The sequence below is a fragment of the Lissotriton helveticus genome, chromosome 3_1 (assembly GCF_964261635.1).
Source record: "Lissotriton helveticus chromosome 3_1, aLisHel1.1, whole genome shotgun sequence".
NCBI lineage: Eukaryota > Metazoa > Chordata > Amphibia > Caudata > Salamandridae > Lissotriton > Lissotriton helveticus.
In genome coordinates, this window is record NC_136061.1 from 514,971,243 (window position 1) to 515,043,331 (window position 72,089).

A 72,089-nucleotide genomic window follows, 5' to 3' on the forward strand; every position below is an offset into this window, starting at 1 on the left:
TGGCCACAATACTGAGCACCCTGGTCTCACGCAGGGCACCCGTTTTTTACCATGGGGACGCGCGGGAGCCTGAAGGTCCCTGCGGTCCCTGCCTGCTCCCTACATCCTGGTGGGAGGCAGCATTGCTTTTAGACAGAGGGAGCTGCTAAACATGCAGCTCCCTCTGTCGAAATGCAATTCTGCTCCACTTCATGCAAGAGAGATGATTTTCTGCTCTCGATTGCACAAAGTGGAGCAGTGTTTGCTATGGCTTCGCTGGAGCCATGCTCCCACCAAGCCATAGCAAACTGCATTGTCTCAGGGGTGCCTGTCATGGGGGTGGGCATCCCAGGACATTACTGGAGCCGGCCCTGGGGTGTGGCAGACCCCCAGGGTCATCTATGTCTCCATGAGGGGATCCGTGTGGCCCCCTCCTATGTTTTGTATGGCCCGGGGAGGTGGTGGTCCCCGGGGCCTGCAGCGGACCCTTTTCATACTGGTGGAGGTCAACAGGAAAGCAGGCAGCCGAGCCGTCCCATACAAAGACCTCAAGAGGTGGTGTACCCCAGGGCTAGGGTGGATCCAGGTGGCCCTCCATCTATTTGTTTGCACACTGTCCCAGGGATGTGGCGGTCCTCAGGGCAGCAGGGAAGCCACATGGCTGCCCCATGGAGGTTATGGTCCCTAGGGTTTTTTCAGCCCAAGGATAGGGGTCCAGTGTGCCCCCTCCTTATTTTTAAAGAAAAAACCTGCCGCCAGGATTTGGTGCTAATTATAAACAAAGTGGGGAAGCCCAGGCTTCTTTTGAAAAAACAATTGGCAGGAGTTTTATTTTCTGTGTGCTGCATAATGCGGAGGGGGAGGAATGGTTAAGGTGGTACAGGTGGTTGTGTCAGAGGTCTTAGACTAACAGGTTGTATGGTCCTCCTGGTTTATAGATATCTCTGTAGAATCACATGCATGTTTTATCTGTGAAGAATTGCATTGGCATATTTTGCATCTGCCCCGATTGTGGTCATGGCTATTGCAGGTTGCCTTGTACTCTCTTCTCTCAAACTCTTTTTCATGGCTTGGTAATATGTTGCAATGTTATTAAAGGGACAGATATACCTGTCAATCATCTGTAGGATTACTGAAACAAAGATAGCCTCCCACACATTCGTGGTGGTTTGGATTTGGCATACGACGCAGGCTGGGATTCTGGTGCAGAGGGCTGAGATGAACCTTAATGATAATAGTGGGTGGCAAATTGTGCTGAGGTACCTGTTATTTGAGGACTGTGTAGAGGTGGGCCTGGCATAAGTGGAACAAATGTATGTGGCTGCTTAGCTAAAGGTTGGGGGCTGACGATAATCAGAATTGATTTTCAAGCTGCTGTCCAGCTGTGAAGTGTTCTACTTCAAAAAGCTACAAGTGGCAACAACAATGCCCTTCTCCTCCTCATTTAGGAGATTGGTAGAATTCTTCCTTTGGATTACCCATTGTTCTCTACTTGTAACTGTGTCAGCATTATTTTCTGGAGCAGTGTCTCCAGGAGCTATAAACAGTTGAAATACATCAAGTACAGTTTTATGTTTACAGTCATACAAATTAATTTATTTGACTTGGTTCAGAACAAAATATAATTAATTGACTACTTTTTGGATATAAAGAAGCATATGAAATTACATCTTTGACAAACCGATGCTTCATTTCTGGATGACCCCTCCGATGTCAGCTGTTTTTTAGGAGTATCTCCTGACTCAGCAGCAATTGAGATACAAATTCTGTTCAATGTTTATGCACAAACTATAAAAGTAATTTTGACCACAAATGTTGGCACACACATGAGATAAATACATGAAAGGAAAACAATAAACATCAATTAAAACGAGTTTAACCTTCACAAACTAAACAAAATAAAAATGTGTTAGGAAGGGGTCTCGTGATGAAATGTAACAATAAAGATTAGAGGTTTGGAGACTTATCTTACTGATGGATGGTAGTAGGCTTAATTTCTGCTGCCATAATGATATTTGATATTATCAGTGTTGATATTCGAGCGGTGAACACCTAAGCTGTTGTAAGACAGAAGCTGACAGAAGAGTGAGACATATACATGGAAAGACACCATCATTATTCATAAATGAAGATGACAATTAGATGTTTTAAATACAAAGTTTGTGATCAACAAAGATTCCTCCTCTGCAAGTTAAGACAAACCCAAATGAATAATGTACAGTGCATAGAACAATTTGATCAAAATATCACTTAACGTAACTTGCATATTGACCTGAGAGCAAAAAGGGATAAGTAACAACATACATGCTGCTGCACTGTCAGTTATAAATACAAACGCCTGGACATTTCACTTACCAGCCTCTACATCTGCTGCCAGTCCAGGTTTTTTTGCATTGCTAAGAGCAGAAATAGATGCTGTGGCAGATGGTGGATGGGACAAAATCTCAGGGCCTTAAACAAAAGAAAGTATTTGAGTACACAATGGAATAACATTCTAATTGTCAAGGTCATATTTGTCTAGAATTATAACTTATTAAAATGCATTCCAAAATATAGTGTTAGGGTTTCACATACCAAGTGATAGAAAGTTCCTACATTGGCAGCAATAAGACATACCTGTGTGTGTCACTGGGTTTTGTTGAGGGATCTGTCCTGTGTTTTGCCCTGCAGCACCTACAATGATTCCTTCCCCAGCTGGAGCAATAAATCTATTTGAAGAAGCGTCCTTAAGAAAAGAGTACAAATAAAGGAACTGTTATCACAAACAGCTAAATATTTTCAGATATGGGCTTCAGGGTATTTTTGAGGGGTTTATATGTGATTTGTGCCTCATAAGTGAGCATGGAGGAAGTACAGTTATGGGTGAGTGGTTGTAGGTTTGTTTATTTATAGCGAGAGAGGGGAATTTAGAATCTTAACAGTCATCATATCACTCATATAGCAGGTGGGATGCACTGTAGAGAGGACAGGTTTCTCATGGGGACTGAGATGAAGATGGGGCACAAGTGTCTCTCCATGAAAAGATGTGCCAGATGAATCCTGGAAAACTTCTCCTTTAACCACCTCTTTCCATTTTGCCATTTATTTTTAACATCCCCCATGGTGTATGCCTCCTCCCCCAGTGCATTGAAAGAGTTTTTCTGATCTTGCCATATGTCTACCTTCTGTGTTCCACTGAGGTGGAGTGAAGGCAGTCCCTGTAGTTGTTTGTAGTGTTGTACCATAAATGTCATTACAAGGTCTTCCTTTTCCTCAGTGAAGTTTCCTTTCCTCATCAAAATTCTAGCAGTATTATTACAGAAGAATATGGTAGTTGTAGGATCTGAAAGAACAAGAGGAAAAAGACAGAGCATATGATGCAGGCAGTATTTACATTATTGGGAGGGAATGTGTATCACGTGTGTGTGTAGTTGATTCAGGTATATGTAGTTCTCCTAATTATTCTTTGCATGGGGTGGTGTCAAACCTGATTTCTTAGGTCACTAACCAGTATGCAGAATGAAAAATGTGGTCGTAAAGTTACTTATTTATTCTTTACAAACGTAAATTACATTTATGAATAACCCACTCTCTAAGGTGGTGGAGACATAGGCATGTACCTAGGAAATGGTGACTAGAGAAAGAGTAATATAGTTACATTTATGTGTAAATTTAACTTTGTGGATATTCCCCAAATTTTATGACGTTTCAGTATTACCAATGTATATGCATTGTGGACTTTCAAATATAATCGCATACGTAGAGTATTGGAATGGCTGCCAAACCGAAAGAAAACAAAAAAATTAGACTAATTGCATTAAAATATCTTACACAACGAGAATGGGTTTGAATTAAAACATTGAATATGGTGGGGAAGTATGGATACAGGAGTAGAAGGAAAATGTGTGTCAGCAGTCTACTATCAGAGAACTAGTGCAACAATTGTTTGGGGGGGTCACTATGACATTAGTGTTAGATTACTATGTCTGTGCTACAAACACATCATAGTTATAATAGTAGAAAAATATGTCAAATATGTGCCCTTGTTTTAATGATCTTAGGTACACCAAAAACCACGACACACTAAATGCAGTTCAATAAAAAGCAAGGTGTCCAAACATAAAAAGTAAAGACACAGTAGTCTTAACTAGGCCTAATTCTGGTATTACTCTATTTTTGGAAAATCACGGTTGTAGAAAACATAACAACCTGCATTAATATTCAGGAATGTAAAAAGCCAGTGTCACTGTAATTGGTACAGGATAGATCTTTTAAAATAAATTAGTCTTCCAGCAGACAACATCTACATTTATTCAAATGTGTAACATCACTCACACAGCTTCTCCATTTTTCCACTTGCATGTACAACGTGTAAAAAGGAAATTAGGTGAAAACATTTTCTCTCCACTCTAATACACGCAGTAAATTCTCACTTTTATTGTTATGTTATTTTGGTTTCAAAGTGACAGTAAGTATAAAAGTTGAGATAATGTATTTCATAATTTGAATTCAGCATTACCTTTTACTAATTATGAAATGTGTGCAGCTAATACATTATATGACAGTGTTGCAAGGATCCTGCTCATACACAGAACTGTGCACATCAGTGAATTGTGGTGTACCAGAAACTCACCTCAGTACCTAGAAAAACCCCAACCAGCTAGCATCAGTGTTACATTAGCTCTTCGTCCTATAGCAAAGTAACCAATGATTAGACAACCTAGAACATGCGACTTAGGACAAACTCAGGAATGGTGGGAAGTGAGAACACTCTTTCGTTATACTCTCATATTAGTCCAAAACAAGAGTAAAGTAGAGACACGGGTAAGGTTAAAATATTTATTTTAACAACGTGATCTCAGGTGCAGTATCTTAGCCAACATAAGCAGACATATGATTAGAAATGATAAAGTCAGCATTGTTACAATTCCATAAAATACAAAAGGAGAAATCATATTACAATGATGGTGAAAACAGGTCTTATAGCGCCTAGTTTTAACACCCTCCCTACATAGGAACTATGTATTATAAACTAAAGAAGGTCTTAGGCTTCTTTGGGGGACCCCATAACCTTTCCGCTCAGCAAGAGTAAATCACATCATGATCAGCAAAACCTCTCTGCATCCCTGGAAACGGAAAATCTTCCAAGTGTGTGAAATCATGGCAACTGTGCAATAATAAGGGCGCCAGAATCTCAGTTGGCTCACATCTGTCAATTGTGTGTCTAAAAACGTTAGCCGATCATGTCGAACAACAGCTACCATATTATCATAACCTTGACGGCTTCAGCACTCACTGTTCAGACTAGGGGCACAATGTAAGTCTAGAGATGTCGAAAACAAACCTTTTCTCATGTGTAGACCTTCACGAAGCCTAACTTACAAAAACAGCTATTTGCAGTGTCGTGTGCAAAAGCGGCAAAAGGTAAAATGGCGTTTAAACTTCTAATGAGCCATGCTAACATAACATGCGTGCAAAGCAGACCTTCGGCCACACTACACCCTCACTTGATTGGAGAACGCACAGTAAAGGGGGTAAGATTCATAGAATGCAGAATTCAAGTTCGAATGGGACAGAACCAAGTTCAGAAATGTTGCCAAACTTGATAATTGGGAGTAATAATCTGAATTAAAAAGTAACCAAGTCAGTAAAAACATCCACGGTGGCCATGATGTGAAGAAGACCTAAACATTTTTTCTAAAAAGAAAACATTAATAAATCAGTGAAAAAAGTGCACGAGTTTAGTACGTATAGGCACTGTATGTCCCAACTGCCTCAAACAGGAAGTCGTCATTATCATCTGTGAACATTTCAGCCATCCAATTCAGTAATGGAAATGAACATACATGTTCTTCAATAGCCGGAGCCTCTAGCACAATCAGAGGACAACTCGGGCTTACTTCAAGATAACTGCTTGCCAGAAAGTCATTGGCCGCAGTCCGTATCTTCCAAATGCCCAGAACCCCATGAGGCGCTGAGCAGGCCATTATCCCAAAACCAGAACAATCTATTTCATGAGCAACTAAGGGACGCATTAGTAGATTAAAATTCGGGTCAGGAGACACCGTGTTGCAGAGACACAATTCCAGGGCCCATTCAAATCCACAATCCAGGCAATGGAAAACAGGCTGCACGTATGAGAACCGGAAAGATAAACCATACGCCACACTAGTCACCAGAGGTAGCGATCCATAGTATTCTAGCATCCGGTTACGAAGCTGGAGCAGCCTGGGCGGATCGTCCGTCATGGGGCACAGAATGTGCATCCATTTTGGAGTAAATAAATTAACAGCAGTATGCCCGCTCCCAAAGTGAGAATTAACGGGAGAACGCCGAAGACACTTGAAAAAATCTGGGATCACTCCAAATGCTGGGATCACACCAAATATAGCTTGGAATTAGGTCACAAGGCCAGAACTTATTACTTTAAAAGAGAGTGCCAGGCACGTGGTTGAGGAGGGATTAAAGATTGTGTGAATCAAAGCACCGAAATGCAGGGGCAGATCTGTATTTAATAAGGCATCTACCTCAGTGTGAGTTTTTTGCAAACTGAAGGGTGAATGTTTCACGCTCAGATGTAAGGGCGACTTCCTTCAGGGACAAAAGAGCTCTTATTCGACTCATCTTGTTGAACTCTGCCTTCAAGGTCAGAATAGAAGGCCAGATGGAAACATTGAGCCTCCCATGTGGAGGAGGAAACAGGACATTCTTACAGCAAACTACACGTTTGGTAACTGTAACAATATACGGAATACCTGCAAGCATACCACAGCCATCTTCATTATTCAATAACAAATAACTACCGTTTGCAAGCAACGTGAAAGTTGGTGAAAGTTGGTGTAATACCCAGGGCGGGGGTGCCTTTCGAAACACATGCAAGATTCGGTGCCAGTACATTACAAGAACCGTACAATTGCAGATTCCTGCAGACTAAAGAGTGATCTGGTTTGGATATGCAGTCTTCACCTTTTAAATAAACGTATTTTCCTTCCCTCAAGCACCTATCTGTAAACAGGAGATTACAGACTTCATGAAGATAAGTGCCACCTAAAGGCTCAAATCTACCTATGGCATAATGTGCCATGCATGACTCAAATTTAAATAGAGGAAAAGGTATTAGCCAAACTGCCGAATTAGACCCGGCTACAGAAAATGGTAACGGCTCCAATTTCCCAATATGTAACAGAGAAAAAGTGGGATCTTTCATTGACATAAGTTGTTGTTTAACAGTCAAATTAAATGGTAAAACAATGAAGTCGTATTCATGTAATCCCAAGGCACCTTCCCAGATTTTAACGTTTGAAGAGTCCAAGCAAACTGCATATTAGAACTCAATTGATTTTGTCAATGGTACTGAACCGCAACATCTTATTGCACAATATCAACAACAAATGAAACAATATTATCCAGCGTGTAAATATGGGAAGAAAGGGTGTTAATGCTATTATCTACAACGGCAAGCACTTTTTCTAAATTGGCCTGATCAATAGTTCTGGGCCTAGAAGCAGCTTCAATTTGGGACAGTTTCCAAACCTAGTAGTATGCAGCATGTATCCATCTTTTCGAACTGCCTGCTCCAGGACCTCATAATTCAAATCAACAGCATCAGTCAATTTAGACAAATGTGATTCAACTGACGCTAAGGTACAGTGTTTGAGCCAACTCTGACACAACTTGCTGACAGAATAGGTGGTGGCCGAATGTTGACTCTCGAATCAGGGATCTACTCTAACCTTTGTATAGCCAGGGGTCAGACTCATAAAGCGGTGTTGGCAGGAATCTGCACTTTTTTTGCCACAGCATCCAGCTTTCAGGATTCATGCTGGAAACATTAAAAGAGTTATTTCTCAACAGTGCTTGGAAGTCACTAAGGGAAGTACTGGTATAAATATTATAATGGGGATATTCACCCAAATTAGGAAATGAAGGAGCATTCAATTTTTTAGATGTAGCCAATCCAAAGCAGGTGGTTTGTGAAATAGAAACATTCAGAAACAACATATGGTTCGGAATGAGGCATGCACTATGCAAAGCCTCTGTGCTTTGCACTTGCCCACTTTTAGAACCCCAAACAGATTTAAGATCAACTGTATCTTTCCACAGCTCATAGCCCCCAACAGCCAACTGGTCAATAAAGTACTTTGAATATAGTAATTTTGTGTGAGTAAGTCTAACCTTGGAAGCGGACTTGTCAGTCATCCTAAAATAAAATGCATCAGGGTTTGATTGATCAAAATTGATCAGTAAAATAAGAAAACCTCTTTAAAAGAGTTTTAGAGCTGCCTTCAAAAGGTGTGGGACAATGTTCCCACTGTGTGTAGTTTACCACATTTCTAAATGTGTTAGCTTTATGCAGAAAATGATTTCCAAAATGCTGGTAACAGAATTAATCACCGTAGATAGCAGAACCTAGATACAAATCTTCAGCATCAAAAGCAGCATAATATTTCAAATCAGAAAATAAAGCCTCTATGGCGTGGACATTCCAATCATCAGAGAGAATATTTTTTTTAACCACATCCCCCATAGAAACACAAAGTACCATGGGGACATTAATAACCTCTGTGGGCCCATGAATTTGGAACTTTATAGCATCCCATACAATCCCATCTAAAATGGGCCAAGCAGTTATCTTCACAAATGTCTGGTCTCTCTTCATTATGTGCGAAGAGAGGGAGCCAAAGTTCCATTCAATTAGTCTAAATGTAGTTCTTTCTTGAATGTAGTGTCCATTTACAAAATGAGAAAAATACACCACAAATCCCATCGAGATGAATACAAAAATAGAAAAAAGCACCAGCCAAATGTAAGTCCAAGGGTGAATCCAAAAAAGTTTTTTAAACCAGATAGCACAAATCAAAACTTTTGAAGGGGACTTTGATGTGGTCGAGCCAGTGTCAAATGAAAAATGTGATCGATTAGCCACACGGGTATCCAAATCAGGCATAGACAAGTCAGTGGGGTAACTATATTCAGTATCATTAAGACAATCACCAGCAGGTGGATTCAAAAAAGGATTCACAACTTTATTCATCTCAATGGCCCCATAGCAGGATCCGGGCCTAAAACAGAGTGTCGCACCATTGCTGGACACGAGACCGCAGGTGACATACTAAGCAGAACCGGCCACTCTGTGTAGTTTGACATTGTCAATGGAAATGTACCTGTTCCCCTTTAGCCCAGTAAGAGGAGGTAAAATGACTATTCTTGTACCCTGCACACCAAACACAGGAACTGGAGCTCGATAGGAGGGACCGAATTCCTTCTTGCTCTCGATCCTCTCTCGCACCAGTTCTGCAGCTTGGAGAAGCCAGCCGACTACCGGAATCTGCAACGCAGCATCAGAGGTGGAGGGCAAATGTTCCTTTGCAAGACTGTCTCTGGTCTTTTGTATGTTCTGTAAAACATTAGAATGTTCATCTACGTCAAAGGATTCGGCTGCCCCCGCCATGTCTAGACCCTCAAAGTCCGGAACAAACATTTTGATGCTAAAGAGCATTTCGTATGGGGTCCGCCCACCCCAAGATTTTCTAGGGAGATTATTTAGTGCACGCTGAAAGCTATTGAGGTGGGTTAGCCAGTCTCAGTCAGTACCTAATACCTTAGCTGTCAAGGATTCCTTTAACTCACGGTTCATTCGTCCCACAACACTATTGCCCTCAGACCAGTATGGAGATGAAAATTTGACCTGGACCCCCAAAGAACGCATGGCATCCTTGTACGTCTTAGAGAGGCAAACGCTGGACCCTCGTCCGAATGGAAGGTAGCACACGCACAAATTCCCACAAAGACACACATATCCCTTACGACAGTTCTGGAATCAGCACTGCGTTGCGGCCACAACCACACAAAGCGTGTGCACGTATCAACTGCTACTAAGATGTACTTATACGCAGTATCAGATGAGAAAGGACAGAAGTGATCTAAATAAACACACACAAGCGGTTTATTAGATATGAACAACTGAGTTTGGGGGAGGTGTGCGACAGTTGAAGGTTTAATTTGCTGACAAATGCCACATTGAAGGACATAATCACACGTCAGTTTGTACAAACTCCGCCACCAATATCGTTGTTGGAGAAGAAATACAGTAGCTGACACAGTGGCATGCGATGAGGCCATCCCAGTATGGGCTGCTGTAATCAAAGTCTGCCTGCGGTCCGCGTTGGGTATCAACCTGTCACCAACGTTGTTTATTCTCACATAAGGAACTTTATCAGGACTTAATTGATAAGAGTATTTAGAAGGGAAACCTCTAGGGTAATTACCTCCCTTCTCTGTTGCGGAAATAGTTGCCAAGATGGCATCATCAATCTTACTTTTGGAGCGTGTAACTGCTGCTACTGAATATGTTGCAACTGACTTCTTAGCGGCTTCATCCGCCAGACAATTGCCAACAGCGTGAACTCCAACACGCTGAGGACCCAAAGTATGAATTACAAACACGAGTTGCAGCCGTTCTTTAAGCTCAGCCACTAGAACCCAGATCATTTTATGTTTTATTGTACGACCTTTGGAGTCACGATAATCATTTTGAGTCCAAAAGAGTAGATTGTCATTGTATAATTGAACACAGTAGTATGAATCACTTACAGTAAGAGTAGTCACACTGGGATCGGCGTATTCCAATGCAAGCATCAGAGCACGAAGTTCTGCCAACTGGGCGGTACAGTCCCCTAATGTCTGTGTATGCACGACATCAGACTTGAATACACCATCCACCATAGTAGCCACCACAATTGCGCAGGCCGAAGAATATGCATGCTTAGAACACCGTAGCCACTTGCGTGCTTCTGTGTAAATGATACAAGTGGGCGTATAGTCAGACGAGCAGGATGAATGAATACATACTGCAAGAACTCTTGCGCCTGCAGAGAGGAATCAAAATTGAACATGACATCCAGGGATGTCAAGAATGTAGCCCATTGTATTCACCGTGGGTGCAAAGCTTTAGAATTTGGGACACTGGCTTCGTCACCGCCTCCAAGGCAGGATACAGAGTAACAACCAAAATGCACTTTCCCTGCAACAGTGCACGTTCCTTAAGAATCGCCATTTGCACTGCTGCCAAAACTTTTTCCACAGTGGAAAACCGCACCTGAGCCGAAGTGTACATGTGTGACTTGTAAGCGATAGGGACTGTGTTACCCTCATTAAAAGTGAGGTATGTGAAACCCACCACCCCTGGTATGATTCTTATCACCAGCTTGGTGTGGTTATCACGAGGCAACAAGAATTTAGATTCTAGAAGATCAGCCTGCAAAGATTGCAAGATGGCTGAATATTCAGGCAGCCAGCATGATTTGGATAAAGAAGGTTGTATCAAGGCGTAAATAGGCTTGATATGTTGGGTATATTCTGGATTATATGTAAGCTCGAAATTCAAAAAGCCCAGTGAAAATTGTAGTTTTTTCAGTGTTGTGGGAGCTTGTAAAAGTGCGCATTTCTCCAGGAAGTGAGGAGCCAAACCTCGACCTTCATTGTTGAGCTCATAGCCCAGGAACAACACTGTGTACTCTGCAATGTGACTTTTTGCAATGTTAAATTTATAGCCAAGATCCTCAAAACGGCAAATTATGCGGTCTACACAGCACAGATGCGGCCATAATTAGTCATCTGTGAGATAGTTGTCATTAACATACGAGCATGCATCTGCGTCAAGTCCCTCCAAGAGAGAGACAATGCAGGTGACAAAGACGCCTGGACTGTTCTTATAGCCCAGAGCCAAACGGCAAGATTGGCGTTGTTTGCCACCACTGGTAAAAGCTGTCCATTGACTACTAAGAGGGGACAGATTGTGGGCAAAAAAAACATTGGATATGTCCAGTGTGCTTTTGAACCTTTTACGCACGAGACTATCCACAAGAGCTGAACTGTGAGTATTCTGTACCGCACACGTACAACAATGTGAGTTTGAGTGGCAGTAAACCAATACCAAACGGTACGAGCCATCCGGCTTGGTCACAGTAAAAAGAGGGTTATTCATTAGAGACACAGACATTTCAATTACTCCAATTGTTCAAGGATTTCCGCAACCAAGGCTGTTGGACACCTTGTTCTCTACCGCCGCCTCCTCCACCGGTGGGTGAGACCGATGTTTCCAGCAAAGAGCGAGGAGAACTTTGTTCAGGAATCTGAAATCTATCATGTGACTTAATCGTAGTGCAGTCGCGCAACTCATATGTACGCTCAGTAGGGGAAGATGTAGGTCAAGCAGGACTGGACCCCTGTTTCTGTTGCTGTTTCCCCTGGTTTTTGTTCTTACTCCAATTTTGTTTCGGAACTTTCTGACGGTCATCTTTATCAGACGACGCCGGCTGAGTTTGCTGCTGTGTTTGTTTTTTAGCAAAAGGCTTAACACCCAAACAATTACGGCCAATGTTCTTATAAACCTTTGTAATAATTCTCGGTAAATGACGCTGTTTCTCGGCTTCGGGAATATGGCACACAGCATTAGACATCTGGAAACGTACTGCATCCCCCTTAACATTTGCAAGGACGAGATCGTGAACCATGTCAAAGGCTCCCAGGAGTCTCATTCCCAACTCTACAGCCGCCATCGGTCCGTGTTCATCCTGAACATGCTTAATGATGGAGGGCAGGACAGCCATTGACGGGGTGCCGAAGCACCTAGTATAGACTGCTGCAAAATCACACCCCAAGTGGTACAGTCATTTACGTCCGGCACTAATTCGGGAATACTGCCTCCAGTTGGTCAAATTTCTCGGCAAGCCAGAAAGGCATCTCATCCTTATCCTGGGAATGCTTGCCCATAACCACATTAACCATAACGGGACTAAGCGTTAGCCCGTTCGGCCCAACTGGATGAGCCGCCCCACCCGGGGCCCCACCCGGGAAGTTGCGGGAAATGTAATTAACCATACCGCTTATTACTGACACAGCAGAGGCATAAAGGGGCCTTAATTCAACAGCTGTACAACGTGCCACATTAGAGTGTGGGGTATAACCAGCTAAAACAGGCCAAGATGCGCCTGCAATTGACAACGGTCCCATTCTGACCACCGTCAAACCGTGGCAGAGGGCGCCATTAAACCAAACGGCATGCTGCCAAGCAGAAATTCCTGTGTCCTATATGGTGCGTACTCTGCTGGCACGACAGTTGGAGTGTAAGTGTGAAATACACCAGTACCAGCATCAACCGCAGGAAACGTGACCCAGGAGTAAAACAGCTCAAACTGGTACGCTGCGTCAGCAGATACAACAAAAACCACTGCCTAGCCTTCCAAAGAGACTTGGAAATCCTGCAAATGATTTTGCACAGCCAAGCGGCTGTGAACTGCGATATTAACTGCAGCCATATCGACACAGTGAATGAATAGTAAAATGCACTTGAAAAAAGCACAACTGGGTAGTAATTCAATAAAAAACTTTTTATATTATCAGGCTTGAATAGACCTATGTATCTATAGGTAGGTTTATCCGTCACCACTGTCAACCGGAAACAATAGTGAGGGGGTCATGGACTGATACAAGCACTACTCAAGAGTCTCACAATAAGACCACTATGTTGGCGGTGCCTTGTTGCAAGGATCCTGCTCATACAAAGAACTGTGCACAGAGAACTAGGACATCAGTGAATTGTGGTGTACCAGAAACTCACCTCAGTACCTAGAAAAACCCCAAACAGCTAGCATAATTGTCCCATTAGCTCTTTGTACTATAGCAAAGTAACTAATGATTAGACAAGCTAGAACATGCAACTTAGGACAAACTCAGGAATGGTGGGAAGCGAGAACACTCTTTTGTTATACTCTCATACCAGTCCACAACAGGAGTAAAGTAGAGACACAGGTAAGGTTCAAGTATTTATTTTAACGACGTGATCTCAGGTGCAGTATCTTAGCCAACATAAGCAGACATATGATTAGAAATAATATGGTCAGCATTGTTACAATTCCGTAAAATACAAAAGGAGAAATCACATTACAATGATGGTGAAAACAGGTCTTATAGCGCCTAGTTTTAACACCCTCCCTATATAGGAACTATGTATTATAAACTAACGAAGGTCTCTTAGGCCTGTTTGGGGGACCTCATTACCTGTCTGCTCAGCAAGAGTTATTCACATCAGGATCAGCAAAAGCTCTCTGCATTCCTGGAAACGGAAAATCTTCCAAGTGTGTGAAATCATGGCAACTGTGCAACAATAAGGGCGCCAGAATCTTAGTTGCTCACTGCTGCCAATTGTTGTGTCTAAAAACGTTAGCCGATCATGTCGGACAACAGCTAGCATATTATGATAACCTTGACAGCTTCAGCACTCGCTGTGCAGACTAGAGGCACGAAGTAAGTCTAGAGATGTCGAAAACAAACCTTTTCTCATGTGTAGACCTTCACCAAGCCTAGCTTACAAAAACAGCTATATGCAGTGTTGTGTGCAAAAGCGGCATAAGGTAAAATGACCTTTAAACTTCTAATAAGCCATGCTAACATAACTTTAGCAAAGTGAAATTTGGTGTCACAATGAACTCATTAAGAATAAAAGCACATGTTAATCTCCCCAAATGATATCACCAGTAGTTGAAATATTTATATATCTTGGTTACACAATTTGCTTACTCCGAGCTGCAGAGTCTTCATGGTAAGCAGCGCTAGGATTTTCTAGAATGCTCAGGTCAACCCAGGTTTAATTACAGGTGTCACTTTCTACTCACTCCATGGTTGTCAGCTGTATGTATGACTCCAGTCAAACCCTGTTGCCATTGCAACATGATGGTGCTTAGCTAACTTTTTCTTAGCTCAATGTTTACAGTAGTGCCACCTATTTTACACTCCTCTACTGTCCTGGATGTATGTGCCACTGCAGTGCTTTGTCAGAAATATTTACCATAAGCAGAAGAGGTATAAGCTCTTTTTTTGCAACATCTTATCTTTGTAAGATATCAGTGCTTTTCTGGTTCCTTCGTTCAATCTTGGCATCAATTTGCATGCAGATCTGCATGGCTGTGTATGATTTCTTTGTATGCTCTGGGTGGCCCTTTAGGAGCTCCAGCTGCATTTTATTGTCTTTTAGTAACTATCTTGTGGTTTTGCGTAGGCCCATTTGAAATCTTTCATTTCACACATACAATTCATATAATTCATGCAATATCACATTATCCACAATGACATGAAATGTAAAATAATTTGGTGCAAGATTTTTCAAATGTTTTTGTTACAGAGGACTTGTTCGATCAAAAAAATGACATATGAAGGAGACATTTTCTCTGCAAACTAGAAACTTTGTACATATTTTTAAAAAAAATATTTGTATTAACGTTTTATATTTTTTGTGTGTTACAGCACAGCACAGACAAAGTTGCACTACATTATATACATTCCTGCAGCACAGTTAAACATCGCAGCATATACTGATGAGAAAAACCCAAATAAGAAAAGAAAAGAGAAGTAAAAGAAAGTAAATAGAAAGAACATATAAAAGGAGGAAAAGGAAATAACATTCCTAGAGTGTGTTTTTAAGGCCCTCTTGCCACTGCTCAATGGGTCTCCAAATTCTCCTCCCAAATGTTTTGCCCTTTCTACCTTTCCTTGCATAAATTCCATTCTCTAGATTACAGACAGCAAGCAGCCTGGCTAACCAATGATGTAGCGTAGGGGGCACTTTGTCTAGCCATGCCTTAGTCATACACATGCGCAGCACCGACATAGCCATAAATAAAAATTACTCATGGGGGCCCTCAGAGTCTACATTAACCCCAAAGATGATAAAAACTGATGAGAGGGTAGTTTTAATCCCCAAAGATCTATCAAGAAACAGCTCAACTGCTCAATGGAGTGTGTAAAAGTGCAGCCAGGTAGCAAAGATATGGATTATATCTGCCTCTGCAGAATCACAGTGAGGGCAGATGGTGCCTGAGGTGCCCCCCCACTGGGCTATTCTTGCAGGTGTACGATATAAAGAATATATCGTCTTATAATGCTGTGCTTGTAGTGTGGCTGAGCAGAGTATTTTCCGTCCCAGGTCTAGTGAAGCCTGGAAACAATCCTGAATGGTACCTAAGTTCTCTGCCCATTTTGTGCCAAATTTCCCTAAATCACCGGGCTTAGCTGCGATAAGTTCTGCGTAAAATCTGTACAGTCTCCCCTGCTTTCAATAACATCTAAAATGTTATTGTTCCTGAACCCTAAAGGCCCACCATGTTTATTAGAGATGAAGCTTCGTACCTGCAGATATTTGAAGAAACTCCTTCTATCAATGCCATACCTGGCTTACAGTTCAGAGAACTGCAGTACTCCGCTGGGGCCCATAAGGTCACCTAATTTCTGGATTCCATGTTCCCCCCATTCCACCATCACTGAATCCTTAAATATCTCCCCTGGAAGGGATTTGTTCTTAAACATGCGGGTATAGCTGTTAAACCTTCCATGTCCAAACTTTTTTGAGAAGGCTGCCCATATCTTATACGCCGCTTGCATTGTCTTGAACTTCGTTCTTTTATAGTAGCTGTAATCTATGCAGTTAAGCGAGCAATTCCCTGCTTCTGTCACCATCACTGTAGCATATACGTTATTGTAGCTGGGTCTATCTTCCGAATCCCTCTATGCTCCTCCTAGTAGCCCCTGCATGTACTGCAGTGCCGCCGCCCAGTAGTACGTTCTAAAATCCGGAGCCCCCCATCTCCTGCTTTCCCTGGAAAGGGTAATGTACCGATATGCCCTCCTTGTTTTGCCGTGAGCCAATATAAATCTGTTCAAAATATGTTCTAATTCCCGAAACAATATGGGCAAAAAAAAAGTGGAATCGTGCGCAATATGTAAAGAAATTTAGGCAAGAAGATCATCTTTATGACATTCGTACGGCCCACTAATGACAACTGGAGATTATGTATCCTGTTAAGGTCCCCTTTGACTTTATCGATCAACGGCTAAATATTCTGGTCCACTGAGCTGCTTAGATCTGCTCAAATCCTGATCCCTAGATAGATGGCCAACCTTACCATCCTATTGTCCTCCCAACTCGTGAAAGCATTTTTAATTATGTGGGTGTTAGCCCTGTTAAGCGCATACCCTGAATCCAGCCCAAATCCCCGGACTTCTGCCTCTACCTCTTCGATAGCAGTGGCTGGTGCTGATGTGACAATTGCGACGTCATCTGCGTAAGAAAAGGTTTTAAAATCCTGCCCATGCATCACTACAGGGGAGATCGTGTTGTTGTATTCCAATCTGCGTAGCAGTGGGTCCATATACAAAGTGAACAGAAGAGGCGAGGATGGGCACCCTTGCCTCGTCCCTCACTTGAACTGCAGCAGGGCAATGTATCCTTTGTTAATTTTCATTCGGGCTGAAGGATCTCTATATAGAGCCTGTATAGCCTTATATATCCTTCACCTATACCGCTCTGTCTCATGGCCATCCAGAGGTACAAAAACAACGCTGTGGGTGGGGGCCCTAGGGAAATTTTAAAGACCAAGCATAAACACACTCACTTTATACTTTGTAACACACACATATGTGTCTATGGGTCTGGAAAGAACCTACTACTCAATATGATGCAAAACAAGCTACTCAACGAAATTTAAACAAAATAAGGATCAGAAAAAGTGAGATTAACTAGTCCTGACCTATCCCGAAAGAATAAGGATACCCATCAGTCGCCACTTGGTACCGCCCTTCATCATTTGGGACTACTTGAGGACCTTCCAACTAACGAGCTATGGGTGACGTATGAGGATAAGGTAGAATATGCTTCATCAACAAAATAGCCTGCTGTACGGTCCGTGTGCTGTTAGTCAGTTATCTCTATTTGTGGGTGACGGGATTGCAGTGCGTGTGAATGTGAGAAAGTGTGTTAAAATTCTGTGAAGGAGCAATACATCTTTCATTCTTGTTTCTACCCAATCCTCCAATATTAAAAACAGAATAGCAAACAGCAGTTTCAAACAAATAACTGCCCAGATGTTATGTAGGTCGACATGTTTCAGCAATAAAGTGGACCAAATAGTCCTTGCCGTCCTCAGGACCTATGTATCAGTGCTACGGCAATGTGCCAAAGTGATAAAGAATAAATAAACAAAAAGGAACTTGATCACCTGAGATCCTAGGTGTTGGCTTCTTCCATTGCACATGGATCGGTTTTATCACTAGTGGAAAAAAGGAACATGGTTTGAGAAGACAAGTCTGCATCATAAAATGTACAGGCACTAAAATCAAGTATTGTAAAAAATATCAATATCCTGACACCAGAAAAAATCCATTGTGGTTTGCAAAATAGGACATGAGGCTCTATATCAATTTTTATTTGTAGTTACATCACGTGACAAATTATCACTAAGATGTAATTGATCGCCTGCTTACCTATTGTGCAGGGCAAATGAACCTCACCTCACCTGGCAGTGGCTCAGGAGAAGGAAGCACAGCTCTAAAAGAAGGGAAACAGAAACACACACCAAAGGTAAATGTTCCCTATCCTTTAAATCATAGTGTATACTCCAGAGAATAGCAATACAAATATGTTATTGTCAAACAACACCCTTAGGTAATGACAGGTGGTAGATGCGATAAGTAGAACAAAACACGAGATTTCTACTGACCACCCATCTGTTCAGGTCATGCCACTTAGACAGACGTCGTACATAGAAATGAAATGAAGTGTCATGAGCGTACAACCATAGCACTTCGATCAAGTTCGAAGATTGTGTAGCATGGCCTCATCTCATGCTTACTGACCAGAGAAAAGCATATCAACCTGTAATTTAGAGCAAATATGTTATCACAGGCGAGGGTACAGAAGGTGTGCGCCCTATATGCTTTTTGTGTTACTCTATCTGGAAATTGTTTACACACCTACAGCGCAAACAGAGAGAAAACGTCTTGTCATAAACACAGACGAAGACGGTATACGCCCTCAATGTTATTAAGCTCACTCTCGCGAGACTCGGCATACACGGAAGCAGGGCAGCCGCGTTCAGCTCATCTTGCTTTTTGACACTATTTGGGCTTATTACTATCTCGGATGCCCTTTCCAACTTTATTTTGAGTTGAGTGTTCATGATATTATTATCATAAGTGAATTATTATCGCTTTTGTTACATCAGGCTGCCTACAAGATCACGTGATTACTGTCACGTGACAACGGGCTGGCCTATGCGAGACTACCAAAATATAAATGGCGGATCCTATTCCGATTGGTACCTCCCAAGTCGGCTTGGATGCCGGCGAGAAGTACCGACGGATAGGTAAGCAGCCTTGTCAGAGTCTCTTTCTCTGCCCCAGAGGGTCGCTACGCTTTTTCTACTCTTTTGCGCCACAGTTTGGTCAGCGATTACCAGTCCGCAGAGTGAGCTTAATAATATTGAGGGCGTATACCGTCTTCGTCTGTGTCTATCACAAGACATTTTCTCTCTGTTTGCGCTGTAGCCGTGTAAACAATTTCCAGATAGAGTAACACAAAAAGCATATAGGGCGCACACCTTCTGTACCCTCGCCTGTGATAACATATTTCCTCTAAATTACAGGTTGATATGCTTTTCTCTGGTCAGTAAGCATGAGATGAGGACGAGCTACACAATCTTCGAACTTGATCGAAGTGCTATGGATGTACGCTCATAGTGGTACAAAAGGGGGTGGTGATGGACGGAGCATCTGAACCAATCAAACACTCACACCCAGTCAACAGATCTGGGTTTAATCCATCACCGTTCTTTAGCCCACTCTGCCACCCCAGTTCAGACATGGCCATATGCAAATCAGTCTGACCCTATGCCTCATGGGAACAGTCCAGCCCGAACTGCCAAGCCATGCCTTCCCTGGACTGGAAACAAGCTTTCTTGGACCAGTTTCTGGCATTTCAGCCGTCTTCAGCCCGGCTTGCTTGAATCCAGTGGCAAAGTGAGCAAGGGACTCATGTCTGAGCATACCCTGCCAACTTATGGTGAACAAAGTGGTACAAAAGGGGATGGTGATGGACGGAGCATCTGAACCAATCAAACACTCACACCCAGTCAACAGATCTGGGTTTAATCCATCACCGTTCTTTAGCCCCCTCTGCCACCCCAGTTCAGACATGGCCATATGCAAATCAGTCTGACCCTGTGCCTCATGGGAACAGTCCAGCCGTACTGCCAAGCCATGCTTTCCCTGGACCCGAAACAAGCTTCCGAGGATCAGTTGCTGGCATTTCAGCCATCATCTGCCCGCCTTGCTTGAATAAAGTGGCAAAGTGACCAAGGGACTCACGTCTGAGCATACCCTGCCAACTTATGGCGAACAAAGTGGTACAAAAGGGGGTGGTGATGGACGGAGCATCTGAACAAATCAAACACACACACCCAGTCAACAGATCTGGGTTTAATCCATCACCGTTCTTTAGCCCACTCTGCCACTCTGCCATGCAAATCAGTCTGACCCTGTGCCTCATGGGAACAGTCCAGCCCGAACTGCCAAGCCATGCCTTCCCTGGACCGGAAACAAGCTTCCGAGGACCGGTTTCTGGCATTTCAGCCGTCTTCATCCCGACTTGCTTGAATCCAGTGGCAAAGTGAACAAGGGACTCACGTCTGAGCATACCCTGCCAACTTATGGCGAACAAAGTGGTACACAAGGGGGTGGTGATGGACGGAGCATCTGAACCAATCAAACACACACACCCAGTCAACAGATCTGGGTTTAATCCATCACCGTTCTTTAGCCCACTCTGCCACTCTGCCATGCAAATCAGTCTGACCCTGTGCCTCATGGGAACAGTCCAGCCCGATCTGCCAAGCCATGCCTTCCCTGGACCGGAAACAAGCTTCCGAGGACCGGTTTCTGGCATTTCAGCCGTCTTCATCCCAACTTGCTTGAATCCAGTGGCAAAGTGAACAAGGGGCTCAGGTCTGAGCATACCCTGCCAACTTATGGTGAACAAAGTCTGCATATGGCCATGTCTGAACTGGGGTGGCAGAGTGGGCTAAAGAACGGTGATGGATTAAAACCAGATCTGTTGACTGGGCGTGAGTGTTTGATTGGTTCAGATGCTCCGTCCATCACCAAACCCTTTTGTACCACTTTGTTCACCATAAGTTGGCAGGGTATGCTTAGACGTGAGTCCCTTGCTCACTTTGCCACTGGATTCAAGCAAGCCGGGCTGAAGACGGCTGAAATGTCAGAAACCGGTCCTCGGAAGCTTGTTTCCGGTCCAGGGACGGCATGGCTTGGCAGTTCGGGCTGGACTGTTCCCATGAGGCACAGGGTCAGACTGATTTGCATATGGCCATGTCTGAACTGGAGTGGCAGAGTGGGCTAAAGAACGGTGATGGATTAAACCCAGATCTGCTGACGGGATGTGAGTGTTTGATTGGTTCAGATTCAACGTCCATCACCACCCCCTTTTGTACCACTTTGTTCGGAATAAGTTGGCAGGGTATGCTCAGATGTGAGTCCCTTGCTCACTTTGCCACTGGATTCAATCAAGCCGGGCTGAATACGGCTGAAATGCCAGAAACCGGTCCTCGGAAGCTTGTTTCCGGTCCAGGGAAGGCATGGCTTGGCAGTTCGGGCTGGACTGTTCCCTTGAGGCACACGGTCAGACTGATTTGAATATGGCCATGTCTGAACTGGGGTGGCAGAGTGGGCTAAAGAACGGTGATGGATTAAACCCAGATCTGTTGACTGGGTGTGAGTGTTTGATTGGTTCAGATGCTCCGTCCATCACCACCCCCTTTTGTACCACTTTGTTCGCCATAAGTTGGCAGGGTATGCTCAGACGTGAGTCCCTTGCTCACTTTGCCACTGGATTCAAGCAAGCCGGGCTGAAGATGGCTGAAATGCCAGAAACCGGTCCTCGGAAGTTTGTTTCCGGTCCAGAGAATGCATGGCTTGGCAGTTCGGGCTGGACTGTTCCCATGAGGCACAGTGTCAGACTGATTTGCATATGGCCTTGTCTGACCTTGGGTGGCAGGGTGGGCTAAAGAACGGTGATGGATTAAACCCAGATTTGTTAACTGGGTGTGAGTGTTTGATTGGTTCAGATGCTCCGTCCATCACCACCCCCTTTTGTACCACTTTGTTTGCCATAAGTTGGCAGGGTACGCTCAGACGTGAGTCCCTTGCTCACTTTGCCACTGGAATCAAGCAAGCCGGGCTGAAGACGGCAGAAATGCCAGAAACCGGTCCTCGGAAGCTTGTTTCCGGTCCAGGGAAGGCATGGCTTGGCAGTTCGGGCTGGACTGTTCCCATGAGACACAGGGTCAGACTGATTTGCATATGGCTGTGTCTGAACTGGGGTGGCAGAGTGGGCTAAAGAACGGTGATGGATTAAACCCAGATCTGTTGACTGGGTGAGAGTGTTTGATTGGTTCAGATGCTCCGTCCATCACCACCCCCTTTTTGTACCACTTTGTTCGCCATAAGTTGGCAGGGTATGCTCAGACATGAGTCCCTTGCTCACTTTACCACTGGATTCAAGCAAGCCGGGCTGAAGATGGCTGACATGCCAGAAACCGGTCCTCAGATGCTTGTTTCTGGTCCAGGGAAGGCATGGCTTGGCAGTTCGGGCTGGACTGTTCCCATGAGGCACAGGGTCAGACTGATTTGCGTATGGCCATGTCTGAACTGGGGTGGAAGAGTGGGCTAAAGAACGGTGATGGATTAAACCCAGATCTGTTGACTGGGTGTCAGTGTTTGATTGGTTCAGATGCTCCGTCCATCGCCACCCCCTTTTGTACCACTTTGTTTGCCATAAGTTGGCAGGGTATGCTCAGACGTGAGTCCCTTGCTCACTTTGCCACTGGATTCAAGCAAGCCGGGCTGAAGACGACTGAAATGCCAGAAACCGTTCCTCGGAAGCTTATTTCCGGTCCAGGGAAGGCATGGCTTGGCAGTTCGGGCTGGACTGTTCCCATGAGGCACAGGGTCAGACTGATTTGCATATGGCCAAGTCTGAACTGGGGTGGCAGAGTGGGCTAAAGAACGGTGATGGATTAAACTCAGATCTGTTGACTGGGTGAGAGTGTTTGATTGGTTCAGATGATCCGTCGATCACCCTCCCTTTTGTACCACTTTGTTCGCCATAAGTTGGCAGGGTATGCTCAGACGTGAGTCCCTTGCTCACTTTACCACTGGATTCAAGCAAGCCGGGCTGAAGATGGCTGAAATGCCAGAAACTGGTCCTCGGAAGCTTGTTTCCGGTCCAGGGAAGGCATGGCTTGGCAGTCCGGGCTGGACTGTTCCCATGAGGCACTGGGTCAGACAGATTTGCATATGGCCATATCTGAACTGGGGTGGGAGAGTGGGCTAAAGTACGGTGATGGATTAAACCCAGATCTGTTGACTGGGTGTGAGTGTTTGATTGGTTCGGATGCTCCGTCCATCGCCACCCCTTTTTGTACCACTTTGTTTGCCATAAGTTGGCAGGGTATGCTCAGACGTGAGTCCCCTGCTCACTTTTCCACTGGATTCAAGCAAGCCGGGCTGAAGACGACTGAAATGCCAGAAACCGGTCCTCGGAAGCTTATTTCCGGTCCAGGGAAGGCATGGCTTGGCAGTTCGGGCTGGACTGTTCCCATGAGGCACAGGGTCAGAAATATTTGCATATGGCCAAGTCTGAACTGGGGTGGCAGAGTGGGCTAAAGAATGGTGATGGATTAAACCCAGATATGTTGAATGGGTGTGAATGTTTGATTGGTTCAGATGCTCCGTCCATCACCCTTCCTTTTGTACCACTTTGTTCGCCATAATTTGGCAGGGTATGCTCAGACGTGAGTCCGTTGCTCACTTTGCCACTGGATTCAAGCAAGACGGGCTGAAGACGACTGAAATGCCAGAAACCGGTCCTCGGAAGCTTGTTTCCGGTCCAGGGAAGGCATGGCTTGGCAGTTCGGGCTGGACTGTTCCCATGAGCCACAGGGTCAGACTGATTTGCATATGCCAATGTCTGAACTGGGGTGGCAGAGTGGGCTAAAGAACGGTGATGGATTAAACCCAGATCTGTTGACTGAGTGTGAGTGTTTGATTGGTTCGGATGCTCCGTCCATCACCACCCCCTTTTGTACCACATGGTTGTACGCTCATGACACTTCATTTCATTTCTATGTACGAAGTCTGTCAAAGTGGCAGGACCTGAACAGACGATCCATCTGGGTGGTCAGTAGAAATCTCATGTTTTGTTCTACTTATCGCATCTACCACCTGTCGTTACTTAAGGGTGTTTTTTGACAATCACATATTTTATTGCTATTCTCTGGAGTATACACTATGATTTAAAGGATAGGAAACATTTACCTTTGGTGTGTGTTTCTGTTTCCCTTTTTTTAGAGCGGTACTTCCTTCTCCTGAGCCACTGCCAGGTGAGGTGAGGCTCATTTCCCCTGCACAATAGGTAAGCAGGTGATCGATTACATCTTAGTGATAATTTGTCTCGTGATGTAACTATAAATAACATTGATAAAGAGCCTCATGTCCTATTTTGCAAACCACAATTGATTTTTTCTGGTGTCAGGATATTGATATTTTTACAATACTTGATTTTAGAGCCTGTACATTTTCTGATGCAGACTTGTCTTCACAAACCATGTTCCTTTGTTCCACTAGTGGTACAACCGATCCATGTGTAGGGAAGAAGCAGACACCTAGGATCTCAGGTGATCACATTCGTTTTTGTTTATTTATTCTTTATCACTTTGGCACATTGCAGTAGCACTGATACATAGGTCATGAGGAAGGCAAGGACTATTTGGTCCACTTTATTGCTGAAATATTTCGACCTACATACCATCTGGGCAGTTATTTGTTTGAAACTGCTGTTTGCTATTCTGTTTTTAATATTGGAGGATTGGGCAGAAACAAGAATAAAAGATGTGTTGCTCCTTCACCAAATTTTAACACACTTTCTCACATTCACACGCACTGCAATCCCGTCACCCACAAATAGAGATAACTGACTAACAGCACAAGGACTGTACAGCAGGCTATTTTGTTGATGAAGGATATCCCACATTATCCTCATACATTACCCATAGCTCGTTATAAGGAAGGTCTTCAAGGCGTCCCAAATGATGAAGGGCGGTACCGAGTGGTGACTGATGGGTATCCTTATTTTTACGGGATAGGTCAGGACTAGTTAATCTCACTTTTTCTGATCCTTATTTTGTTTCATTTTTTTGAGTAGCTTGTTTTGCATCATATTGAGTAGTAGGTTCTTTCCAGACCCATTGACACTTATGTGTGTTCATCCAGAGGTTGTCACAGGAGACCCTATTGAATACCTTTTCTGCATCAAGTAGCAAGACAGCCATAGGGTCCCCTGGGACCTCATCTGCATCAAATAGGGTAAACATTTGCCTTATATGTTGTATGGTTCCCATTCCTGGTATGAAACCATGCTGCGTGGGGCTAACCAGACTCTCGATCACTCTGCCTAACCTCATAGCCAGTATTTTAGAGAAAATGTTTGCATCCGCGTTCATAAGTGTTATGGGTCTATAAGATCCTGGTTCTGATGGTGGTTTGCCCTTATTCAAGATGACTACTATATCGCCCCCCCCAGGAGCTTGGTATGAAAACTCCTTGTTGCGCTTGCACCAATGTAGTCTGCATATCCTCACTTATCACACCCTGAAAGACTTTATATAATTCAGCCGGTATCTGGTCCGGTCCTGCCGCCTTACCCAAAGGGAGGTTTTTTAAAGTGGTAGCCATCTCATCTAAAGTTATAGGGAGATCCAGAACTGCCTTCTCCTCCTCAGGGAGAACTGGGTGTAGAATGTCTTTTTGGTATTCCTGAATGGGTGCTACATCACTTATCTGATTTTGATTATACAGTGCCGCATAAAAGAGTCTAAAAGCCTTCCGTATTGCCCCAGAGACTGTATCTATATCTCCTTTATCATCTAGAATCTCCTTTATTTCCCCTGCCGCCATTTTCTGTCTTGTGCGTAACGCCAGAATGTGCCCTACTCCCTCACTGAGCTCATAGCACCTTTCTTTTTTGACCAAATAGCTGGCTGCTGCTTTGCTTGCGATACTCTTGCTTGCCTCAGCTTTTCCAACTGCAATTTTAAGAAGAATTTCCTCCAGTGGCGCCTTTCATCTGTATAGCTACATTCAACGCCTCCTCTGTCTCTGCCAACATTTTAATAATCTTTTCAACTCTTTCCTTTTCCTGCTTTTTCCAATGCAGTGTGTAGCTCAGAGTCTCGCCTTGTGCCCCTGCTTTGAAAGCATCACAGGCAACACCAGAGGAGGTACTTCCTCTGTTGATCTCCCAGTATATTCTAATCAATGCATTCCTCATCCATTAATGAGGAATGCATTGACCCTGTCCCCAGGGCCGATCGCTCCTCACACCGCGCGGCGCGCCTGGTGTCCCCCGCTGCTACTGCGAGTTCGCCGCTGCCCCTGAGGTGTTTCCTTTCCGCTTCTTGTATTGCTTTCACTCCTGATTCCTCACTGTATTATTGTATTATTGTGCTGTTGTTTACTCTTGTGCTCTTGTGCTCTTGTGTCTTGTACTTGTGCCCCGCTGCCGCCCCTGGCATCAGCTGTTACTTCCGCCGCCCTTAGGCCTGTTTTTTTCCCCTCGTTTCACCCCCCCGCTCCCTGCCGCTGCTCCCCTGCGGTCCTGCCCCTTTTTCCCTTCTGTACCCCTCACATTCGCCACCCCGCTTCCACCTCTCAGCTGCTCCTCCCTCCCACTTGCTATTTAGAGCGCTGTCCACGCAGCTGAGAGCTGTGACCTGACCCTGTCCCCAGGGCCGATAGCTCCTCGCACCGCGCGGCTCACTCTGAGTGCGTCTGGTGTCCCCCGCTGCTACAGCGAGTTCGCCGCTGCCCCTGAGGTGTTTCCTTTCCGCTTCTTGTATTGCTTTTACTCCTGATTTCTCACTGTATTATTGTATTATTGAATTATTGTGCTGTTGTTTACTCTTGTGCTCTTGTGCTCTTGTGTCTTGTACTTGTGCCCTGCTGCCGCCCCTGGCATCAGCTGTTACTTCCGCCGCCCTTAGGACCGTTTTTTTCCGGCTCGGTTCACCCCCCCGGCTCCCCGCTCCCTGCCGCTGCTCCCCTGCGGCCCCACCCCTTTTTGCCTTCTGTACCCCTCCCATTCGCCACCCCGCTCCCGCCTCCCAGCTGCTCCTCCCTCCCACTTCGCCACATATGGCGGAGTCCACGCGTATACGCAGCATTCACGTGCAGCGGGCGCGCCAAAGGCAAGCCCGTCAGCGCCCGTCCACGCCTGGACCGTGCCCAGCACCATGACCCCTGGCCCCCGACGATGCCAGCCCACACGACGGACCTACGACGCCGCCACTCTCAACGCACTCAAACCCGGCCAGAACCCCGCCTGCTACCGAGCCACCCCAAAAGGCACCCACGGACCCTTCACCTGCCGAGCCTGCAATTTCACCTGCCTCCGGACCTGCACCGCACCCGAAAGGCCAGGCACCAGCGACAGCTACCTCAAGTGCATCCTGCTCAAAACCCGCTCCATCCACAGACACGCCGTCGAACTCTGGAACCTGCTCAACACAACATCACCAGACGTCGCCTTCCTCACGGAAACCTGGATGAACGCCTCCTTAGCGCCCGACATCACCATAGCCATCCCGGACAGATACAAGATCACCCGGAGGGACCGCGTCAACCAGACTGGAGGAGGCATCGCCATCGTCCACAGAAGCACCATCCGCATCACAACCAACTCCGACGACACCCTCACCGCCGCCGAGCACCTTCACTTCCAGATACACACCGACCCCAAGACCACCCTCAGAGGCACTCTCATCTACAGACTCCCGGGACCACGCACACAATTCAGCGAAGCCATCGCAGACTTCATCAGCCCGCACGCCCTCACCTCCTCAGACTACATCCTCCTAGGGGACCTCAACTTCCACCTGGAGAACAACAATGACAGCAACACCACCACCCTGTTGGACAACCTCGCCAACCTCGGACTCAAGCAACTGGTGAACACCCCCACCCATTATGCCGGCCACACGCTTGACCCAGTGTTCTCCTCCAGCAAGCACATCTCCTTCAGCCACACCACCGGACTTCAGTGGACTGATCACAGCTGCGTCCACTTCAACTTCAGGAGAACCATGACCCACCACCACCCGCAACAGGTTCCCCGCAGGAGCTGGAGCAAGATCACCGCCGATCAGCTCACCACCTCCCTCAGCCAGAATCCTCGCGCCAACACAACGGACCCCAACAAAGCAGCACGCAACCTCACACAGTGGCTCACCAACTGCGCCGACGACCTTGCACCTCTGAAGAACCCACCCAGCAGACCCGGCAGCAAGAAAGCCTTGTGGTTCACCAATGAACTCAAAACCTCCAAGAAAAACTGCCGCACCCTCGAAAAAGCCTGGCGACACGACCAGACCACAGAAAACATGACAGCCCTCAAGAACGCCACCCGCATACACCACTAGTTGATCCACACCAACAAAAGGACAACATTCAAAGAACGACTGGACAACAACACCCACAACAGCAAGGAACTCTTCTGCATCGTCAAAGAGCTCTCCAACCCCAGCGCCGGAAACAACGACATCACACCCTCGCAAGACCTCTGCGACTCACTCGCCTCGTTCTTCCACCGCCAGATCACCGTCATACACAACAGCTTCAGCGCACAGACCACGCACCCAACCACCGAACCAACGCCCCCCACCACCACCCTCTGCAACTGGAACCCAGTCAGCACCGAAGACACCACCCGCACGATGAACACCATCAACTCCGGCTCCCCTACGGACCCCTGCCCCCACCACATCTTCAACAAGGCCGGCTCCATCATCGCACCCCAACTCCAGAACATCATCAACATCTCCTTCACCACTGCCGCCTTCCCGGAGAGCTGGAAGCATGCCAAGCTCAGCGCCCTCCTGAAGAAACTGACAGCAGACCCCCTGACCTCAAGAATTTCCGCCCCAACTCGCTCCTCCCTTTTCCTGCCAAAGTCATCAAGAAGACCGCCAACAAATAGCTTGCCGCCTTCCTCGAGACAAACGGATCCCTCGACCCCTCACAGTCCGGTTTCCGAGCTAACCACAGCACCGAGACCGCCCTCATCGCAGCCACCGATGACATCAGTTCCCTGCTTGACAACAGGGAAACAGCTGCCCTCATCCTCCTGGACCTCTCTGCAGCGTTCGACACAGTATGCCACCGCACACTGATACAGCGCCTCAGCAACACCGCAATCCAAGAAAAGGCACTGGAGTGGATCATCTCGTTCCTCGCAGGAAGAACCCAGAGAGTCCGCCTCCCCCGTTCATATCCGCGGCCACCGAAGCCATCTGCGGCGTACCGCAAGAATCCTCGCTCAGCCCCACCCTCTTCAATGTCTACATGAGCCCCCTCGCAGCCATCGCACGCCAACACAACCTGAACATCATTTCCTATTCCGACGACACCCAGCTGATCCTCTCCCTCACCAACGACCCACCACCGCCAGAGCCAGCCTACACGAAGGAATGAAAGACGTCGCCGAGTGGATGAAGAACAGCCGCCTGAAACTGAACTCAGACAAGACGGAAGTCCTCATCCTGGGATCTTCCCCCTCCGACTGGTGGCCCCCTGCCCTGGGCACCACCCCCAAGCTTACGGACCACGCACGAAACCTGGGTTTCATCCTGGACTCCTCCCTCTCGATGACCAAACAAGTCAACGACGTCTCGTCATCCTGTTTCAACACCCTGCGCATGCTCCAAAAGATCTTCCGATGGATCCCCACTGAAACCAGGAAGGCGGTCGCCCAGGCCCTCGTCACCAGCCGATTGGACTACGGGAACACCCTCTACGCCGGAACCACAGCCAAGCTACAGAAAAGACTCCAGCGCATACAGAACGCCTCCGCACGACTCGTCCTGGACATCCCCCGCCACAACCACATCTCCACCCACTTGAGAGACCTGCACTGGCTCCCCGTCAGCAAAAGAATCACGTTCAGACTCCTCACCCACGCACACAAGGCTCTCCATGACCTGGGCCCCAAGTACCTCAACAAACACCTCACGTTCTACAAGCCCACCCGCCAGCTGCGATCGACCAGCCTCGCCCTCGCCACCATCCTACGCATTCGCAGAGCCACTGCCGGAGGAAGATCCTTCCCCTACCTGGCGGCCAAGACAAGGAACTCCCTCCCCATCCACCTGCGGCTGACACAGGACCATCTCTCCTTCAGGAAGCAACTCAAGACCTGGCTTTTCGAGCAGTAACGGACCCCTCCCCCCAACGCCTTGAAACCCTAGCGGGTGAGTAGCGCGCTTTATAAATCTGTCTGATTGATTGATTGACTGAATAATGTCCTCGCAAAGGTCCAGTTGTTCTCCTTGTTAGCAACCCTCCCTATTTTACGCGTGAATATTAGAGGATTGTGGTCGGTTATTATTCGTGGCTGTTTTTCTATCCGGGCCCTTGCAGCTAGTGAGTTTGATACTAAAAAAGAATCCAATCTCAAGGAGATCCTATGCAGTGCTGAATAAAATGTGCTACCAGTGCCTACCGGATTAGACAAGGCCCAAAGGTCTGTTAAAGAGTAGTGATATGCCAAGTTAACTATTGCACGACAAGTCTTTTTCTTATGGCCGGTATATGTCTGCCCCGCCTCTGTATCCAACCCAGTCAGCCCAATAATATTGAAGTCCCCACAACAAATGATAGGTTCTGGCCATAAGGGTAGTCTGAGTCCAGGAATTCGAAAATATCTGGGTCATCTTCAGTAGACCCATAGATTGATGCTAAAGTTAATGTCTCGCCATTGGTAGAGCATTCAAGTAATACCCACCTCCCCCATTGATCCTCCTTCTTCCTCTTAACTATTGTGTCACCCCTTCTGGCAAGTACAGCAACTCCCCGAGTTTTGACCCCTTGTTTTGTATGCGCCAGTACCGAGAGTCCCATCTGCTCCAGGAGGTAGCCTGTTGTCCCCTCTATGTGTGTCTCTTGTAGACATGCTATATCTAAATGCATTGACCTAAGGAGCACCGCCACCCGCTGCCTTTTATTATCATCGTTGAGACCACATACATTTATTGATGCAATCCAGATACTCATTAGAATTAATTGTATTGTTGTCCTGCCTTTCCCATCTGTACTTTGAAAAAACTAGATACATGTGCTGTGCTGTGCTGTGTGTGCCTTGTGTTCCTCCTTAAGCCACCCCTTCTTCCAACCCCCTACCCCTCCTGCCCCTCCCAGCATTCCTTCTCCAGAACTCCTCTCCCCCCTTATAGGCAAATAGGTCAATTATTACCTATGAGTCACCGCTTTTGGATAGCAGCGATCGCATCCCTCTCCCTCCCTTATGTCGATTAAGCCTCGCTGTGGATACCACGTGGCCCCATTACCGACCCACCACCATCAACTTATGCCCTTATCTGAGAAAAAAGAGAAAAGGGGAGAAACCCCTATGTATCCCAAGGTCTCTTGCCCTGGGCTTCAATTTAGACAGTTTAGCCACCCTTCTGCCTCTTTAACTCCTCCATGTACTGTTGTGCTTTAACTTCTGAAAAGAACATTTTTACCTGCCCCTTTGTGATCACCTTGAGCCTAGCGGGATATAGTCAATAAACCTCTGAACATATGGCCTGGAAGGGGGCGATTAATTGCCTAAGCCTCCACCTTCTCTCCACAGTAGTGTGGCAAAAGTCGGGTCTGGCAAAGAAGGTGATGCTTTCAAATGAGCGCTTAGACTCCGGCTTCGCCTTGTCCATGATTTCCTGTCTATGGAGGTAATTACCCACATAAACCAGGATTGCCCTGGGCATACCCTCCTGTGACCCTCATTGCCCTGTCCTCAGTGTAAACGTTAACCGGTACGCTCTCTGTACTTCACTTCGCTCTCCCACTGCCAGGCTGGTGATTCTGGAAAGGCGCCCTTCAGTAAGTTAACAACAAATAGCCTGGCATCTTGCCCCTCTGCCCCTCGGCCATGGCCCATAGTCTGATATTGTTCCGTAGCGGCAGATTCTCAAAATCCTCCAGCTTCCACTGAACGTCCTCTGCCATCTTTTCTTGCTGGTTGTTTGAAAATCTGCCAACTGCTAACGTCATCCTCCAGTATCCTGTTCTCTCCTCGACCTGTGCCACTCTGTCCGCCACTCTGTCCGACACTTCTTCATACATTTTGTTCATTTTTCTGAGTGGATTTTGGATCTTTTTTGTTGCCTGCCTAGCCCTGCGGCTCTCCACCCTTGCTTCCCCCTGCATCTGCTTTAAGGTGCTGAACAGTAGTTCTAGTGAGGTGGGCTGAGGCGGGGGTGTTAGATTCAAGATCCCTTTCTAGGCTCAGTGAGTTAGTACCATCTGATACAACTGTGAGGTAGCTGAATAGTCCAAAAGTAAGTTCCTATTGGTGTCCTAGGCGCGTTGGCTCTAATTTTAGTCCTTTGCTTCTTCTGCGTGCTCTTCCTATCAGAAGCGTTGGTCCCTGTGTCCGAGCCCTCTCCTGAGGTTGCTTCGCTTGATAAAAAAACAGCTTCGGCGCCCAGACCACAAACCCAACCACAGAACTGACGCCCCCCCACCTCCACCCTCTGCACCTGGACCCCCGTCAGCACGGAAGACACCACCCACGTGATGAACACCATCCACTCCGGCTCCCCAGCTGACTCCTGTCCACACCACGTATTCAACAAAGCCAACTCCATCATCGCACCCCAACTCCGGAACATCATTATCAACTCCTTCGCATCGACCACCTTTCCGGAGAGCTGGAAGCATGCGGAGATCAGCGCCCTCCTGAAGAAACCCACCGCGGACCCCACGGACCTCAAGACCTTCTGCACCATCTCGCTCCTCCCGTTCCCTGCCAAAGTCATCAAGAAGACCGTCAACAAACAGCTTAACGCCTTCCTCGAGACTAACGGCTCCCTTGACCCATCGCAGTCCGGCTTCCGAGCAAACCACAGCACCGAGACCGCCCTCATCGCTGCCACGGATGACATCAGTTCCCTGCTCGACAACGGGGAAACGGCTGCCCTCATCCTCCTCTACTTATCGGTCGCATTTGACACAGTCTGCCACCGCACCCTAACGACCCGCCTCCACCACGCTGGGATCCAAGGAAAAGCTCTGGAATGGATCACCTCCTTCCTCTCTGACAGAACTCAGAGAGTCCGCCTCCCCCCCTTCCGCTCAGCGGCCACCAAGATCATCTGCGGCGTTCCTCAAGGCTCCTAGCTCAGCCCCACCCTCTTCAAAGTCTACATGAGCCCCCTCGCAGCCATCGCACGCCAACACAACCTTAACATCATCTCCTACGCTGACGACACCCAGCTGATCCTCTCCCTAACCAACGACCCGCCACCGCCAGAGCCAGCCTCCAAGAAGGAATGAAAGGCGTTACGGAATGGATGAAGCTCAGCCGTCTGAAATTGAACTCAGACAAAATGGAAGTCCTCATCCTTGGACCATCCCCCTCCACCTGGAACGACTCCTGGTGGCCCACTGCTCTGGGCACCGCCCCCATTCCCATGGACTACGCACGCAACCTGGGTTTCATCCTGGACTCCTCCCTCACGATGACCAAGCAAGTCAAAGCCGTCTCGTCCTCATGTTTCAACACCCTGCGAATGCTCCGAAAGATCTTCCGATGGATCCCCACTGAAAGCAGAAAGGTGGTCACCCAGGCCCTCGTCACCAGCCGACTGGACTACGGAAACGCCCTCTACGCCGGAACCACAGCCAAACTTCAGAAAAGGCTCCAGCGCATACAGAACGCTTCCGCATGACTCATCCTGGACATCCCCCGATACAGCCACATCTTCACCCACCTAAGAGACCTGCACTGGCTCCCCGTCAGCAAGAGTATAACGTTCAGGCTCCTCACCCACGCACACAAGGCTCTCCACGACATAGGCCCTGAATACCTCAACAACCGCCTCACGTTCTGCACACCCACCCACCAGCTCCGATCCGCCAGCCTCGCCCTCGCCTCCGTCCCACGGATCCGCAGACCCACCACCGGAGGAAGATCTTTCTCCTACCTGGCAGCCAAGACATGGAACTCCCTCCCCACCCACCTACGACTGACCCAGGACCATCTCTCCTTCAGGAAGCAACTCAAGGCCTGGCTCTTCGATCAGTAGCAGCACCCCCCCCTTTTTCCTCCCAGCGCCTTGAGACCCTAGCGGGTGAGTAGCGCGCTTTATAAAAATGACTGATTGATTGATTGAATCCTCATTCAGGGATAAAAAACAGTCTCCCTCAGGTGAGCCGCCCCCCCTCTCTCTGATACCCCATGCTGCTGCATAGCCTTTGCATCATCTTCTTGGCTTGCCAGAAGAGGGTCACTTCCCCATGTACTCACAGTTTGATGAGGGGTGTTCAGACCGGCTTTCACTCCGGACTGAGCTCTCAGCACATCCTTGTTGCCCATAGCTGGTATGTCCGGGGTTCGTTATTGTCAGGGAACAATTCTTGGACTTCCCCGTACTTTCTTTTGCCTCCCTTGACGCTCCTCTGCTCAGGCGATAGAGCTCGCGCCGCTGAGTCCGAGCGTTGCCTGGCAACCATTCTATCAGCGTCCTCGAGAGAGGTGCTGCTTTCGTTTTTTACCACGTCCGCATCTGGCTGCTCCAGGACTTTGGCAGTGAAGGCTTCAAACACGGTAGGCTGCCGCATTACCGTGTCCTTAGATTTGCCACTTTCTTTAGTAACTTTCTGTAGCGGGGTGCTTCGGGCGTCATCGGTGTTCGCGACCTCGCCAACTTTTCCGCGCTGTTCCCCGTTCTTTTTTGCCATTGTATTCGGAGCCCTCCATGCCGTGCCTGTAGAGCGCTGAACTGTGCCCGGGGCTGAGGTGTCTTTCCTTGTTATCTTCTCATTGATAACCCCCGGCTCATTCTGCTCCTTCACCTGCTTGGGGGTGCGTGGGGGCATTGTGGTTACTGCTCTTGCTCAAGAGAGGAATGCAGCAAGTTTTACAAAGCTGATGGCAGAGATTAATAAGGCTGTTGGAGACCCTAACCAGATTACAGTCCCAAAGTCACTTTGCCTCATTACCGCCAGGGATTCCGAGCCTCCAGGGGTCCACAGCATCCTAATCAGAGCTCCATCCTAGATCAGGGAGGGAGAAGAAGAGATTGCGACTGTGCGCTCCTAGATCAGGGAGAGGGAGAGATTGCGACTGTGCACTACAATCCAGCTGCGGCCATCTTGCCTACGATGTGGAGTTCTTTAATGTCTGTATATTTTTTTTTAATTCAATGTTTTTTATTAAATGTAAGTTGATCATGCAATAAACACAATACAAAAAATAGCATTGAACTGTAAATAATGACATAAAATGCAAGTACAAGGAAAATATAAAGCATTCGTTTACATCTAAGTATAAGACTATAACAATAAGCATCAGAACAAAGAAAGAAAAAACAAAAAAGGGCTACAATAAAAGTATGAGAATGAGTGAAACTATATTACATATTTTAAATAAAGTACAAAAAGTACAAACAGTGAGATGTGAATCTAAGCAAGACTGCATGTTAGGTCTGGAAGTAGAACATTCATTACAAGTATGTAGAACTGAAGATTGCCCACATCTTAAAAAATATCCATTCCCACCAAATATTAACCAATAGCAACTTAGCATCTTTCCAATTGGAAATGATTGATTTAAGTGCAGTAGAAATAAGGAAATCCTAAAGTTTGCAATCCATAGGAGATATAACAGTTTAATGGAAAAAAGATTTCATGATTTAAACAGAGAAAGATAAATATGTTTGGATTTTAAGGATATGAGTTATAATATTCCATACATCAGACAAAAACCTAAATATAACAGGAGATTTGTAAGATAAATATTATATATCTCCAGTTATGGTATTACGATGCCAACAGTTTGGTGTATCTAAAAGTTTAGCTTTAAAGAGTTTATTCGAAGACCAGAAGCATTGGTATAGCAAATAAATATTCGTTTGTAAGAGAGTAGCTTGGAGATAACTAGCAGTATGGGATCTTCAAATATATTTCCGTGATACATTTGAGAACTGTATATTTATGTATGACGACCATTTTTTGAGAAAGTGTAAAAGAGGAAATAGGAGTAGAAAGTTTAAATACACTTTAGAGGCTATGGGGAAGATTTACAAAAACGTCGTGCAACGCAGTGCAACCCTCTGCAAGGCTGCGCTGAGTTGCACGACAGGGAGAGAGCAGGGAAGTGCCATATCTTCAAAGACATGCCTTACTCCTCCCCTTTCCCTTGCGCTGGCGCTGATTACAGCTGCTGTGCACCATGCACACGCACCAGCATAGGTTTTGTACAAGAAGTGTACCCTTCCTGTTCAAAATACTGTGCTCGACACAGGGGAAAGCTTTTCCCACTTTGTATGTCTGCTGTACAGTGCAGCACACATGTTAAGTCAGAAAAGGACGAAGAAATGAAGGCATTTCTCCTTTCTTGCACCTAGTTGAAAAGAATTCAGTTTTCTAATGCGAAAGCCAATCTACTGTTTTAGGGTTTAGTTTGAGAAATCTTGGGTGGTTGCATGGGAACGCCCTATACACCACCCTTGGTAGCCCCCACGGCGCAAATTAATGCAAAGCAGCTCAATGCGCTGCTTCGCAATACTTTTATGTTATTTTCAGCGCTAAACAAGTTTAGTGCTGGAAAGTAAATTACAAAAACACGGTGCAAAAGCTTAGTCAACCTCCCCCCCATTTGTTCTGTATGACTAAACATGTTAATGCAAAATTCCATATTAGAAAGTTGAGTCATAGGTAACAATTGGAGATACGCATTAAGAATGGTGTTACATAGTAATGCTCATTTAGGAAATTCAGATAAAGGTATCTTTGGCTTTAAGATCATGAAATGAATAAAACATATTTCCATTACATATATTAGCAACATAAAAAATACCACCAGCAATCCATAATCCAAAAGGAAATATGTTAATGATACTGGAGGGAAATCTTAGGAGCCACAATAATGGGCGATCGTTTGCCAAATGCACTATTGGCCATGGTAAGGAATGCAGGTAGTGGATATTGTGCTAGTAAATTTTCCTCCAAAGTAAGCCATTTAGGTGAGTTCGAAGGAGAGATATTATGGAACCATAATGAAAATTGCACCAAAAGAAACAATACATGATATCTCTTAAAATCATCAGGACCAACCACTCCCTCACATTTGTTTTTTTTTAAAGTTTTGAAACTAATGAGTGCTGGCTTATTGTTCCAAATAAACTTAGTAAACAATTTATGAAGGTTTACAAAAAAAGTAGAAAGAAGAGAAAGGGGTAACATGGACAACAAATAAATAATTTGTGGAGTTATAATCTTTTTAAGTGCCCAATACATCCCCACTAATTTAAATGAAGAGTGTACCATCTATCAAGCTTCTCTTGGGACTGGTTAGTATTGGTTTCATCTGTACTTATAATTGTATCAGTAAATGTTAATTCCCAAATATCTGAGTATGCTTGGAGACCATAATATCTCAGTATTTAACAACATTGTGGAATTACATAGAATATTTAGGGGAAACACTTTTATCAACCCCTTCGCCGTAGGGGTAATTCCGGGACGTCATGAGCGGGCAGAGGCGGCGCGTGCTCGTGACGAGCCCAGCTCATCATGAGGCACGGTGGAGCTGTGCTCGTGACGAGCTGGGCTCCTCAGGACTCCACCCACTGATTGATTCTCCCGCAAAGGCGGGGAATCAATTGCACGTGGGTGTGCCACTGTGCCTCATGACGAGCTGGGCTGGTCATAAGCATGGAAGGGGCTAATATTCAAGGAGTAACTAGAAACTGCAGAAGGTTTATAAATAATATTGAGAATAAGAGGATGGGAAGGAAGAGCATCATTAACAAGACAGTATTATGTGATGACCACCTAACTTTCATAAAGACATTCTGGTCAGGTTGAATAATTGAGGAAAGGAGGGGTGATAGTCGATCTGCTAAAATGTTGGCATATATTTTACAACCCTGATTAATTAGAGATGTGGGATGATCATTTTAAACTGAAGTAGGATCCTTATTTGGTTTATGGAGGACAATGATAGTGGAACCCATCATGGAAGTGTGCTGAAATTCCATAAATAGGAAAAGTACAATAGGAGGTGGTTGGTTTTGGAAAACATTTGTAAAATTCAGCAGGAATACCATCTGGACCAGGTGCTTATTGGGGTTTAATGCTTTGATAGCTCTGATTATTTATTGAATATTGATAGGGTTTTCTAAAGCTAATCAATCAGTGTCAGAAATGTGAGGTAATTGCCAAGAATTCTGGAAGTCAATGATGACTTCATTTTGAAGAGTGAATGGTTCATGATATGAATAGGTATAAAAGGATAAAACTCTCTAAATATCTCCTCAACACCTGTAAGCAGAGTAACAATACTTGTTTTGATGGAAGGAATTTGAATGTTGGCAAGCTTAATGCATGTAAAGATAGCTAACAGTCAGCCAGATATGTTTGAGTTACAATCAAGGTTTGATTTTTGTTTTGTAATACGTAATCCTGCCATTTTACTAAGTATAACATTATATTCATATCTATGCTTCTGATGTTGGCACTTTTATTGCGGGTCTTGAGATGAAATAAAAAGTCTAGGTTGCTACGTGTTTTTCTAATTTGGAAAGGTCAGCATAGAATGTTTTATTGTCATAAGCCATATTAGGAATTGTGACTCTTCAAATATAAGCTTTAAAGGCATCCCAGGGGATCATTTTGGAAGTATAACATGGCTCATTATGCAAAAAATACTCACTAATGACAGAGGCACGTTATTTAGAATTAATTGGATTAAAAACTACATCAGAGTTCATGCTCTTTCTTTTATTGGAAGTAGGAGAATAAGAGAGAGATAAGCAAAAAGAGATTAAAGCGTGATCAGAAATTGTGATAGGGTATATAAAAAATAAATTAATCATGTGGCGTAGATTATGTGAGGTCAATAGGTAATTAATTCAAGAGAAAGAAGAATGGGCATTAGAATAAAAAGTAACCTCTTTGTCGGTTAGGGTGTGCTAATCTCCAGAAATCAACCAACTTAGAAGCATAGAAAAGTGAATTTAAAAGAAAAGAGGATTTGTTAGGTTGAAATTTAAATGTAGAGGAACGCTCCAACAAAGGATCTCGAAAAAGATTAAAATCACCACCCATACTAAGGGACGCGTTACCTAATTTTAGTATTTCAGTAGAAACATACAATCAGAAATAAGGATTATCTAATGTAGGGGGCATATATAAGTTTATCGATTTTAATTTGAACATAAACATATCCACCATCTGAGTGATAATGGGGAGACGATAGTTGTATTAGTGCCTTATGGGAGAAAAGTATAGCTACACCAGTTCTACGTTTTGCAGCCGTAGATGAAACTATTTTTCCCACCCATCCCTCAGACTGAGTATGTAACATTTTATCATCTAAATGTGTTTCTTGCAACAACTAAAATATCTGCATTAAACTTTTTTAAATATTCTAAAATGTTAAGCCTTTTAACAAGATCCTCAAACCTTTAAGATTTAAAGAAACAACAACTAATTTATTTAGTTTAGCCATAACAAGTTGTGAAGGACTGAACATTAGCTAGAAAGAGAAAGAAAAAGGAAAGTAGCCATTATAAAAAAACAAGACATACACATATAAAGAGGTTGACCTCCAAGACCCCATGTCAAAACGAGACAGTGGTACAAAGCAAGAGTAGCCACCCTGTATACCCCTGCTATAAAAACAGAATACCATCAACTATAAGGGAAATAGAAAAGACAACAGCTCTCTCCCTCAACTCCCTCTGGAATATTGAATATATGTAAGTTATACTGACTATTTCTGTTTTCCAAATATGGTAACGTTCTTTGGAAAAAAGTGACCCGTGGAATAAGTGGAGTCGTATTTAAAATAGCGTTAGCATTGTCATGGATCTTCATCTCATTGTCTGCTACTTTTATGGATAGGGAGGCAATGTCTCTCTGAATATTTTTAATATCTGGTGTCGGTTTTCATATGAATAGCTAGAATTTCCTCCAAGATTCTTGATAATGAGGTCTTGTGAATCTATAGCTTTAGACTTCGTAGCTGGCGGTGAAACAGCTTGCTTCCGCGTATTTGATTAATTTGAAACTGATTTGTGGTCCATGTTGTAAGAGAGAAGTTAAATATTATTAAATGAAAAACGAAATTGCAGACAATATTCAAAAAGCTTGAAGTAGGTTATGGTTAATTTTGATAATATAACAGTTTTAGCTGGAGAACAACTGACCCAAACAGCTTTATTAAAGTTTTAGTGTCAAAATATTGCAAATGGAAGAACATCTCATTTATGATTTAGGATGTGAAATTTTTAGGTATGCCAAGTTTAAAAAAAATCCCTTTAAGGGGGCGGTAAGCAGCTGAAGAAAGGAGGTGCTGAGAAGGAAACGCCTACCTCTTTAACAGTTCTCACAGAGCATTACAGATGGAAGGAGCTTCACGCAAGGTGCAAGGAAAGAAGCCTACCGTGCTTCATTCGCCTTCCAAAATTGTCCCAAATCCATCTTGCAGCTTCCACAGGGGACAAGGAGGCCCTGTCTCAATGGGCTGCTGACATGAACTCCCCTATCTCTTTTAATACATTGACGAAGAGCAGGTGACTTTTGAATGCGAAGTATGCCCTCATGTTCAGCTATGAATCTAGGTACCCTGAAGTGCATTATGTATACCATAAGTTAAATATTTCATTCGTTTTCTGATATTTCACAGAATTTCATGCAGAAAATTAGTCAATAAAGCACACCATTGCATGATTAAGGTAATTATTCTAATTGACACTGTCTGATGTGAGCATCTAATGTAGTTTCTTGATGTTTTTGCTCTTTTTGACTATTAGTGCACTACACGCATAGGTGACTTGCCGGTAGCTGTTTTCCCATGCATTTGTGTAATATTTTGGAATTCTAATACAATATTTGACAACTTGTTGAAATTGAAAAATGTTATTTTTGGTCTCCACCAATTTTGCTTGAGTGGTATGTAAGCTACACCTATGTTCAGTGGCTTGCTTGTGAGATTTTCTACCCTTCAGTTTCCTGAAGAATAGGAGGTGGTTTTATTTTCCTTATCTCTTTGGAGACAGTTGTAAGGCTGTAAGCTTCTGCTCCATACATTATCCCAGATAGTTTATTTCCTGTAGCTTTATTCAGAATGGAAAGTTTCAAGTTGGAGCACTAATTCCCATTTTTGTTATTTATGGAAAGTAGTGCTGATTACATTCGCCTCTAACTCACAGTGAAATATCCAAATGGGGCAATGGCATTTAGCAGTGCACTGATGCTTGGGGACAGAGTTTGCTAGAAATGTGATTCCTGTCTGGCTGAGTTATGCACCCGAGTCAGGCAGGAGCCACCCCTCTAGTCAGGGTAAGCTCAATACACACTTAAAGAAAAGCTGTGCTCACCCTCTGGTAACTTGGCACAGAACAGAACAGTCAGGCTTATCTAAAGAGGCAAGGTGTAAAGTATTTCTGCAACACACACACTCACACACACACACACACACACACACACACAGTAGTGCAATGAATATACCACAAAAAAGACTCAACACAGGTTTAGGAAAATAGATTATTATAGTTTTAACAAAACATGGCCAAAATTATGCCTTGGCGGTAAATTCCTTTACTGTAGCGGAATTTGGGGAATTTGGGTAATTTGGAGTTCCGCGGAGAATGCGAAATTGCCCAAAAAAATTCGATCAGCGGAATCTTTTGCTTGATTGCGCTTTCAAAATGTGTGTTCGCAAAATATTTCTCCCCGAGCATGCAAACAGCGTACCCAAACAAGAAAAAAGCATTGCAAATGGGCGGAACTAGCAATTCTGTGTATTTACTGAACTTTCTCAGTCCTAGAGATGAGTGCTGGAGTTAAGAGGCTCGGAAGATGCGTGGAATTCTGCCACACAGTTGAGGTGATGCATTGATCTCACCAAGCTGCAGCAGTGGTGATACGCTGTCCAATGCCACAATCTCCTGGAGGAAAAGTACTGGTTCCGAGGCGATTCACCAATTTCACACCTCAACCAGGTCATTGCACTGGATATGCTACATGCAGAACGGAGATGAGTCAGAATTCATGTTACAAGTTTCTGGACCACTTCCAGTGAGCCAAGAACAGGAGCAGGTATAGAGACTTTGAAATTCCTGAATCTTAAGCCACAGGAGGAAAACCAAGAAGCACTTGTAAATATCTTGGCCAGAAGGCAGAGTCCAGCTCTCCTTCAGCAGAGTTGGATAAAAGAAGGCAGTCGGGACACAAACAGAAACGCAGGTCTTCCAGATCAGCAGTCCAGTTGAGTCCTTTAAGCAGTATAGCAGCTCTTCTGGCTGAGCTTCCATTACAAGTCAAGTAGTGTCTGACTTTAGGGGGTCAGAGACCCAGTACTTATACCCAAAAGTGCCTTTGATGTCGGGATGACTTCAAAGCAGCTTTCTGAAGAGCAAAAGTATCCCTTTCAATCATGTCCTGTGGGGTCAGGACACAGCCGATTTAGGTGATGTGTTAGCCCCTCCCTCCCTTCCATGCTGCCAAGGCAAGGCCATCAAAATGCAAATGTATGCAGATGGATATTAAGACACACCAGTTCTTCCTTTATAGTGGCTGTCTAGAGGGAATGCACACTGTGTAGATGTCACCCACCCCAGACTTGTAATTGAGACAGGCTGTCAGGGACACAGAGCAGTAGGGGCAGAGAAAAGCCCACTTTCTAAAAGTGGCATTTCTAAAACATTAATGCTAATTTCAACTTCACCAGTAAGAAGGATTTATATTTACTATTCCAAAGATATGAAACATGAAAAAAGGACTCCTCTCTGATCAGGAATTACAGCTAAAAAGTGTATTAAGGAATTCCTGCTAGCCTGTAGAGGGGTAGTCTTCATAGTAGTGAAAAAAGAATTTGGGCGTTATTGACTACAAGGCTATGTAAAGATTAAACACACGTTCTACCTTTTACTTACATGGAATCCTCCCCTTAGGATTACTTAGGGCCTACATTATGGGAGCTAAAAGTAATAAAAGAGAGTTTAGGACTTGCCAAGGTATTTTAAATGCCAAGTCGAAGTGGCAGTAAACTGCACGCCCAAGCATTGCAGTGACAGGCCTGAGACAGGTTTGAAAGGCTACCTATATGGGTGGCACAATAAGTGCTGCAGGCACATTAGTTGCATTTGAAAGACAGGCCCTGGTATAGCACTTTACAAGGAATTTACCAGTACATAAAATATGCCATTCAAATATACACCAATGTTATCATGCTTGTTTTGGAGGAACACATGCACTTAAGTACTGGTTAACAATGGTAAAGTGCTCACAGTCCTAAGGCCAACAAAAAAGAATCAGCAAAAACAGAAGGAAAAAGGAGAAAAGTCTGGAGGACGACCACCCTAAGGATGGAAGGTTTAACAGGGCCTATTTTCTATCCTTCAGTTTAACTCAGAGCAAAAGAATGAAAGGAGGAAAATGGAGGAAGTAGATGGAAGTGAAAAATCGGAACATTGTGACAAAGGAAGGAAGCAGGGATGAAAAAGAACTTGTAAGAGTGAGACTAACCAACAGGAAGTGGAGAATGGTGGTGGGCTCCTGAGAGAATATTTGGATGCTTAATAGATTTAGGTGCTGTATCAGTTTTACATAGTCATTCTAGGTTTTTCACTACCTGTCCCGGCAAATTCCATTACATTTAGCCCATGACCTGGTTTTCAAAGGGGCAAGCAATATTTCATTTTTTCCATGCAGAAGTAATAAGCATTCAACGACAGAATGCAATTTAGTTAATACAAATGCCAGTTGGATGTAATCCTCCTCAGTTCCACATTGTCTGTAGTTTCAATGTGGTTAAAAACTGTCATTAAGTTAACTTTAACAGTAAGTTAGTTTGTGCCAAAAGGTTGCAGGCATGCTTATATCTTTGAGAAATGTCTTGGTTTTGCTTTTCCAAATCTGGTCACACTATCCATTTCACTTATTCATGATAATTTGTTTATTGTGCACTGACAATTAGTCATAGTTTCCAAACCAAACATAAAGGGGTCTGTTAGGATGGCGGACTGGATCACCGATCCATCCGCCAAATCACCCCGTCGGACGGCCTTTTACCCGCCACATTTGCATGGTGGGGGTACCATGGCAGACGGAAAGACCGTCTGCCACTTTTCTGCCCGTAGGCAATCGTCCCGATTGCCTACCGGATGGAAAAGGCCCATAACATGGTGGCGGTGGTGGCATTTTCAATCCCTTTCCATGGCGGAGACTCCACCATGGAAAGGCATCCAGAGTTTTCTTTGGGGCCCCATTGCGGGCCCTCAGGGAGATGGGGGGAAAGGGGGCAGCACTTCGGGGTTCCCCATGGTGCCCCCCAACATTGGCATTCACAAGGTGGCGGCACCACGCGGTGCCTATCATGTTGGGCATGCCAATGTACAACATGCACATATTGCATTGTGGCAGGTGTTTCTTACGGCGCCGCCCGCCACAATGTGATATATGCCACGGTGGCATCCTAATTGGGGGTGCGGGACCGCTGCACCACTGGCGGCCAGTCCCAGCAAGGCTAGGGAGGCGGGCGGACTGGAGTCCTTCCACCATCCTGATGGACCCCACAGTGTCTGAATGTATATGGTGTGTAATTGCCTTCAAAACTTTTACTGCAAGTTGCAAATAATTATTCATAAGAATTAATTACAAATTATAAATCACCTACAGCAGTTGAGGAGATAATCAGATAGAAAGTTTCATTTACAGTTTTTTTTTTCAAATTAAATATATGTCAGCTGAGTTTCAAAGGCTGCTGTCAGTGTTTATCATATGTGTCCTAGAATTCTTCTCCGGGGACAATATCATGATCCCATTCTGTGCGATGAAGCAGAAAGGGTATGCACATTCGTTTTAATCATCTACAGCACACGGATTAAATCGGAAAATCTCTCTGAGTATGTGCATGTGCTGCTGAGAACAGAGCTCGGAAACATGAAAAGGCCATTACTGCTCTGCATTTCCGAGCTCTGCTGTACTAAGACCATGCACTAACTTGGAGACTTTTAGAGTTAATGCATGCACTATAGATTAGAAAAAGAAACACGGAAACCTCTTCTGCTTTGGTTTAGAGAACAGGATCATATGGCACATTAAACTCCCCTTTAGATACTGCTTAGTGATGGTACAGACCACGAGAAGCAATTAGGAGTACGGGAAGTAGTCCTACAGCAGTATTTCTTTAGGTCTATTACATACCTTTGTCAATCATCCGTTTAATTCCCTATTAGTAAAAGTGCAAACAGGGTGCAGTCATTTTTAATTTTACTAATTCTAAATGAATATTTCATAAACATTCCTATTTTATATGTTTTGGGGATAACTCACAAAGACATATCAAAATACATAAAAGAGTACCCATGAGTATTACTCTAAAAGCTCCAAAATGCCTTTGGCCCCAGTACTGTTAATTTTACTTTTGGCATGTCATTTTTTAGGGGTAGATGTATCAAGATTCCATTTTATGATTTCTAAATTGCGATTTTTAAGGAATCGCTATTTAGAAATCGCAAAATGGAATGTATGTAGAAAATCACTATTTTTTTGCGATTTCTTAGTCTTCCTTATTTGCGAATTCGCAATTTGCGAATTCGCAATTATGGAATAATTTTCCATGCATTCCTATGGGCCAGGAGGCCAATAGGAATGATTCTGAAATAATTCTAAATTTGCGATTCGCAATTTGCTAATCGCAGATTGAGAATTATTTCAAGGGTGCAGGGGTGTCTCAAAGACACCCTGCTGCACCCCTGAATTTTACATGTGTGTCCATATGGCGCACATACATGCCCAATGGGCATGTATGTGCGTCACATGCCACCTTCACAAATGCCAAATAGGGCATTTTTAATAGAAATCGCAAATTACCACCAACTGCAAGTTGGTGGTAATTTGAGATTTCTTAACCCAAATTCGCAATTTCTAAAACCTACATACATCGCATTTAAGGAATCGCAAAATTTGCGATTCCTTAAATGCTTAAGCAAAATAAGGAATCTTACATTTTTGCGATCCCTTATTTTGCGATTTTTTAATACATATCAAAAAATGCAAAAAAGCCTTTGTATGTAACTGCGTGCTTTATGCAGTCAGAAGAATACCAACAATTTGGATAGCTATTCATGTTCTGCTGCAGCCAACATTTTTTTAAACACATTTTTGTACTTAGGTTAAAAAGCAACTCGGATGGCGAGGGACTTTCTGTTTTACACTTTAACATAGCTATTGATTTACCAAACAACTATGTAGCAGACTTACCATGACAACCTTTAACCCAAAGGACATCACAGGGTTGAACCAGTCAGCCGACTTCTATAGAGGAAGGGCAAACATTGGAAAATAAACACGACTATTAGAGCACTGTTTCCTCTTTGTCCTTGCAACATCCATCACCAAGGAGGCAACTGAAGAAATGTAAATAATGCCAGGGGTACAAAAAAGCACGTTGTGGCATCACCTTCTACTCCTGACTACTCCTATTAGCGTTCACTTTGTTGCTCATTTTTGTAAACATTAAATATAATATTTCAGTAAGGTCATCTGACAATGTGTTTATCACCAACTAGATTGTAAAATCCCATGGGCCTCCGAGTATTTTATCTTACCATGAGGTGTTTCACACTTGGTCAGCTCTAAAAAAGAGAATCTGTAAGCACTTTGTTGAAGTAAAATATTTAACACAAGCTCACCCCAAAGCATTTGAGTGTGCATAGGTCGTATGCTAGAAATGCAGTTCGATTCACCCCTCGGAAGAGTTCTCAAATGTGTCCACTTAAGAACTCTCAAGTAAATCAAACGGATCCTGCAAGCCAATTGCAAGTTAAATCCCAAACAGTGATTTTATTTCACGAAAATTTAAGCATTTGGATATTTAGAACTTGTAAGCAGCATACATTGTTTTTTTCTTAATATATGTTTAATTGTCGTGAAGTTTCTTTGAATTAAAATGTATTTTGTATTTCGAAATTCATCAACTAGTTCTAAAAATTAGGGTAAACAGACAAAAGAAAAGGTGGACGGGAGAGGAAGGTTTTTAGTTCTTGTGGAGGCTAAACAACAGCATTTATAAATCAACCCATTTACCTCCTAAAAAGGCAGCCTGCATTTTCTATATAAAATGAAATAAACAAGCTGTGTTATTTCCCTGCACAGCCATCAAAAGGTTGCCTCTACTGACTTACAGAGCCATTTGGAGAAAAAAACATCATTACTGTCTTTAAGGGTCATTTACTGTAAAAGCTATTTCTCCTTAGAGCAATGTCACCTGCAATTATTTTACAAGTGTAATATATGTTTTCCGTTTGGTTTCGTGACATTGTGTTACATACAGCTTGGTTTCTGGTCAGTTTAATGCACTCTCAGCGAGATAGCTAAAAATAATCACTGAAACACTATAATGGGCTTACACATTAAGTAGAGCTGCACTTTCTCTCTAATCTGCCACAAGGCAGAACAACTTTTAAAAGGTCACTCTTTATGCACAATGATGTTATTTAAAGGAACACTAATATCATGTGACTTTCCTACAGTATGCTTGTATTTTGAAATTCTGCTATGAAATTACTTGACTCTAATATATATTAAGCGAAAGAACATAAATAATTACAGTATGTTGTCTTTTGTATACCAACACATATTTACCAGCTTAAAATTGTCTATTTGTACATTGATAATTTAGCTAAAGTTCTAGTTATGAATAAGTTCCCCTGATCCTTTTAAACATAACTGGCTACACGTGTCTCAAATAAGTTCACTGGCGCCTTTGAATACACAGTAATTCATCTTATGCCTATAATTTCATTTAGAAGATACATGCCACCTCTGCTAGATTGATAATGTGTTAGACCTGGCCTTTTGAGAGGTTTATCCCCAAACTTTTTGTCTCCTATTTTTCTGATCCTCTTCTTGTTGGCTATAGGATTCTGGGCACTTTACCACTGCCGAACAGTGCTAAAATGCATATGATCTCTGCATATAATGTGCCAATGATTGGTTATTCATGGTTGGCATATTTGATTTACTAGTAAGTCCCTAGTAATGCACATGGTGTGTGCCAAGGCCTGAAAATCAAATGCTAATGCAAATGCTTGCAGCACTGGTTGTGCTACCCACATGAGTAGCCCTGTAAATGTATCTCAAACTTACCACTATAGTGTCTGTGCAGGCAATTTGTAACTGCTATGTTGTCCTTGCAAGTGCACCCACTTGCCAGGCCCAACCCTTCCCTTTCTCTACGTGTAAGTCACCCCTAAGGGAGGCCCAAGGTGCAGTGTATGTGAAATTTAGGACATGCACTAGTGTGTGTGACATGTCCTGACAGTGAAATATTGTGTATTTCATTTTTCACTGTTGAAAGGATATCTGATTCATAGGCTTATCATTGAGGTTACACTGTAACATTTTTACATGTGTACCTTGCAATAGGGACAATATGGAAAAAGGAAATTTAGACTCTCTAAACTCAGATTGTATTGACGCACCTTTTAGTGGACGTGGTTTTTAACTACTGTGTTTGGAAATGCCACTTTTAGAAAGTGGACATTTTCCTACTTCACCATTCTGTGTGCCTCTGGTTCTTTGTGCATTCAGTGTCTGGTGTGTGAGTGACAGGAGCTGAGATGAGCATTCACTCTAGACAGTCATGGGGGGGTTGAGGTGTGCCCTGCCTTGTCTAGGTGACTAATTGCGGGGCTGAATAGACCTGGTCTGCATTTAGAGTGGGGGGGGGGAGTTTAGCCTACACCTGAATGGGCTGTGTCTCCTTTTCCACAATGCTGCCATCACCCCCCGTGGTCATGCTCCACCAGAGAGGACAGGACAGGTTTGGATTGGGTTCAGAGACCGTTGCCACAAAGAGAACAAACACATTCTGGGGTATAAGTGTTACACCTAAAACTCCGGGACTTTAGATTACCTCAAGGAACAAGAGGGCCCTGCCAAGGAGAAGAGCTAGATAGCTGTAAGGAGTGCTGTCCCTTTGTTGTGTACTGAGTGGGGTTGGCCTGCAGTTGCTGCTTCTGTCTATGGTGGAGGTTAAGAACTGACTCTTTTTGCCCAGTCTTAGTATCCTGCTTGTGAAGGGAATCTCCAAGGGCTTGTGTGTGCTAGCCTCCTTTTGTTGGAAGACTCAGGGACATCAAAGTCTTGCTGTTGCTTTACCTTATGAAAATTGCCTGGTGCCTTACGTTTTGAGATTTCTTGGTGCTTCACTTTAGGGAAATCTCCTGGTACCTGACATAGTTTAAATTCCCTGGAGTTTTACCCTTTTTTACAATTTCCTGGTGCTTTTCTAAGCATCATATTTAAGTACCATGTGGGATTTATCGGCGCCCAAGGTGTGGGTTCATTCTGCAGCACCTACCATGCTCCCTGCCCTCTTCAGTGAAGGAGAGGGGCTGTTGTTGCTAAGAAAACCCCAGGAGGAGTGGCTTCTGACCTGAGTACTACATGCTGTGCCACAACCCTGCCTACCAGGGAAAGCACCAGCATGATCAGGAAGCCCCGGTTGTTTCCTGGCAACAGCCCCGTAGCTGAGGGAAGAAGGAAGGGCCAGCCAGGGGAAGGTCCTGGGTCTGCAATGTGGCTGCCGTGCAAGGTGGCAGCTGCACGCGGAGAGAATGCCCAGATGGAGGCTCAGGAGAAGTGCCTCAGCCCTTCGCTGGCCGTGGGGAGAAATTGGGAGCCCTGTGAGGGCTCGAGTCCAGCGACAGTCCCTGGGACTGGGTGAGGGCCCTTCCCCCACCTTGTTCCTGAAGCCACGCGTCACTGCGCCGCCCGAGAGCAGGACACAGCACTTTCACTTACTGTTGGAGGCTCACATTGCAGAGCATGCCTGGGGGGAATTAAGCCCACACCAGCAACTCTCACAGCCGCGCTGCACCAATCGTGGACAGCAGTGCTTTCTCTGATTATTGGGGACATTATACACTTTTGAAATAGCGGAGGAAGACCTCCACTGAGGCCCCCATGCACCTGAATCATATGTAAACAGGTCACCTTCAGGGTCCAAGGGGAAGCACAAGGACACTGTCCCTACAAATTTGCTGAAATTGGGGGAATTTACTCCATATCCTCAGGGTAAGAGTGACTTGGGCATAAGGATATAGGGTGATTGATGATATTTCCCTGCATTATTTTTGTGTGCCCTGATGGTATGATTTGCACATAACCCCAAGTGTCACCTGTATTTTACGTACAAGACAAGGACAACTGAGATGCTATGCTTAATGTGTTCCTTATGGTATGATGACATGTGCAGTTTTTAAGTGTTTACTTTAGTGCACTAGTGAGTTTATGACAGCGGCCTAATTGGCAAACAGATTTATGATCTATGTGACGTCATGACAAGCGCTTAGTGGCACAGTTATTTATGTAATTGTGGTCTAATGTGTTTCATGTATAATACAAAGTATATTTTTGATATAACATTGTGTGAAGTCTCTTTGTTTTTGTGGTGTGCATAGTGTGTAAATAATGTGTGTGTGTGTTCCTCAAACACTTTATACATTGCCTCCGGAATAAGACTGACTGCTCTGCCAAGCTACCAAGTGGGTGAGCAGGGGTTATCTTGGGTGTGTAACTCTCTTACCCTGCATAGAGTGGTGGGTTCTTCCTGTTCTTCCTGGCTTAGGTGTACACCCTAGCCAACCAGAAACCCTATTTATAACAGTATGACACGGTCTAGTGGTCAACACTTCCAAATATTATCAAAATTAATTTAGGTGTATCACAGACTAAGCAGAATGAAGGAGAGGTATATCTCACTGAGGTAGTAAACTTCTGGTTGAGTAGTACAGAAGAGAAAAGATGCAGATCAATCTCACATGATTGCCATGGTACCAGTACTCGTACTTTTATGCCAACTCAGCCATCTAGTGTAGGGGGTGCAGATCCACTAGTTCCTTGTCTAGTCAATGAGACCTTAACCTGATGAAACCAGTTCAAGCAATTCTTGATTGTCGACCCTCCTTTGATTACTTTTTCACCCACAACTGCATTCACAAGGCTGACTTAAACAACCCGGTGAAATCCTTTTAGTCAAAGATGGTTTCATCTTGATTGGACCATCTGTAGATCCAAATAAAAAATAATAATTGTATTGTAATTGCATTTATATAGCGCTTACTGCCCTTGGTGAGGTGTTGAAGAGCTTTTTCGGCAAGTAGCACGCTACTCAAGAACCCTTAAAAGATTAGTGGTGAATTAGTAAAGTGAAATATGAAAGTAATTTGAGTAGCGGATATGTTAGTCAGGTATTTGGATTGAGAAGGATAGGGAATGGATAGAACAGGGAAAAAGGTTTACATTTATAGATAGTGCTTGCTAGCCCTGATGGGGTGTTGAAGCGCTTTTTCGGCGAGTAGCGCTCTACTCCAAAACCCATAAAGGAATAGTGGTGAATTAATATAGTGAAAGGAATTTGCCAGGTGGACATCTAATTCTGTTATTTGGATTTAAAAGGATAGTGGAGCGATAGAAGAGGGAAGGATTTAGAACTTTTTTTGTTTTGGAGCGCATAGCAGTAGGAGGAAGCCTGGGATTAGTAAAAGGGAGTTGGAGGGGGAAGAGTCAGAGGAAAGGGTTTAGAAAAGCTTGTTTTTGGGAGATCGGAATGGTAAAAGAGGTATGAGATGGTGCAAGGAGGGGTAGAGTAGTTTTAAACCAGCATTATACTGAAAGAAAGGAAAAGTGTGAAAGCTGTTTTGTGAGAAAACGATATTTTCAAAAAGTTACAAAACCGTAGAGAGCACCGGATGTGTATTGTGATTTGTATAACATGTACTGCACATACCTATTGCGCGATAATCTCTTACACGTTGAGGTGCACATAATAATAGCTAATTTTAAGCGACGAGGTGCACTATAAATTTTCCTTGTATTCATCTCCAATATGGGTTTATAGTAAGTACAGGTCCATGGGCACCCGGACACATGCGTCTGGTATTTCCTGTGCACAGTAGTATTTGCTTAACAAACTGACTCATGATTACAGATATCCCTTTACTTTCTTTTTCAATCTGTTGTGGAATACTTCCTTTTGAATTCTTCTTTCCCTTTGTTAACACCACTTTTTAAGATGGGGCAATTTTTTGACTTGTGTGGTAATGAAGGTGGTACTCAGTTTCAGAAATGTATAAAGGTGATTTACGTTTACAGGCGATAACCCCTAATAAAGGGCCTAGCCCAAAATTCATTGGTCTTACTTAAAAGGAAAGCCTCATGGACAGCACATTATGAAGATGTAATGTGAATATAACAACACAGATGAGTGAAGATTTAAATAAAGTAAAAGAAAAATAAGAAAGCAAATAAACAAATATTTTTGATCAAGCAGATTAATGTTTAATTTGTTTAAACACAACTGAGAGTACAGATTGGGGAGATTTTCGCCAAGTCCAACAACAACATACTGACATTGTGAATGTAATCTTTATTTTGAAAGACAGATGGCAGATTAAGAACCTTGATGAGAAGTAATTTGTGCATAATAGTCAAGCACATAATTACTATTTTTTCTCCAAACTTTTATTCTTTTTTGCAAGGAATGACAATATAGGAAGCATCCTAATTTTATACTATGCTTCAGCCATGTAAAGTAGGATATGGACAGACTTTTCATAATACAATTGGTGTTTTGGGATTTCATTTGTGTTCATATAATATATTTTAATGCATTTTACAAAGAAATATGGTGAGAATTGTATACGATAGGAACAAGGATTCAGAGTACCAAACATATTTAGAATCCTCTTTACAAATGAAATAAAGCATGGTTTAAACTGAAAAAGCGCATTAATAAATGTACTATAAAAATCTAAGGAATAAGTATTAGTTAACATAAGGGGAGTTTGAAATACAAGTGGCAAATCATTAGCAAGAAGGCTGTTAAAAAGTGGGTTATGCTTGATCACTTCAATTAGATCAAATTGCAACACACAGTAACAAAACATAAGTAAATAAATGAGTTCTTTACTAATTATAAGTTGCAGTATGTAGATAAAAGTTCAATGAAGAGCTCAACCTTGATCGCCTTTCTTGTAGATGACAATCTCTGATCGATGCGTCAAGTAGATAATAAGCTACATTCATCTGCTTAGAAAAGAATGTAATTCATCAAGCTACTCCTCATCTCAAAAAGGGACAACGCCATATGTAGATAGCTTTGCCACGGAGATTCATATAGGATTCAATTTATCTTTGACAAGAATATGGGCACAATCAGACAAAAATATTTTATCTGGTGCTTCTTGCTTCTATGGGTTCTTGAACATTGTGGATATTTAAATCCTTACACACATTCTGACCTTTATATATAAAGATAAAGTCATTCATCAAATTGGATTTAGATTCCAGTAAAGGAAGGAATGATAGTAAAAGTCTTCTTTCTGTATATCTCAGATTTACATGCTGACTACATTATACCAAAAAAAGACTATTAGTTTAGATGGAGAGAAATACTTTGAAGCTGATATTTACAGCATCTACATTATAGTATTTTATCTCAACAATTGGAAGTTAAGCTAAAAGAGAAAAGGTATGCTTGCTATCTAGTTATTGTCTCTCTGATATATTTGATTGCAAAGAGGTGCACATTAGCGGTTGTCATCAATATTATATGATCTAGAGTTATAACCTCTACTTCGTCACTTGTGGATTGATCCGTTAGTTAATAAAACATTAATCTAATTTTGAAATTGGGAAACCTGAGCAGATAGCTTGCACATTGTATATTTTAAAAGAATTTAGAGCTTAACTTAAATCAGAACCTTTGCCAACGCATGTTGTAGAGGGCGCAGACAAAACCTAGGAATTTCATGGAGGCACCAAGGGAGTGTGTACTTCAGTGTTCATATTCTTCTCGATCCTTCTTAAATAATTTCATTCAATCTCGGGGGCATTTTGAAAAAGGTGAAATTGATTGTAGTTATCCTAAATTTATCCTTGAGGAAAAATTATTAACATTAAGATGATAAATTCTAGGATCTAATTTCTTGCTTGCTTTGGAAGAAGGTGGTGATCTGAGGCAGTCCCTCCTTGGCTCTGAACTGTGTGGATGGGACTGCAGTGGAAACACTGTGTTATTTGTACAATGTACTATAGCGAGGAAAGATCTGAATGCAAATGAATGCTTTTAATGTACTAAATGATGCATTTAGCAGGATACCACCGTGCATCTGTAAATTGTTCTTTACCAATGTCTACAACTGAATGGGTGCTGAGATGGTTGGACTGCTTTAGTATGCTGCTGTCTCCCCCGTAGATGCTCAGCCAGAGCGACTATCAAAAAACTACACTGGTTACCCGTTGATTCTAGAATCAAATTCAAGAGCCTCATTATGTCCTTCAAAATCCTCAAACTCAATACCCCTCCTCTGCTTCAACCACTTCTCATTCCCTACACACCGGCACGGAATCTAAGATCCTCTAACCAAAACCTTTTATGCGTCCCACGCATAAAACTCTGCCGCATGGGCGGCCGCTCCTTCAGGGTCCTTGGAGCCAAGCTGTGGAATGACTTGCCGCAACACATTCGCTCCATAGAAAACCTACCGGCATTCCGGAAAGCAGTGAAAACATTTCTATTCCCTTTTCCGTAAATTTCCCTTCATCCTTGTTTCTCCGCTCAGGCTAGGATCTGGGTTCTCAGCGCCGGGACGCCTTATTGCTGGGGCAGCTGTCTGCGCTCTACCAAAACTATAGAATAGAATAGAATCTGTGTAGTGATGTGTGCAATAGATAACATAGAAAATATTCTTCCTTAAGTGCTATAAAATATACAGAATTTAGAGATGGACCTAAATATTCCAGGATCTATTGCTGCAGTCGGAGCATCAGTGTGTTAAACCATAATCCACTGACTATTGTTCCAGATAATGTCTTAAACAGGTGATTCCTCACAACTACATTTGAGAATGCCATAGATGACCAAAAGGCTGCAAGTTGATTGCTCTTTGTAAAATAAACTTTCTACATATAAATAAGCTACTTGGGAACAATCATCTTTAGCTGGGAAGTGGGGGATCAGAGAATGCAACAAAAGGTACAGGGCCTTTGAGAGCGAGTAGAAGACGTGGTGAAGAAGAAGGTGCTGAGAAAACAATTAATAGGACATTTCATTCCTCATGGAGCAATAAAGACTAGGTCACCCTTTGCATTCAACTAAGATGCGTTTTAAAATTATACTTATCACCCATAAGGTACTGAAGATTTTCCTACTAGCAGCAACAATGCTGCTCCTAATAGCAGTAAACTGTTGAATCAGCTGTACCTGGTGCCTTTTCTCTGCAGAATATCTGCTCACTGTATCTGATATTCAAGTAGAGGTGTCTGAGAACACGACTGGCAACACAGTAACTGAAGTGTAGCACGCAACAACATAGACAGTGTAATGTCATTTAACACTGTATCTCTTGCAATTATAGGCCTCTTACAGACCTTGAAAAGCACTTCTGTCCCTATTTTCTCAAAGCAAGTGATAAAAGTTAAAAGCCTTAACAAAAATGTGGAGAATGCCAGAATAAACTACAAACATGGAAAAGATGTCCAAATAGAGTACTTTTTTAAATAGGTTCAACTTGTTTAGAGGCAAGGACTAACCCTGTGTAAATAACATTTACAACATTAGAACAATTATCTAGCATTGACATAGATGCACTTTTTCCTCTGCGACTTCATCACTATTCAATATAACATAATGTCCTGTGGATTCTTTAGCTAGGGTTCATATATAGTCAAAAAGATCTGGTGATACATCAACTGTCTCTATGACAAAGATTATAAAAGCAATGACATAGATATAAATCACTCTGGATCAGGGTGTACTAAACACAGAGGTGAGAGGGTGGATAATGATCAGTTCAATTATTTCTACTAAATGTTTCAGCTACAATATATTATTATCTACACAAATAGATTTAATTTCAGTTATATTGCTGCACTTACTGACTACTGACAGGTATTTACAGGAACGCATTTGGGTCATATTTAAGACTAACAGAAATAAGACACATTTCTAGGGTATTGTCTTATGTAATTTGAGAATGATACGTCAAGAAATAACATGCAGATGTTTGGATACCCTTGAAGATAATGCTCATAATTAAATATATTTGTAATTGTGTTAATAAGAGAAAACTCCCAAATCTTTATTGCTCCATTTGATTGTTATGCCAAAATCCATTGTGTTTATTGTGAAGATTCAGAACAGTCTAAAAAAAACTCAACTAATCCACACTACATCCACCTCAAACTTTGGTCATTGCAGGAAATTTCTTTAGTAAGCTTGCACCCCATAGAGTGCAAACATTGTCATGTATTCAGATAATTGAAATTGATGGATATCTATAAAAGTGATTTACGTTAAAAGTAATAATCAACAGTTCTCAAAATATGGTTTTTGTCACTGCTGAAGCTGATACATAAATTTGTTCGTTTGAACCATGGAATAAAATTGTAGAATAATAATCAAACTGTATCTTCTCAGTGCTTAAATTGATTTATAAAGGCACTATTACTACACAGGTTTATAGCAACTCAAATTGGTGCCTTCTGAAAAGCTGGTCCTAAAAAGCGCAGTGCCTTAGATATGAGCTGCAAAGAGTTTCCGTTTGGTTGAAATCATATGGTTAAGTGAAAAGATTGGCAATGAGAAGATAAAGAGCAATCTTTCAGTCATTTCTTGAAATATGAAAGGACTTCTTTATAACCACAAGAAATTGAAGACTAAATTTGAGCTACTATGTGACTCCAACCTCTCACAAAAAGGATACCTTTAAAAAAAAGACATAATTGGCTAAATTAGTTTTATTTTTTTTGCATTATACTAATAAGGTGGGGACAAAACTTGTATTTATTACTCATCTCAAATTGTCACAAAAGCAGAAACTTTGGAGAGATGGTCTGTCACTTTAAAACTAGGAAATCACACGTTGTCTAATATTCAAGTCTCGAATGATGATGATACATGTACAGATGATGATACTTCTACAGTTTAGAAAAATAGTTGAATAAATTAACAAAAATGCTGGGTTTAACTAAGGCCCAAGCTACATAGCAGGGTTTTCAGCTATCCCTGAAACTAAATGTGTTTGATAATACCCTAAGTAAAGAATGGATTTCTTCCTTATTATTAAATCACTATGGAAGAAAGTCGTGTGAAATAACACTCAGAGATTTGAAATGCTGGTCTATGATATGCATGAAATTAGACAAAAGAACTTATACAAATATTAGGTGTCTCCACTGGATCTAATATACACAATGATATCATTTTCACAAAATTACTTATGCAATAGCAAGGACTGTTATGGACTAGCTCAGGAGACTTAAAGATTAGAGGCCAGTCAAGTGTTCGATCAGATTACAGGTATATGAATAGAGCAATAAAAGACGTTTGTGAAATCATTTTCCCAACAATTTTCCCTACCTGCCAGCACCAATTTGGAGAACTGATATATGTTTAATTTTTAAATTAAGCATTTATCTGAATATGCATATAAATATACAGATAAATAGATATAGAATTTAGCATGGATAGATAGATAGATGGATGGATGGATGGATGGATGGATGCATGGATGGATGGAATGATGGATGGATGGATGGATGGATGGATAGACAGACAGACAGGCAGACAGACAGATAGATAGATAGATAGATAGATAGATAGATAGATAGATAGATAGATAGATAGATAGATAGATAGATAGATAGATAGATAGATACAAGAGCTCAAGTAAAGTAGCAGCACAACATGATTTGAAATTGCAAAAGCCTTTGATTAGTGTCCATCCACCCATAGAAATAATATCCCACATAGTTCTAAAGGTCAGGTTGCGGGAATTAATTCACCCTAAGAGAATAATATAACAGTCAACCCTTATAATGGTGTGTTGAATTCCATAAAATCTAAGTAGAAAAGAACAATTGAGAAGAAGATTATGGAGTATGACAGTTCATATGCATGGTGTCCACTCAGATAGAAAGGGCCAATACCTTACAAGAACCTGGATATGATGATATAAGTGTACATTTCAATAGTGGGTGTTATATAGCTGTAAAATATGAAAGAGCCAATTCTTTTCACCTTCTGCATAAATGACTGTTCCAAGGGACTACAGTCATTAACGACAATGGGATAACCTGTTTTATTGCTAGTGGGAAAAAACCCCAGACTATACCGATGTACCACAATGGTGACTCATGGTTGAACCAATGCCAGCATGTATATCTCCAATGTGAAATACCATCAGTAGAAATGTTTTAATACAAAATATAAATATTTATTTTTGACCTCGCTCTAATAAAATAAAATTAGCAGCACATGAACTCCTTAAAATAAATGTTAAATACCCAATTATATATGTATTATATTTAAAAAAATAGTTCAATCTGACCCACTGTAACATTTTTTTCTATGTAATATGTGCTTGTTGTTGTAAATCTTTATTTAAATAATAAACAACAATCATAAAGAACAAAACAGGAAAATACCAATAACATTACGTAATATCCATTAAAAAATGATGAAAAAAAATACATATCTACATAATAATAACATGAAAGTTCATAAATACATCTATAAAAGTCAGTCATAACAAGAGATTTAACCCCTTCACTGCTAGGTCTCCCCTAAACCCTCTGCTAAACCTTGTTTTGGCTATTTAGGCTACTTTGCGCTTAGGCCTCTGTAACTCTTTGTCCACATAAGGTATCCATGCCAAATTTGTGTCTTCCAACATCTTGGGGATTAACCCCTTCGGGGCTGATGACGAGCTGGGCTCGTCATGACGCACACCGGTCGTGCGCTGATGACAAGGCCAGCTCGTCATCAGCCCCACCCTCGGGGGAAGCGCTGGCGCTCCCCCCGAGGGTCTCCGATCCTGTTCGTTTTGCTGGGGGCAGCAGCGGAAGAGTTTCCGCTGCCGCCCCCGCCCCCCCATGGGAATCCCTGATGACGTCAGCGCGCACAGCGCGCGCTGACATCACAGGGATTCCCAGCTCTCGGGAAGCCATTTGCTTCCTGAGCACTGGAGTACAAGGTGGGTTTCTGGTGTCCGGCGGGGGTTTGGGGCAGCGAAGAGGCATCAGGGGAGAGGAAAGAGATTTTCCTCTCCCCTGATGTCTCTTTGCAGGGCATTTCTGCCTCACGATCGCGCACAGCGTCGCGATCGTGCGGCGGAAATGCCCCCACTAGCACCAGGGATTAATTTTAGTTTATAGGAAGCGACCCCTTGGGCAAAGGTCGCTTCCAGGCGGAGTCTGAGTATGTTTTCCTTTTTCTGCCCCCCCTGGGGGGAAATCGGCCCGTTTTTTTGGCCGTTTTGCCCCCAGGGGGGGGCAGAAATTTCCCACTAGCACCAGGGTTGTTTTTTGGTGCCAAGATGGCGGCCATGTTATTTGTTTACGTTTTTCTGTCCCCCCTGGGGGCAAATCGGCCCGTTTTATTTGCCGTTTTGCCCCCAGGGGGGACAGAAAATGCCCACTAGCACCAGGGATTTTGTTTTTAGCTTTTAGGAAGCGACCCCTTGGGCAAGGGTCGCTTCCAGGTGGCCTCACAATTAACTTTTAGTTTTTCTGCCCCCCCTGGGGGCAAATCGGCCTGTTTTTCGACCGTTTTGCTCCCCAGGGGGGGCAGAAATTTCCCACTAGCACCAGGGATTTTTGTTGGGGCAATGTGTTTGTTTTGGGAAGCTACCCCTTGGGTAAGGGTCGCTTCCAGGTGGCCATGATTGTGTTTTTGTTTTTCTGTCCACCCTGGGGGCAAATCGGCCCATTTTTTTTGCCGTTTTGCCCCCAGGGGGGGGGGGGCAGAAAATGCCCACTAGCACCAGGGAATTTAAATTTAGTTTTTAGGAAGCGACCCCTTGGGCAAGGGTCGCTTCCTGGTGGCAAGTAATTATGTTTTTGAATTTCTGCCCGCCCTTGGGGCAAATCGGCCCGTTTTTTTTGACGTTTTGCCTCCTGTTTTTTGGCCCACTAGGCCCTAGGATTTGAGTTTTGTTCCAATGTTGGTTTTAATTTTGGTTGTTTTTTTACCGTCCGCCTCCCTTGGTGCCGGTTGGTCTTTTTTTGGCCGTACTGCCTTGGCTGGCGGTGTGTTTGGAGTGGTGCTTGGCTGGCAGTGTGTGTGTGGAGTGGCGCTTGGCTGGTGATGTGCGTGGAGTGGTACTTGGCTTGCAGTGTGCATGGAGTGGTGTTTGGCTGGCGGTGTGTATGGAGTGGCGCTTGGCTGGATGGTGTGCGTGCAGTGGTACTTGGCTGTCTGTGCACGGAGTGCTGCTTTGCTGGCAGTGTGTGTGGAGAGGTGCTTGGCTGGATGGTGTGCGTGGAGTGGTACTTGTTTGTCTGTGCACGGAGTGGTGTTTGGCTGGCGTTGTGTGTGGAGTGGTACTTGGCTGGATGGTGTGCGTGGAGCGGTGCTTGGCTGGCGGTGAGTGGCACTTGGCTTGCGGTGTGTGTGGAGTGGTACTTGGCTGTCGGTGTGCGCTGAGTGGTGTTTGGCTGGCGGTGTGCGTGGAGGGGTACTTGGCTATCTATGGATGGAGTGGTGCTTGGCTGGCGGTGTGTGTGGAGTGGTACTTGGCTGTCGGTGTGCGCTGAGTGGTGTTTGGCTGGCGGTGTGCGTGGAGGGGTACTTGGCTATCTATGCACGGAGTGGTGCTTTGCTGGCGGTGTGTGTGGAGTGGCGCTTGGCTGGTGGTGTGTGTGGAGTGGTACTTGGCTGTCTGTGCACGGAGTGGTGCTTGGCTGGTGGTGTTTGTGGAGTGGCGCTTGGCTGGTGGTGTGCGTGGAGTGCTACTTTGCTGTCTGTGCACGGAGTGGTGCTTGGCTGGCGGTGTGTGTGGAGTGGCGCTTGGCTGGTGGTGTGCGTGGAGTGGTACTTTGCTGTCTGTGCACGGAGTGCTGCTTGGCTGGCGGTGTGTGTGGAGTGGCGCTTGGCTGGTGGTGTGCGTGGAGTGGTACTTGGTTGTCTGTGCACGGAGTGGTGTTTGGCTGGTGGTGTGTGTGGAGTGGTACTTGGCTGGATGGTGTGCGTGGAGCGGTGCTTGGCTGGCGGTGAGTGGCGCTTGGCTTGCGGTGTGAGTGGAGTGGTGCTTGGCTGGCGGTGTGTGTGGAGTGGTACTTGGCTGTCGGTGTGCGCTGAGTGGTGTTTGGCTGGCGGTGTGCGTGGAGGGGTACTTGGCTATCTATACACGGAGTGGTGCTTGGCTGGCGGTGTGTGTGGAGTGGCGCTTGGCTGGTGGTGTGTGTGGAGTGGTCATTTGCTGTCTGTGCACGGAGTGCTGCTTGGCTGGCGGTGTGTGTGGAGTGGCGCTTGGCTGGTGGTGTGCGTGGAGTGCTACTTTGCTGTCTGTGCAGGGAGTGGTGCTTGGCTGGCGGTGTGCGTGGAGTGGCGCTTGGCTGGTGGTGTGCGTGGAGTGGTACTTGGCTGTCTGTGCACGGAGTGGTGCTTGGCTGGCTGTGTGTGTGGAGTGGCGCTTGGCTGGATGGTGTGCGTGGAGTGGTACTTGGCTGTCGGTGTGCGCTGAGTGGTGTTTGGCTGGCGGTGTGCATGGTCTGGTGCTTGGATGGTGGTGTGGGTGGACTGGCACTCGGCTGGCTGTGTGTGAGTAGTTACTTTCTGTTGGTCACTACACACACTGCTAGTTGAGTGACACTCTATGCAGTCCATCATTTTCTGTAGTTGCTGTGTCAGATATGTGGGCGTATGAAAGTGATGGGCCCTTGAATAGCGCTGGCGGCTGGCGGTGTGAATGTTTTGTATGTGTCACACTGACAAAAGGTGTATGAATGTCCTTACTGCCCCTGTGTGATGGGGGTACTGGTAGGAGCAAAAGACTGACTGGCCCCTAAGGGGTCAGGCAGTAAAAAAAAATAAAAAAATTAACCAGTGTCTTGATGTTAAACCTCATCTAGTCCCAATTGGTCTAAGCCCTATTTGATGGCCCATCTGGCCGAATTTAAATTTGGGGGGAAAATTTGTGTTTTGTTGTTTAAATTGTTATATTGTTTGTGAAATGTGGTAGTAATTATTTTTTCTTCTCTATTTTTGTCTTGTTCCAGGCTTTTGCTGTTTGGATTGTTGTAGGTTGCGTGTCTGTTTGCAGCTTGTGTAGTTGCTTGTGCTTGGTAAGTGAATGTATTTTGTACTACTTTCCCTTCATGTTTGTCTATTTGAAAAAGGTTGTACTTCTAGCAGTTTGTGTGGCTCTGTGTGTTTTTTTTTTTCAGCATTAGTGTTTGATGTGCACTTTGTTTTCTAATCTGTCATTTCTTTTTTTCTTTCTAGTGGGATATCATTTCTTTTTGCTGTGTCTCAACAGAGAAGGTGCTGGTGAGTGTAGCTATATTTGGTAAGAGTGAAATTGTTTTGGATTGTATTTATCTTTTTGTGAAAGCCTTACCTTATTTACTTCTTACTTTGCACAGTGTAGGTTGTTGTTCACTTGTGTGTGCAGTCTTCTTGCTTTGTAAGGATAATGGCTAGTCGCAGGATTACTGCTCAGCAGGTTCTTGTTTTGCTTTTTGAGTCTTCCTCTGACCATGGTTCAGAGACTGAGTCCGATTCGGACTCCCAGGTAGGGGCAGAAGATTCAGGCAGTGAGTTTTCTCTTCGCATGGAATCATCATCATCGGATGATGAATCTTCTTCTAGTGCTGATGAAGAGCCTATGGTAGAGGAGGACATTGATGTGCCGGTAGTGGGCCAAGAGGCATCTGTGCTGCTGCCTAGGGCCGCAAGGTTTCCTTTCTTTTTACGTCGGCAAGAGGCATGTGGGGTGGAGCCTGCACCCAAAAGGCTTCACATTGCTGTGGTGCGCCAAGAGGCATCTGGTGCTTTTCGTCTTCCTGCTGGTGTAGTGCAGCAAGAGGCATCTGGGGCTGTTAGGCTTCCCATTGGTGTAGAGCGGCAAGAGGCATCTGGGCCTGCTTGGTTTCCCGGTGGTGTAGTGCAGCAAGAAGCATCTCAGGCTGCAGGGCTTCCCGTTGGTGTAGTGCAGGAAGAGCCCTCTGGGGATGCTAAGACTTCTGTTGGTGTTGTGCAGCCAGAAGTATCTGTGGCTGTTAGGCTTCCCATTGGTGAACAGCAGCAAGAGGCTTCTGGGCTGCAGGCTGGGGTGGCTGCTCCCCCCGTTGATAGGGATGGCCTCTGGGTTCCCCCTGGCATGGTGCAGCCGGCATTGCCAGAGTTCACTGGTGTTCCTGGGTGTAGAGTGAATACTGAGAATTTTCTGCCAATATATTTTTTTCAGTTGTTTTTTGATGATGTGTTTTTGCAAGAGATTGTTGATCAAAGTAATTTTTATGCAGAACAATTTTTGAGGGCCAACAGTGCCAGCCTTAAGCCCTATTCTAGAGCAATCCGGTGGACTCCCACAAATGTTGAAGAGATGAAGAAGTTTTTGGGATTAACTTTTTTGATGGGCTTGCTAAGGAAGCCATCAATGACTTCATATTGGTCCACTAGTCCCTTGATGGCAACAGCTATATTTCCAGCAGTCATAAGTTGTGATCGGTATATGCTTCTTCTTCGGATGATGCATTTTGTTGATAATAGTTTAGCGTTGTCACGCGATCACCCTGATTGTGACCGTTTATTTAAAATTCGGCCTGTCCTTGATCACTTTGTTGATCGTTTTCTGAGATCTTTGCCCCTGGTAAAGAAATTGCAGTGGATGAGTCTTTGCTGTTGTTCAAGGGCCGCTTGGTTTTTAGGCAATACATTCCTAGTAAGAGGGCACGCTATGGAATCAAACTGTATATGCTGTGTGACAGTGAGACTGGATATGTCTACAATTTCAGGGTGTACACTGGTAAGGAGTCCAGCATTAACCCTCCTGGTTGTCCTTCTACTTTTGGAGTGACTGAGAAAATTGTGTGGGAACTAGGTAGAGGATTATTTAACAAAGGCCATCATTTATATGTAGATAACTTCTACACTGGTGTGCGGTTGTTCAAGGAGTAGGCCAAAGTGGGCACTGTTGCTTGTGGCACAATGCGCAGTAACCGTAAAGGTATCCCAAAGGAACTTGTTTGCAAAAGGCTTGTGCGGGGACAGTCTACGGCATTGCGATGTGGGGAGCTTCTAACCGTGAAGTTTTCAGACAAGAGAGATGTGTACATGCTGACTACTATCCATGATGAAAGTACAGAACCTGTGCCTGTTTGGGGTCAGGGTGCTGAAGTGCGCAAACCTGTGTGCATTTTAGCTTACAATAAGTTCATGGGTGGTGTTGACAGAGTATATCAGAGGTTGGAACCTTATGCTGCTCTTCGAAAGGCTTACGTTTGGTACAAGAAGTTGGCTATCCATCTGTTCCACTTGGCATCCTTTAATGCTTTTGTTGTGTACCAGAAGTCTTGTCCTGAGAAGAAGATGCCTTTTGTTAAGTTTCAGGAGTCTATAATAGGCAGCCTTGTACTTGTGGAGCTGGCAAGTGTTCCTAGATTTGGAGTGGTGGAGGAAGTGGCTAGATTGAAAGATCGCCACTTTCCTGAATCTATTCCTTCCACTACCGCAAGAGACTTTCCGACTAGAAGATGCAGAGTCTGTTGGCGAAGAGGCGTGCGGAAGGAGTCTCGTATATACTGTCCTGACTGTCCTTCTAAGCCTGGATTGTGTCTGTCAGCTTGTTTTAAATCGTACCACACGCAAAAGAAGTTTTGGGAGTTTTAATGAGGTGTGAAGTGAATTGCCTGGTCTGCATTCTGTAAAAATTTTTAGTTTGTTTCAAGGATTGGCATTAGTGCAAAGTGTTTAGTTTAAGAATTTGTGTTAGCTGATTTGTAGGTATTTCCATTTGTTTAGTGTTATTTTGAAAAAAAGAATTCTAAATGTGATTGTGGTGTGTGCCGGCTGGTGCTTGGCTGGCGGTGTGTGTGGAGTTGCGCTTGGCTGGTGGTGTGCGTGGAGGGGTACTTGGCTGTCTATGCACGGAGTGGTGCTTGGCTGGCGGTGTGTGTGGAGTTGCGCTTGGCTGGTGGTGTTTGTGGAGTAGTACTTGGCTGTCTGTGCACGGAGTGGTGCTTGGTGGCGGTGTGTGTGGAGTGGCGCTTGGCTGGTGGTGTTCGTGGATTGGTACTTGGCTGTCTGTGCATGGAGTGGTGTTTGGCTGGTGGTGTGTGTGGAGTGGTGTTTGGCTGGCGGTGTGTGTGGAGTGGTACTTGGCTGGATTGTGTGCATGGAGCGGTGCTTAGCTGTCTGTGCACGGAGTTGTGCTTGGCTGTCGGTGTGCGCTGAGTGGTGTTTGGCTGGCGGTGTGCATGGTCTGGTGCTTGGATGGTGGTGTGGGTGGACTGGCGCTCGGCTGGTGGTGTGTGAGTAGTTACTTTCTGTTGGTCACTACACACACTGCTAGTTGAGTGACACTCCACGCAGTCCATCATTTTGTGTAATTGCAGTGTCAGAAATGTGGGCGTGTGAAAGTGATGGGCCCTTGAATGGCGCTGTTTGCTGGTGTGAGTGTTCAATTGTGATGGGTCCGCGGCTGGCGGTGTGAATGTTTTGAATGTGTCACATGTACGAAAGGTGTATGAATGGCCTGTAAAGAGGTTGGTGCCTTGACGTGGCTTTACAGCTCACGAGCTGTGAGTCAGTGGTTTAGTTAATAATACTTTCAATTATACGCAGTGTATTTCATTTTTTGTGAAATTACTTGTGAATACAATTGTATGTACTGAATCATCACTCACCCTCGTGCCAAATCCAACCAGTATGTGTGTGTGCTTGCGGATTAGATGGCTGTGCAGTAAAAAAAAATGTTTTCTCTTTCTGCAGTAGGGTGTACCTTGTCCCTTATTGTGATTGTTGTAATGTGTTGCTTTTCCTTCCAGATGGTGTCAGTGGTCTGGTTTGTATCAGGTATGAAATGGCCTGTAAAACGGTTGGTGCCTTGTCGTGGCTTTACAGCTCACGAGTTGAAAAAGCTGGTGGATTTGACAATGGTGACAATGTCAAATCCACCAGCTTTTGCAAGAGGGGTTACCTGGGTTTTTGGCCCCGTGCTAGACGGCCATCTAGGGAAACCTACCAAACCCACACATTTCTGAAAAGTAGACACCGGGGGGCTTCCAAGGAGGTATGACTTGCGTGGATCCTCCAACGTTCCTTTACCCAGAATCCCTTGCAAACCTCAATTTTAGCTGGAAAAAAACAGTTTTTTCACACTTTTTTGTGTGGGAAAGTGTGGCATCGCTGGGCTCACACAAATTACCTCCCACCCAGCGTTCCCCCAGGTCTCCCGATAAAAATGGTATCTCACTTGCGTGGGTAGGCATAGTGGCTGCAACAGAAAAAGGCCCAATTCGTACGGTGGAGACCTAAAAATTACCTTTAGCAAAACTATCTTATTTTTTGAGGGGGTCACTTGAGCTTTTGGCCCGGGGCTTGGCGGCATCTTTGGAAACTACCAAACCCAAACAGTTCTGAAAACTAGACACCCGGGAAGTCCAGGGAGGTATGGCATGCGTGGGTCCCCCAATGTTTTCCTACCCAGAAACCCCTGCAAACCTTGAATTTAGGTTAAAAAACCCACTTTTCCTTACTTTTTTGGGTGGGATCTCGCTGCCAGCACAAATGTCCTACCGCCCAGCGTTCCCCTTGTTCTCCCGAGTAAAATGATACCTCACTTGTGTGGGTGGCCCAAAGGCCTGTGACTAAGGTAGGGGGGCTTAATTTGTAAAACTTAAATACCCCTTTTTTCAAAATTCATTTTTAGCCTGTTCTGCTTTGGGGCACCCACACAAGTGAGGTATCCTTTTACTCGGGAGAACAAGAGGAACGCTGGGTGGTAGGACATTTTTGCCGGCACGGAGATCCCATGCATAAAAGTTTGGAAAAGTGATATTTTTACCTAATTGTAAGGTTTGCAAGGAATTCTGGGTAGGAAAACATTGGGGGACCCACGCATGCCATACCTCCCTGGACTCACCCGGGTGTCTAGTTTTCAGAACTGTTTGGGTTTGGTAGTTTCCAAAGATGGCCATCGAGCCCCGGGCCAAAAACTCAGGTGCCCCCCCAAAATCAAGGTAGTTTTGCAATAGGGTATTGTAAATTCACCACCGTACGATTTGAACCGTTTCCTGATGCAGCCACTATGCCTATACATGCAAGTGAGGTACCATTTTTTTCGGGAGACCTGGGGAAACGCTGGGTGGGTGGAAATTTGTTGATCCACGCAGATTCCAGAACTTTCCACCACAGAAATGTGAGGAAAATGTGTTTTTCTTTTCAAAATCTTAGTTTTGCAAGGGATTCTGGGTAATAAAACCTGGGGGTAGGCAGACGAGTCACCCCATCCTGACTTTCCCTGGGTGTCTAGGTTTCAAAAATGTATAGGCTTGCTAGGTTTCCCTAGGTGCTGGCAGAGCTAGGGCGCAAAAACAAAAGGTAGTCTTTTTGTCCAAAAAGTGCAAGATTTCACTGGGAAATTGAGGTGCGACCATGTTGCGTTTTGCGCTGTTTCATGTCGCAGCCACTATGCCTACCCACGCAAGTGAGGTACAATTTTTTTCGGGAGACCTCGGGGAACGCTGGGTGGGTGGAAATTTGTTGATCCACGCAGATTCCAGAACTTTCCACCACAGAAATGTGAGGAAAATGTGTTTTTTTGTCAAATTTTTAGGTTTGCAAGGGATTCTGGGTAACAAAACCTGGGGGTAGGCAGACGAATCACCCCATCCTGAATTCCCCTGGGTGTCTAGTTTTAAAAAATGTATAGGTTTGCTAGGTTTCCCTAGGTGCTGGCAGAGCTAGGGCGCAAAAACAAAAGGTAGTCTTTTAGTCCAAAAAGTGCAAGATTTCACTGGGAAATTGAGGTGCGACCATGTTGCGTTTTGTGCTATTTCATGTCGCAGCCACTATGCCTACCCACGCAAGTGAGGTACCGTTTTTTTCGAGAGACCTGGGGGAACGCTGGGTGGGTGGAAATTTGTTGATCCACGCAGATTCCAGAACTTTCCACCACAGAAATGTGAGGAAAATGTGTTTTTTTGTCAAATTTTTAGGTTTGCAAGGGATTCTGGGTAACAAAACCTGGGGGTAGGCAGACGAATCACCCCATCCTGAATTCCCCTGGGTGTCTAGTTTTAAAAAATGTATAGGTTTGCTAGGTTTCCCTAGGTGCTGGCAGAGCTAGGGCGCAAAAACAAAAGGTAGTCTTTTAGTCCAAAAAGTGCAAGATTTCACTGGGAAATTGAGGTGCGACCATGTTGCGTTTTGCGCTATTTCATGTCGCAGCCACTATGCCTACCCACGCAAGTGAGGTACCGTTTTTTTCGAGAGACCTGGGGGAACGCTGGGTGGGTGGAAATTTGTTGATCCACGCAGATTCCAGAATTTTCCACCACAGAAATGTGAGGAAAATGTGTTTTTTCTGTCAAAATCTTAGCTTTGCAAGGGATTCTGGGTAACAAAACCTGGTGGTAGGCAGACGAGTCACCCCATCCTGAATTCCCCTGGGTGTCTAGTTTTCAAACATGTATAGGTCTGCTAGGTTTCCCTAGGTGCTGACAGAGCTAGGGCTCAAAAACAAAAGGTAGTCTTTTTGTCCAAAAAGTGCAATATTTCAATGGGAAATTGAGGTGCGACCATGTTGCGTTTTGCGCTGTTTCATGTCGCAGCCACTATGCCTACCCACGCAAGTGAGGTACCATTTTTTAGGGAGACCTGGGGGAACGCTGGGTGGGTGGAAATTTGTTGATCCACGCAGATTCCAGAACTTTCCACCACAGAAATGTTAGGAAAATGTGTTTTTTTGGTCAAATTTTTAGGTTTGCAAGGGATTCTGGGTAACAAAACCTGGGGGTAGGCACACGAATCACCCCATCCTGAATTCCCCTGGGTGTCTAGTTTTCAAAAACGTATAGGTTTGATAGGTTTCCCTAGGTGCTGGCAGAGCTAGGGCTCAAAAACAAAAGGTAGTCTTTTAGTCCAAAAAGTGCAAGATTTCACTGGGAAATTGAGGTGCGACCATGTTGCATTTTGTGCTGTTTCATGTCGCAGCCACTATGCCTACCCACGCAAGTGAGGCACCATTGTTTTCGGGAGACCTGGGGGAACGCTGGGTGGGTAGAAATTTGTTGATCCACGCAGATTCCAGAACTTTCCTCCACAGAAATGTGAGGAAAATGTGTTTTTTATGTCACAATCTTAGATTTGCAAGGGATTCTGGGTAACAAAACCTGGTGGTAGGCAGACGAGTCACCCCATCCTGAATTCCCCTGGGTGTCTAGTTTTCAAACATGTATAGGTTTGCTAGGTTTCCCTAGGTGCTGGCAGAGCTAGGGCGCAAAAACAAAAGGTAGTCTTTTTGTCCAAAAAGTGCAAGATTTCACTGGGAAATTGAGGTGCGACCATGTTGCGTTTTGCGCTGTTTCATGTCGCAGCCACTATGCCTACCCACGCAAGTGAGGTACCATTTTTTTAGGGAGACCTGGGGGAACCCTGGGTGGGTGGAAATTTGTTGATCCACGCAGATTCCAGAACTTTCCACCACAGAAATGTGAGGAAAATGTTTTTTTTTTGTCAAATTCTTAGCTTTGCAAGGAATTCTGCGTAACAAAACCTGGTGGTAGGCAGTCGAGTCACCCCATCCTGAATTTCCCTGGGTGTCTACTTTTCAAAAATGTATAGGTTTGCTAGGTTTCCCTAGGTGCTGGCAGAGCTAGGGCTCAAAAACAAAAGGTAGTCTCTTTGTCCATAGAGCGCAAGATTTCACTGGGAAATTGAGGTGCGACCACGTTGCGTTTTGCGCTGTTTCATGTCGTAGCCACTATGCCTACCTACGCAAGTGAGGTACCATTTTTTTCGGGAGACCTGGGGGAACGCTGGGTGGCTCGAAATTTGTTGATCCACGCAGATTCCAGAACTTTCCACCACAGAAATGTGAGGAAAATGTGTTTTTTTTGTCAAATTCTTAGCTTTGCAAGGAATTCTGGGTAACAAAACCTGGTGGTAGGCAGTCGAGTCACCCCATCCTGAATTCCCCTGGGTGACTTCTTTTCAAAAATGTTTAGGTTTGCTAGGTTTCCCTAGGTGCTGGCGGAGCTAGGGCTCAAAAACAAAAGGTAGTCTCTTTGTCCAAAGAGCGCAAGATTTCACTGGGAAATTGAGGTGCGACCACGTTGCGTTTTGCGCTGTTTCGTGTCGCAGCCACTATGCCTACCCACGAAAGTGAGTTACCATTTTTTTCGGGGGACCTGGGTGGGTGGGTGAAAATTTGTTGATCCACGCAGATTCCAGAACTTTCTACCACAGAAATGTGAGGAAAATGTAGGCTTTTTTGTCAAATTCGTAGCTTTGCAAGGGATTCTGGGTAACAAACCCTGGTGGTAGGTAGTCGAGTCACCTCATCCTGAATTTCCCTGGGTGTCTACTTTTCAAAAATGTATAGGATTGCTAGGTTTCCCTAGGTGCCGGCAGAGCTAGGTTGCAAAAACTACAGGTAGGCACTTTGCCAAAAAAGGGTCAATTTGTAACTGCAAAATTTAGGTGTGACCACGTTGCATTTTGCGCCGTTTCCTGTCGCAGGCACAAGGCCGACCCACACAAGTGAGGTACCATTTTTATCGGGAGACTTGGGGTTAATCAGATTTGTAAATCAACTGTTATTACCAATTGAGCTTTCATGCATTTCTCCCTTTCAATGAAAGACATTGTGTAAAAAAAAATCTTTTTGAAAAATGACCAATAATTCTCATGCTAGTATGAGCATTCCCAATTTTGAAAATGTGCAATTATATACTGTTTCTGAACTCTATAATTTGTACCCAATTCAGAAATACATAGGTGTCTTTCATACAGATTTTTCCATGTATACATTTTCCAAGACAAAGTGCTCTATACCCAGTAAATGAAAAAATACCATTGCAAGTTGCTGCTCAGTTTTTGGATCTGGGTTCGTCGGGTTCTCGGTGAAACTACAAGTCCTATATATCCCCACAACCAGGAAGGTCTAACGAATGTAACGGTATATTGCTTTTCAAGAGCTGTCAAAATTAGAAAAAGTTATAGGTGAAAACGTTGAGACAAAAGGCTGTTTTTTTCAACAAATTTTCAATTATTCCAATATTTAACTGTTAGTTTATATAAGGAAACCTTCATGGATTTAGACAAATGACCCCTTTCTGAATTCAGAATTGTGTCTACTTTTCGAAAATGTACAGCTTTCCAGGATCCATTATTGCTTTTAAACTCATTTCTACCATTAACTGGAAGGAGGTGGAAAGCTCTAAAAATAGCAAAAATAGGCTATGTCCCAGAAAAATGCCAAAACTGTGTAAAAAATGTCGGTTCTCTGACAAAAGACTGTCATTCCCTAAAAGCTGGGAAAATGGAAATTTCAGTCCCACAAACCCTTTTTTGATAACATTTTCAGGGAAAAACCCAGAGGCTTTCATTTGCAGCCCGTTTTTCCCATTTTTCTGAAAAAAACTAAAATATCACTATATTTTGGTTAATTTTTGGGACCCCTCCAAGGGAATACACAAACCCTGGGCGCCTTTAGAATCCACATGATGTTGGAAGAAAAGGACGCAAATTTGGCGTGGATACCTTATGTGGTCAAAAAGTTACAAGGGCCTAAGCGCGCACTACCCCAAAACACCAAAAAAAGCCTTAGCACCGGGGGGGAACAGGCCTAGCAGCGAAGAGGTTATAAAGGTACCCAGAGTTTGTGGATTCCCCTGGAGTCAAATGAGCAATTAGCCTAAATACAGCTAATTTTGTGGTGTTTTTCAGAAAAAAAGTGAATAATGTGACTGTCAAAAAGTATCAACAAAGGGTTTGTGGTCGTACAACGACCTATTTTTCATTTTTATTGGGAGACTAAGTGGAACGCTGGGTGGTAGGACATGCGTGCCAGTGCCAGTGCCAGTGCAGTGATCCCAGGCAGAAATGTACCGAAAATGTTATTGATTTCATCTAAATTTGAGGTTTGCAGGGGACTCTAGGTAGGAAAATGTTGGGGTATCCACGCAAGCCACACCTCCCTGGACTCCCCATTGTGTCTAGTTTTCAGAAATGTCTGGATGGGTTTCTCTAGACGCCCCCCTGAGCCCAGGACCAAAAATGCAGCTGACCACCTCGCAAAACCAAGTCTTTTTGTGATCGATAATTTTGAAGACTCCACAGTATTTTTTGGGCCATTTCTAGTTGC